This window comes from Moschus berezovskii, chromosome 10, assembly GCF_049115385.1.
Source record: "Moschus berezovskii isolate FMDL1 chromosome 10, NW_MosBer_1.0, whole genome shotgun sequence".
NCBI classification, from domain to species: Eukaryota; Metazoa; Chordata; class Mammalia; order Artiodactyla; family Moschidae; genus Moschus; species Moschus berezovskii.
The window spans coordinates 10,908,296-10,980,384 of NC_142469.1; positions in this window are offsets into that span (position 1 = coordinate 10,908,296).

Below are 72,089 nucleotides of genomic sequence, written 5' to 3' on the forward strand. Positions count from 1 at the left end.
GGTGCACGGGAATGACATGGAGGGAGGATATGGGGAGGAGGGAGGTGGGAGGGGGGTTCGGGAGGGAGAGCACATGTACACCCGGGGCGGATTCATGTCAATATATGCAAAACCAACCACTATATTAATGTAAGGTAATTTGCCTCCAATAAAATAAATTTAAAATAAAATAAAATTCATAATAAAAAAAAAAATAGAAGCAACAAGGACTGGCTTCTCTTCTCTCCACCACACCTGCTGGAGAAACACTGCCTCCTGGTTCCCAGTGTATCATCAGCATGCTAGTTCTCAGATCACATTTCTGCCACATCTTCCTCCTTCAGGCTGACAGTCTACAAGATTTTTCTAGATCTCATCCTGGTGTACCACCCACTGACAAGATACATATGTTCCCAAGATGTTTATAAAACACATTGTGTCAAAAATTGCACTTTTCTTGCTAAATTATATTACAATCAAATGCTTTTATAAGGGTAATTATTTTATTTCAAGCTAAAATATTTACTTTGCATTTTCACTGTTTCATGTCAGGAGACTTGGGAAATTCCTAACAGGCATTTGTTTTTCTCCATGCCTAAATAAAGTATCTTTCACATGCCTTTGATTATCTCATGTGGATTTGCAAGTACCCCATGCAAACATTTCCTGTTTTCTTCTATAGTAATCTGGACTTTATTACCTGTACAGAAATAATTCCTATTACCCATAAATCTTCATATACCATTTTTTAAATATCTCTCAAATCTTGTCTTTCTGTTTTTCTCCCACTAGCATTGCCTTGCTCAATAATTCGTGTCCCTTATTTAGGACTGGAGTCTGGTTTCCAGCCTCCAGTCTTGCCAAGTTCCCAACTTAATACAACCATTAGGGACACGTGCACCCATAGCTGATTCATGTCAATGTATGGCAAAAATCACAATATTTCAAAGCAATTATACTCCAATTAAAATGAACAAATTAATTTAAACATTGATTTTCAAAATGCACGAGGTACCTGGGTTTGAAGGACCCTGGGTTGGAAGGACTGATATTGAATCTGTAACTCCAATACTTTGGCAATCTGATGCAAAGAGCTGACTCATTTGAAAAGGCCCTGATGCAGGGAAAGATTGAAGGCAGGAAGAAAGGGGGACGACAGAGGATGAGACGGTTGGATGGCATCACTGACTCAATGGACATGAGTTTGAGTGAACTCCGGGAGCTGGTGATGGACAGGGAGGCCTGGCGTGCTGTGGTCTATGGGGTCTCAAAGAGTTGGACACAACTGAGCAACTGAACGGAACTGAACCTGTGTTTAATGCCCTCATCATTGCCTAAAACAGTGTCTTCCTTATTGTGTTTCATGGAATATCAGCTGAAATCCAAAACTGGGTTAGGGGAAAAAGACAAAATTTTCTTGTGCAAGAAAGCTTAAGAAATTATGGCTGTAACTGGTCTCATTACTGCAGATTTCTCAGGCTATTTTGATGTTATGTACGTATTTAATATCCAAGAAGCGGAGACATTCAATGCTTTTAATTCAACATTTCCTTAACATTAACCTTCAAGAAATCTGGGCAGGGGGTAGGATTGCAAATGCCTATGAACACCATTTAAGATGTACTGCTTTATGGAAGAATTTAAAACTTTTTCTTGTGGCAATATTAGAGTGCTTTTCATCTTGCTCACTTCCAAAATCTGCTGGTATCAGATATTCTCTTTCCTGGATTCCTGTTGCACAGAAGCCCTTGGGTGACTGTACCTGCTATTTGCCTGACAGACTCTCTTCTGGAAAACTACCCCACTCTCAAAAATAAGCTTTCTTTCTTTAATCTAATATTATCCCACACCTATCTTCTCTAGAATCATTCAAGAAAGCTCTTGATCTCTAGTAGTGAGATGCTGGCAATTTTTTTTTTTTTTCATCTCTGAGGTTGATTTTGAGAGAGTCTAAGTATTGAGAGTCATTGTTTTACTTCTTCCACACAGAGGTCTTTCTGGCATTGGACTAATATTTTCACTGATGCTCCTATTACAGCAATTACAGTACTCATCACACTGCATTGTGTTTATTGGCTTAAATGTTTTGTCACTAAATCAGGGCTATTAGTAAACTGATATTTGTGTGTTTGCACAGTATTATTGGGTTTCCCTGGCTCAGAGGTAAAGAATCTGCTTGACACTAGGAGATGTGGATTAAATCTCTGGGTCAGGAAAATCCCCTAGAGAAGGAAATGACAACTCATTCCAGTATTCTTGCCTGGGAAATCCCCTGGACAAGGGAGCCTGACAACTACAGTCCATGGGGCCACAAAAGAGTCATATGTGACTTAGCAACTAAACAGAAACAATATTAGTACTCTGAGACAGTAGGTATTCGGTAAGTACATAATACTGTGCTGTGTTGTGTTCAGTAACTTCAATCATGTCTGATTCTGCAAATCTATGGACTATAACCCACCTGGCTCCTCGATCTGTGGGATTCTCCAGTCAAGAATGCTGAAGTGGATTGACAGGCCCTCCTCTTGAGGATTGTCTCAATCCAGGGGAGTATATACTACTACTTACTTATCTGCTGCTGCTGCTGCTGCTAAGTCACTTCAGTCATGTCCGACTCTGTGTGACCCCATAGACGGCAGCCCACCAGGCTCCCCCATCCCTGGGATTTTCCAGGCAAGAACACTGGAGTGGGTTGCCATTTCCTTCTCCAATGTGTGAAAGTGAAAAGTGTAAGTGAAGTCGTTCAGTCGTGTCCGACCCATAGCGACCCCACTGACTGCAGTCTACCAGGCTCCTCCATCCATGGGATTTTGTAGGCAAGAGTACTGGAGTGGCTTGCCATTGCCTTCTCTGTACTTATCTAAGTTGGTCTAAAATTGGATTTTAAATTCCCATAGAGATGGATATTTTTATAAATGTTTATTATTTGGTCTTAATAGAAAGGAAAAAGAATCACACTCTCATAGGATTACTCTTACACCATGAAAACAAGATTATCTAAAACAGGAAAATTAGAAAGAAAATGTCATTTTCAGAATTATATAAGCAGAAAATTTATCTTCCTATGTTTGGAAAATGATCATAAAAAACAAACCTAGAAGGCCAAATTAATAATCAAAATTGTTGAATATAAATCATTTGAGCTTTGGAAAAATTGATTACACAGAAACTCAACCAACTCATGGTCTTTAGCATAATGACATGAAAATCACTATATGGAAAACTCCATAAGAAATAGTGATTTATTTTGCCAACAGCTCAGTATAAGTTTACTGGAACAGCTATTAACAGAATAGGCCTTGAAAAATAATTGTCAAAGCAATAAAGAAAAAATCAACTCTATTTATAAACGATGTGTCTAAATACTAGCCATCAATACTTGCAGCAGTACTCTTAAAATCTAGTTAAATACAGAAGTGGCAGAAACCAATCAAGGAGATTCAAGCAAAAACAAAATCTCAGGCATAAAATTTTAAATAAAATTAAGTCTTTGAAATATACAGACTATCAGACTTCTTAAAAAAAATAACATTCTGGAGTGCTCACAACTGAGTCCAGCTGTGATAAAGGTTTATCATCTATACCAAACCCATTCTTTTTTCCTTCCTTAGTAACCAAACCCTTGTTTTGTTGCGATGGCATTGTGCCCAGCTACAAAATCTTATGTTTCCACCTTTCTTAGCAAGAACAATTTGTGACTGATGAGGTGTGAAGGAAAGTTTTGAGAGGAGATTCTGGGAGAGTGAATTCAGTTGGCAGGATTCTTAGGCCCTTGTGTCTCTCACAAGACATGATGCTGGAGCTGCAGTGACTACCAATGACAATGAGGTCGCCTTGAGGATAGATATTTGCAAAGAATGAATGATGGAAGAAATAGAGAGCCTTTGGTTTTACTGCATTGTGGAGCCTATGATAGAGTCCAGGGTACCACATCTGCCCTAAATTATTCTCTTCAGGACTTTTAAATTTTATTTTGCTAAGCTCATTTTTCTAAGATCTCTAGCTGATAATCAGACACAGTATTGTGTTAATAGACCATTCTACTTTTTGGAGGAATGTCAGGAATAATCAACACCTTAAATAACAGGTGTCATTTAAGACTTCTTCCCCGGGGTCACAGGCCTAAATATGTACTACAAACATAAGAAAGAGAAGCCTAGCAATACGGGAATTATTGGCCTCTGGCTTTTCTGAATGTCTATCTGTCCACTGACTAAAGAATATCCAAAGTGGCCATACTTTTAAAGAAGAACCCAACCACTATCCATGAGCACCTATGAAGTATACACAAAGTTTCTCCAGTGCTGTAGTAAAAGTTATCCTGTAGTAGGTTAATAAGGGAGTTTTTAAGTATAGAATAGGCATTATCATCACCACATTTGTCTAAATCACTTGGTTTGAGACACTCTTTCTGCACCTGCAATCTGATCAAAGTGACCTAAGAATGCTCTCAGGGAGGTATGACTGGGTTTGACTATAACTAAGGAAACACACATTAAAATAATTACATTGAAGTTTTCTCAAGGAGCTTGACAAATATACAAAGATAATAGAGATTAACTTAAAAAAGGAAGAAAGTGAAAGGCAAAAGATGTTCCTTTCTCTCGAATGAGTCAGAAGAGAATTTGTCTAATTTAAATAAATAAACTTGGATTCCTGGTAAGCCTCTCCAGCATGAATCCAGTTTTGACAGTTAGGCTATAATGAATTCACCAAAATAGTGCCACCCTGTAAGGATGTGTTTGATTGGCCAGCTGGTGTTTTTCAAGTGAATTTTCTTGGAGTCATTAGCATGCAGGTTCCTCAAACACACAATTTTACAGAGTGCAACTTTAGTCTAATACTCTCCATTACACAGGTATGTTCAGACTGTAACATAGTTATTCCAAAACCATATTAAAATGTCTCACATTAGAAGAGGAGTGTTTGGCATTCTCATTTTTAACTCTTATAAAGTCTCTTCTCTGCCTGTTTGCCCTTTATTGATTATATTAATAGCTGTATTTTCACACACACACAGACATATAGCTAAATATTTTAAAAGAAAGAAAGACAAATGTCCCCCTAAGAGATACAGCTTCATTTCAATATTCTCATTTACAGTAAAATCCCTTCAGAATTGCTGTCTATGTAGTCTTCAATTCTTCTCCCATTCTCTGCTTAGTCCACGTTCATCTCTCCATGAAATTAAGTGAATGTCACCAATCCCCTTAATGTTGCTAAATCCAAAGGTCAATATTCTGCCTTCATTTCATGTGATCTATCAGCAGAGTTCAATTTTGTTGATCATTTCCTCCTCATCGATACTCACTAGTCTTTGTTTCTCAGAGCTTCACATAATTTGGAAGTCATTTACAATTCACCAATTGTTCTTTCTTAGGTTCTTCTGCTGATTTATCCTCTTTTCAACCCTTCACCTCAGTGTGCAGGACTGAGTTTTGATCCTCTCTTGTTTTATAAAAGTGTATGTTCCTTCGGTATCTCATGGCTTCCACATGTCGTCTACATCTGGGGTCTCCAACTTCCAGGCATGAACCTGTACCTCCTGTCAGAGCAGTGGTGACATCAGATTAGAAGTAAAGTGCACAATAAATGTAATGTGTTTGAATTATTCTGAGATCACCTCTCATGCAGGTCTGTGGAAAAACTCTCTTCCACGAAACTGGTCCCTGGTGCCAAAAGAGTGGGGGACTCCTGAATTCTACATGACCTAAGAGCATCAAAATGTTGGATCTCCAGCTTAGACCTCTTTCTGTCATATCTCAACTGCTTACTTGACATCTTAACTTGGAAGTCTAATGTCCATTTAAAATTATGTATAAAAGCTGAATTAATAATCTTTTCCCCAAATCATGTGCTACTACATATCTCTTTTCTTTGAATCTATAACAAATCAATTATCCCACTTGATCAAGCCCCCCCAAATTGCATCCATCATTGATTCTACCTTTTCTCTCAAGTCCCTACATTAATTTTTCAGGAATTTTTTATCTGTCAACAGTGTCAAATTGTATTAGGAAGTTGACCAGTTCTGATTACTGCTACTGCGCCTTACTTTGTAAAAATTAGTATAATCTCTCACTGATATTGTTGCTCTGTCAGAAGATTTCTTGACTGCTATCTGATTCCACCCTACTTTGCTGCAATGTTCTCACTGCACAAAACAGAATGACATTTCCAAAATGTAAATTCAGTTTGGTTCAGTCACTCAGTCATGTCCAACTCTTTGTGATCCCATGGACCACGGCACACCAGGCTTCCCTGTCCATCACTGATTCCTGGAGCTTGTTCAAACTCAAGTCCATCGAGTTGGTGATGACATCCAACCATCTCATCCTCTGTAGTCCCCTTCTCTACCTTAAATCTTTCCCAGTATCAAGGTCTTTTCTAATGAATCCATTCTTCGCATCAGGTGGCGAAAGTATTAGAGTTTCAGCTTCAGCATCAGTCCTTCCAATGAATATTCAGGACTAATTTCCTTTAGGATTGACTGATTGGATCTCCTTGAAGTCTATGGGACTCTCAAGAGTCTTCTCCAACACCACAGTTCAAAATATCAATTCTTCGGCACTCAGCTGTCTTTATAATACAACTCTCACATCCAGACATGACTACTGGAAAAGGCATGGCTTTGACGAGATGGACCTTTGTAGGAAAAGTAATGTTTCTGCTTTTTAATATGCTGTCTAGGTTGGTCATAGCTTTTCTTCCAAAGAGCAAGTGCCTTTTAATTTCATGGTTGCAGTCACCATAAGCAGTGATTTTGGAGCCTTCAAAAATAGTCTCTGTTAGCATTTCTGTTGTTCCCCCATCTATTTGCCATGAAACGATGGGGCCAGACTCCATGATCTTTGTTTTTGAATGTTGATTTTTAAGCCAGCTTTTTCACTCTCCTCTTTCACTTTTATCAAGAGGATCTTTAGTGCTTCTTCACTTTCTGCCATAAGGGTGGTGTTACCTGAATATCTGAGGTTATTGGCGTTTCTCCTGGGAATCCTGAATCTAGCTTTTGCTTCATCCAGACCAGCATTTTGCATGATGTACTCTGCATAGAAGTTAAATAAACAGGGTGACAATATACAGCCTTGACGTACTCCTTTCCCAATTTGGAAACAGTCTGTTGTTCCATGTCTGGTTCTAACTGTTGCTTCTTGACCTGCATACAGATTTTGAGGAGGCAGGTAAGGTGGTCTGTTATTTCCATCTCTTGAAGAATTTTCCACAGTTAGTTGTGATCTACACAGTCAAGGCTTTGGCATAATCAATAAGGCAGAAGTAGATGTTTTTCTGTATTCTCTTTTTTTCATGATCCAATGGATGTTGGCAATTTGATATCTGGTTCCTCTGCTTTTTCTAAATCTAGCTTGAACATCTGGAAGCTCATGATTCACAAACTGTTGAAGCCTGTGGAGAGTTTTGAGGATGACTTTGCTAGTGTATTAGGTGAGTGCAATTGTGTGGTAGTTTGAAAATTATCTGGCATAGTCTTTCTTTGGAATTGGAATTATAGTTGAACTTTTCCAGTCTTGTGTCCACTGCTGAGTTTTCCAAATTTTCTGGCATATTGGGTGTAGCATTTAAACAGCATCATCTTTTAGGATTTGAAATAACTCAACTGGTATTCCATCACTTCCACCAGCTTTGTTCATAGTGATGCTTTCTAAGGCCCACTTGACTTTGCTTTCCAGGATGTCTGGCTCTAGGTGAGTGATCACACCATCGTGGTTGTGTGTCATGAAGACCTTTATTGTTTAGTTCTGTGTATTCTTGCCACCTCTTCTTACTAACTTCTGCTTCTGTTAGGTCCACACCATTTCTGTCCTTTATTAAGCCCATCTTTGCATAAAATTTTCCCTTCGTATCTCTAACTTTCTTCAAGAGGTCTCTAGTCTTTCCCATTCCATTGTTTTCCTCTATTTTTTTGCATTGATCCCTGAGGAAGGCTTTCTTATCTCTCCTTGCTATTCTTTGAAACTCTACATTCAAATTGGTATATTTTTCCTTTTTCTCCTTTGCCTTTCACTTCCTTTCTTTTCTTAGCTATTTGTAAGGTTTCCTCAGACAACCATATTGCCTTTTTGCATTTCTTCTTCTTATAGATGGTCTTGATCACTGCCTCCTGTACAATGTCAGGAACTGCTGTTCATAGTTCCTCAGGCACTGTCTATCAGATCTAATCCCTTGAATCTATTTGTCACTTACACTGTATAATCATAAGGGATTTCATTCAGGTCACATCTGAATGGCCTAGTGGACCATTCAGTGGAGCCAAATGCAGATTGGCTTGTCTCTAAACCTCCCCTTGACCCTCCTTTTCTCTTGGAACAGAAGCCTCACAGACCTTTGTCTGATTCAACCCCTTGCTACATCTCTAATCTGCTTTCCAACTCCCCTATCACCCTATTCCAACTACACTGGGCTTCTTCCTGGGCCCTGAACAAACCAAGCAACTCTCCTGTCATAGGGACATTTACACTTATTTGTCCTTCTTTTAAGAGGGACATTTGTACACACCTACAAACACCTCCATTTCTGTCTTAATGTTTTTGCTCAGCTTTTTAAGCAAATTTACAATCTGAGCCATCAGGGAAGCTCATTCTCTATATATGCCAAATACTAACTCCTTTTTAAGTCCTACCAAATTCTAATACCCACTTTTTATTTTCAACATAACACATTATTTTCCAATAAAAACAACTTTACATTTTTATTACCATTTTTATTTTGTTTGAATGTCTTCTCTCACTGGCGTGTAAACTTCCTCAACAGAAAGGACCTATATTTTTTCACTATAAAACCTGTGTGTCTAGAACAGACTATAATGTAGAATAGTTGCTTAGTTAATATTTCCTGAATATTTGAATCAAATATACTGCCAAGTGTTCTGTTTTAGTTACCATTCCATGATTATGTCTTCTAAATATTTTCTGTCATGCCTTCTATATAAGTCTAGTCTATCCAAAAGAGTTATAATCTCTTAACAAGTAGGGTCCACATCTCATAATCATAGAGGCAAGTATATAGTGGCTGGACAAAAAAAAAAAAAAGCATTCAGCATTTTTCCTTTCTACACACATCTTATATTCTTTGAAAATATATATTTTTTCTAGCCAAGGCACAAGTACATTCCAGCAAAGTTAGTCTATTAAGAGCAAGAGCATTTCTCAAAAAGAATGCAAACAGAGATGACCTGTGATTAGAAATGTCTGGTACACACTTAAGGGAAAGAGATTGAGTTCAGTAGTTAATACTATAGACTCATAAAACTACAATTCTTAAAGTATCATCTCACTCCTGCTGCTCAGTACCTGTGAAAACATCCATAGGTTAAACAACCTTTCTGTGCATCACTGCCTTATCTGTAAAACAGAAATAATAGTAACTGCCACATTAGGTGGCTGTGAACAATTAAAGGTTAATTTGCTAAATTGCATGTTAATTTAATGTCAATATATTAAATTTAGCTTATTATCCAATAGGCACTCTGAACCTGACATATGTCAGCTCTTCAGGTGTGTGTGACTCAAAGTTTTTACATCCATTTATCTGAGATTTTTATTCCTGCTTCTTCCATGAGCAATCTCTGTGACCTTGAGTGACTCACTTAAGTGTTCTGGCCTTTGTTTATTTACCACTAAAAGGAAGAAATTGATGTTTGATGATTGTGCAGATCCTGAATCGCACTAACGATGCATGCTTCAATGAATGTTCAGGAGAAAGAGAAAGACAAACATTTTCACACTAATATCAGTTCTTTGTCATTGAGCATAACGGTCCTGGGATGATCTTTCTTTTCACATCAATACTAATGCTTATATTTGGGAAAAAGCAAGATTTGTAGTTCTGTATTGATTAGGAAACTGAGCTGATGTTCCTCTTCATTCTCTTTATAGTCCAATCTTTTGGATAGTGAGAAGTCAGAGGACAATCAGTAGCTTTGTCGGTTAGTGACTCAGTCGTGACCCCATTGACTGCAGCCCACCAGGGTCCTCTGTCCATGAAATTCTACAGGCAAGAAAACTGGAGTTGGATGTCATTTCTTTCTTAAGGGTTATATAGTAGCAAATGTATATTCAACCCAAGTCCTGATTTATTCCTCGCTTGCCACCCTTTCACCTTTGAAAACCATAGGTTTGTTTTCAATATCTGTAAGTCTGTTTCTGTTTTGTAAATAAATTCATTTGTATCATTTTTAGAAAATTAGGAGTATATGACATTTGGCTTTTTCTAACTGACTGCCTTCTCTTAGTATGATAATCTCTAGGTCCATCTGTGTTGCTCCAAATGGCATTATTTCATTCATTCTTTCTTTAAAAAAAAATTGTTTAATGCCTTCTGCATAATTTTATTTATTTGTTTTTATTTTTTGGCTGCTCCATGTGGCATGTGGGATCTTAATACCCCAACCAGGGATCAAACCCATGCCCCCTGCAGTGGAAGCCAGCAGTCTCAACCACAAGGACCAGCAGGGAAATCTCTATTTGTTCTTTTTTGTGGTTGAGTAATATCTCACTGTATATATGGACCACATCATCTTTATCCATTCCTCTGTGGATGGACAATCAGCAGGTAAGATAAGGACAATGGTAGCGGTATAAATGAGATGATAATCATAAATAGCAACAGGATTGTCCTGGGTCCTGGCGATGATGCTATCTGTCAGATATGCTGGTGCATTTCTGCTGAATACCAGCCCTGAGTGTAGGAAATTATTGGAGGATCAAGAAAGGTCAAAAAGGATTAGAAGAAGGAATAAATAAGGAGAAACTCACATCGTCCTGAGAATAATCAGAAGTTTAAAATTAAATAATGTCAAAAATGACAAACATAAAATTCTCTGGCATAGTATTCTTTCAAAATACTTTGTGACTCACAATGCACCCTGCCTTAGTCTGTTTAGGCTACTACAACAAAATACTTGGCTGGATTTAAACAATAAAAATTTATTTTTCTCAGTTCTGGAGACTTGAAGTCCAAGATCAGGATGCCAGAATGGTTGGGTGAGGGCCTTCTTTCAGAATATGGATTTATCAGTGTGGCCTCACAAGATGGTAGGCAAGGAATCTTTCTGGCATCTTTTTAATTTCATAAGGCACTAATTCCCTTGATGATATTCAACACCTCCAAAGAGCTCCCACCCCCAACTACCAAGGCCATTACATCTCCCAGAGCCCCACCTATTACATCAGCATTAGAATTGCAACATAAGGATTTGGGGAAGATGCAAACATGGAAACCATAACACAACCCACCACTCTGAGCCATCAAGATGGGGCCCAAACTTCTTCAAATACTTCAGTGACTTAAGAATATCCTCTGACAGGAAACAGTGCAGATATGTCAACAGAAGTTTTTGTTTTCATCACTCAGTGTTCAGTTCAGTTCAGTCGCTCAGTCGTGTCCAACTCTTGGCCACACCATGAATCATAGCACGCCAGGACTCCCGTCCATCACCAACTCCCGGACTTCACTCAAACTCATGTCCATCGAGTCGGTGATGCCATCCAGCCATCTCATTCTCTGTCGTCCCCGTCTCCTCCCACCCCCAATCCCTCCTAGCATCAGACTCTTTTCCAGTGAGTCAACTCGACGCATGAGGTGGCCAGTGTATTGGAGTTTCAGCTTTAGCATCAGCCCTTCCAATGAACACGCAGGATTGAACTCCTCTAGAATGGACTGGTTAAAAGAGCTATTTTGATCTCAGCAGAAATGAACTTACTCTGGCAGCTCCACAACATCTGCACAGCGGTGTTTCTAGTCCTGTCTCTCTTTTCTACTCCCTTAAACTGTAAATGAGCAGGAGCTTGAGCACTTGTGAGCCCCCTTGACAGCTGATGCTCCTGTACACTCACTGCCACCTGGCTCCTGGCTTCTGGCAGCTCACACTGGCAATACCATGGATTCAAGGCTCAGAGAAGCAAATGCATGCATCACAGCAGTTAGCACACAGGTTCTAGTCCAGAATGCTGGGCTTCAAAGAATTCCCCTGATACTTACCAAGTGTACAATTGGGCGAGACACTTAAATCTCCATTCCTCAATTTCCTTTCTGCAAAATCAGGATAATAATACTACTTAACTCATACCACTATCTGAGGGTTAAATGAGTTAGCATATGTACTGTATTGAGATCAGTCCATGGCACTTAGCAGGCACTCAGCAGGTGTGCAGTGACTTATTATTAAGCTTCAGTTAATTAAATTATTAATGATAAAAATATTCATAGAAACCTGAGTTTGCTTTTGAAATTTTCTCTTTTATTCTAGAAAAAAAAAATTCCTTTTCCAAAAAAATCACCAGTATACTCTGAATAAAGTTAAGACCAGCATCAGTTCAGTTCAGTCACTCAGTCATGACCAACTCTTTGTGATCCCATGAATCACAGCACGCCATGCCTCCCTGTCCATCACCAACTCCCAGAGTTCACTTAAACTCATGTCCATCGAGTCAGCGATGCCATCCAGCCACCTCATTCTCTGTCGTCCCCTTCTCCTCCCGCCCCCAATCCTTCCCAGCATCAGTCTTTTCCAGTGAGTCAACTCTTCGCATGAGGTGGCCAAAGTATTGGAGTGTCAGCTTTAGCATCAGTCCTTCCAATGAACACCCAGGATCGATCTTCTTCAGAATGGACTGGTTAGTTCTCCTTGCAGCATACAAAAATATATTTTTCCATATTATTCAATATACCACTCCTTTAACTAGCAGCCTTCATATTTTCAATGATTTTTATGATTGCGGTTGCAAACACATGCATGCAATTGGAACTTAGCCCCCAATATGTCACCTTTAAAATTATAAAACTTCTCAGAATATAATGATGAAATGGAGTGGGATACTATGACCCTTGCATGCCATGTCCTCTGCCTGCCTGTCTTTTGTCTGCAGAAAAACTTCAGTCAAAGAATAAATTTAATGAGAAGTGAGAAAATGCAGAAGAAAAGTAAAACAATCAAATAAGCTAAAATAATAATAATTCAGTCAGTAGACAATGAGGGGACGGTACCAGCCCTTGGATAGATATCTGCCATCCCCCCCCCCCCCCCCGCCAGTTGCTGGCATCCAAAAATAGCAAATTTTTATTTTACTTTGTTTCTTCACTGGGTTTTGAGTAGTGATCAACCAGACCCCACTTTTGGTTGCAATGATACTATACTAAATCTGCTTTCAATGATTGGCTTTAATAATATTCGGGTACAACTATTGTGCAATCCCATGATTAAGAAATACTTAAAAAGGAGTTTTAAGCAAGTATTGGTTACCATGAAAGTAAACCAAGGTGGCCCAACTGATTTTGGTTACAGAAAGGCAATTTCTGACCCCTGGCTCTGCAATGAGAAGGAAGAGAAGGCCAACTAACTTTGATTCCCTCTGGGATGTTGATCACTATTACAACAAGGAAGGAAAGACAAGGTAGTCACCCCAGAAACGTATTTTCTTCTTTTACTCATGATGCCCGTAATTCCAATGGCTGCCAATCCAGAGGTAATTTTACTAGTTTAAGGATATCAACAGGATTTCTTAAAGTCCTTTGTTTTATATGCAACTCGTACGCGTTAAAATAAGAAAGTAAAGTAGTGAAATATTTATATGGTCAGATACTGATATTGTTCTTTTTTTCTCCTTGAAAACTGTAGTTTAAGATCGGATTGCGAATATGTTTAGCCCAAAATGTATTATGAATCAAAGCTCTTTTTATACTGGCCAGGAAAACCAAGAAGCCAGAGAAATGTTTTCATCTATTGCATACAGTTCTCTGAGTTAAAGTAGAAAAAGTCAAAGTAGTGAATCAATATTAATTAACACTACCCCACCACACACATTTATTTGGCAGAAGCTTCTGAGGAAAGAGGCCAATGAGGTGGAGGGTGTTCTTTGATACAACAGCCTTCAGGGAACACAAATGTTGAGAGTTGGTTCTGCTCTGACTGTAGAGGCAGGGACTGGAGAACTTTTTTTTTTTTTTTTTGCAGTTTATTTTTTTTTAATTTATTTATTTTAATTTACAATATTGTATTGGTTTTGCCATACACTGACATGAATCCGCCACAGGTGTACATGTGTTCCCCATCGTGAACCCCCTCCCACCTCCCTCCCCATCCAATCCCTCTGGGTCATCCCAGTTCACCAGCCCCGAGCATCCTGTATCATGCATCAAACCTGGACTGACAATTCGTTTCACATATGATAATATAGATGTTTCAATACCATTCTCCCAAATCATCCTACCCTTGCCTCTCCCACAGAGTCCAAAAGACTGTTCTATACATCTGAGTCTCTTTTGCTGTCTCTTTTAAAATACCTGAGCCCTGTTCACAGATGACCAGCCCTGTAATAGACTGACTTAAGACTCAACCTTCAGCCTCCAATTCTCCCTGGCTCTTCAGTTGGGTAGGCACCTGCATAGCCAACGCATCATCGAAAAGAAGCCATTACACCTCTTCCACAAGAGGGCGCAGTTCCCTGAGACCAAGGAAGAAAAACAGACCAAGGAATACCAGGGAAGGCAGAAACGCAAACTCCCCTCTTTTAGAACCTGATTCTGGTTCTAAAAGCGAAGGGGAGGGGTGTACAATTCATGTCACATATATTCTTTCCTTTTTGTTCATTAGCCCTGTTAGTGGTTTCTACCCATTAAGTAGATGTCATTAAAATGTGCTTAATTTAGTTGAACATAAGTAGATCAGCACATAGGATGGCATTTGGTCCCATCACTTCGTGGGAAATAGATGAGCAAACAGTGGAAACAGTGACAGACTTTATTTTGGGGGGCTCCAAAATCACTGCAGTTGATGACTGCAGCCATGAAATTAAAAGACGCTTGCTCCTTGGAAGAAAAGTTATGACCAACCTAGACAGCGTATTAAAAAGCAGAGACGTTATTTTGCCAACAAAGGTCCAAAAAACTTTACCAACAAAGGTCTAGTCAAAGCTATGCTTCCTCCAGGAGTCGTGTATGGATGTAATAGTTGGACTATAAAGAAAGCTGAGTGCCAAAGAATCGATGCTTTTGAACTGTGGTGTTGGAGAAGACTATTGAGAGTCCCTTGAACTGCAATAAGATCCAACCAGTCCATCCGAAAGGAAATCAACCCTGAATATTCATTGGAAGAACTTATGCTGAAGGGGAAACTCCAATAATCTGGCCACCTAATATGAAGAACTGAGTCATTTTAAAAGACACTGATGCTGGGCAAGATTGAAGGCAGGAGAAGGTGATGACAGAGAATAAGATGGTTGGATGGCATCAGCGACTCAATGGACATGAGTTTGAGCAAACTCTGGGAGTTGGTGATAGACAGGGAAGATTGGTATGCTGCAGTCTGTGGGATCTCAAAGAGTCGGACAAGACTGAGGGACTGAACTGAAGTAGGTCAGAGAGATAGTAGGTCAGTGTTATTTTTTATAAAGTGAGGGCTTCCCTGGTGGCTCATTGGTAAAGAATCAGCCTGTCAATGCAGGAGATGTGGGCTTAATCCCTAGGTCTGGAAAATCCCCTAGAAAAGGAAATGGCAAACCACTCCAGTGTTCTTGACAGGGAAATCTCATGGACTGAGGAGTCTAGAGGGCTACAAGCCCATGTGGTCACAAAAGAGTTGCACACAACTTAGCAAATAAACAACATCAATTGTAAACTAAAATAGTCCAAAAATCATTCTATAAAAGGATTACTTGCTCTGGATACATAGACCATCTCCAGGTATGGATAATTGATATCACACATACATCACACACAAAAAAACATGTCTAATTCTTTTTTCTGTAAACAGTATTATGCTTATTAAGATATTGATAACTGCAAAGATTTCCACAGACAGTGTGTCCTTAATTCTCACCAGAATTATTTCAATGTTGTTGTGACTGGCTTATTTTCTTTGCTTTCTCTCCAGTATTCACATGTGTATCTGACTTCCATGGTAGTGTCTGTGTGTTTTCTCCAGCATCTGACACAGTGACTGAGACAGAAGCGATGCTCAGAAAACAGGTACTGAAGTAATGAGTGAACCCCACACCAGAGCTCTGAAAATGCCAACTCCCTGCTCAAAAATTTCAGTATATCCTCATGCTCTGCAGCACAGTGTGTTCCTAAGCATAATATTCATTTGCTCTACAACTTGGCCCTCCACTTTTATTCCAAAAATACCTAATACAATCCCTGAGAAAGTATACATTCCAGTCAGACTATACTCTCAGTCCAGTTAAAATAGATCATTCTCACAGAACACTTTGGTCTTAAGCATCTTTGCACAACCCTGCTGCCTCAGCTTACAATTCCTTTTCCTTGTTCTCCATCCTTTCCAATCGTATCCACGCTCCAAAAATCAGTTTGCTGCTGCTATTGCTGCTAAGTCACTTCAGTCGTGTCCGACTCTGTGTGACCCCATAGACGGAAGCCCACCAGGCTCCCCCGTCCCTGGGATTCTCCAGGCAAGAACACTGGATTGGGCTGCCATTTGCTTCTCCAATGCCTGAAAGTGAAAAGTGAAAGTGAAGTCGCTCAGTCGTGTCCGACCCTTAGCGACCCCACGGACTGCAGCCTACCAGGCTCCTCCATCCATGGGATTTTCCAGGCAAGAGTACTGGAATGGCTTGCCATTGCCTTCTCCGAAAAATCAGTTTAAGTTCCACCTAATCCATGAGTGATTCTCCAGGTGGAAGAAATATCTCTGAGTTTACAAACTCCTTGTTTATATTTCGTCAAGTATTTATTCTTTAATTCATCAGAAGCATTTAGCTGAGTTCTGAAGATCTAACATTCTGTGAAATATGGTTCCTGTCCATGAAATGGATAGTCTGGTAGGGATTCCAGCTATGCTGGCAGATCACTACAATAGAGATGCTTTAGGAACAATTAGTACATGGGTCTAGGCAATCTGTCAGGGAGGAATTCAACACATGTTCTTGGGGTGTCAGCAAGGACTGTCTGGAAGCCATACATTCATTTGAAATAATGAAGAGACGCAAATTGCAAGTCTGATTATGCCAATCCCCTCCTCAAAACTTGTAAAGTCTACTTACAGTCCACAAACAGAATTTATGCTGCCATAAACTTACAGCTGCATAGGAGTTTGTCAAGTGACTGGAGGCCCAAGAGAAGGGAGGAGAATTATCTGCATTACAAAGGATGCCAGAAGCAAAAAAAAAAAAGAAGAAGAAGAAGAAAAAAATCAGATTCTGGGTACTTACCATGCTTTCTAGCCTTCTTGACCTCTATATTTTTTTTCAGTGAACCACAAAACAGGCCTTCCTATTTGCCATTGTCTTAAATACTGGAGAAACTTTTTTCGTTTTGTTAATCTACACCACCAAATGCTAAGCCTTTTATTTGACAGAACTTGTCCTATATTCTCCAGAATATCATAGAGACAGCCCAGGACACTGAGCGACAAATTATCAGTTTAGTTCAGTTGTTCAGTCATGTCTGACTCTGCAGTTCTGTGGACTGCAGCACGCCAGGCTTCCCTGTCTATCACCAACTTCCAGAACGTGGTCAAACTCATGTCCATCAAGTCGGTGATGCCATCCAAACACCTCATCCTCTGTCATCCCCTTCTCCTCCTGTCCTCAATCTTTCCCAGACTCAGGATCTTTTCCAATGAGATAGTTCTTCACATCAGGTGGCCAAAATATTTGAGCTTCAGCTTCAGCATCAGTCCTTCCAATGACCATTCAGGATTAATTTCTTTAGGAATGACTGGGATTGACTAGGATTGACTAGGAAGTCTAGGATTCTTTAGTCTTCTCCAACACCACAGTTCAAAAATATCAATTCTTTGGTGCTCGTCTTTCTTTATGGTCCAGCTTTCACATCCATACATGACCACCGAAAAAGACATAGCTTTGAATAGATGCTTCTTTATCGGCAAACTAATTTCTCTGCTTTTTTTAACATGCTGTCTAGGTTGGTCATAACTTTTCTTCCAAGGAGCAAGCATCTTTTAATTTCATGGCTGTAGTCACCATCTGCAGTGATTTTGGAGGCCAAGAAAATAAAGCCTGTCACTGTTTCTATTATTTTCCCAACTATTTGACATGAAGTGATGGGACCAGATGCCATGGTCTTGGTTTTTTTAATGTTGAGCTTCAAGACAGCTTTTTCACTCTCCTCTTTCACTATTACCAAGAGCCTCTTCAGTTCCTCTTTGCTTTTTGCCATAAGGGTTGTGACATCTGCATATCTGAGGTTATTGATATTTCTCCTGGCAATCTTGATTCCAGCTTGTGCTTCATCCTTCCCAGCATTTTGTATGATGTACTCTGCATAGGAGTTAAATAAACAGGGTGATATAGAGCCTTGAAGTAGTCCTTTCCCAATTTGGAATCAGTTTGTTCTTCTATGTCTGGTTCTAATGATTGCTTCTTGATTTGCATACAGATTTCTCAGGAGGCAGATGAGGTGGTCTGGTATTCCCATCTCTTGAAGAATTTTCCAGTTGTGATCCACAGTCAAAGGATTTGGGGTAGTCAGTAAAGCAGAAGTTGATGTTTCTTTTTTGGTATTCTTTTGTTTCCTTGATGATCCAACAGATGTTGGCAATTTGTTCTCTGGTTCCTCTGCCTTTTCTAAATCCAGTTTGAACATCTGGATGTTCACGGTTCTCGTACTATTGAAGACTTGCTTGGAGAATTTTGAGGATTACTTTGCTGGTGTGTGAGATGAAGGCAAATCATGACTGCAGACGTGCAATTAAAAGATGCTTGCTCCTTGGAAGAAAAGTTATGACCAACCTAAACAGCATATTAAAAAGCAGAGACATTACTTTGCCAACAACACTCCATCTAGTCAAAGTTATGGTTTTTCCAGTAGTCATGTATGGATGTGAGAGTTGGACCATAAAGAAAGCTGATCGCCAAAGAATTGATGCTTTTGAAATGTGGCATTGGGAAAGATTCTTAAGAGTCCCTTGGACTACAAGGAGATCCAATCAGTCCATCCTAAAGGAAATTAGTTCTGAATATTCATTGGAAGGACTGATGCTGAAGCTGAAACTCCAATACTTTGGCCACCTGGTGTGAAGAAATGACTCATTTGAAAAGAGCCTCATGCTGGGAAAGATTGAAGGCGGGAGGACAAAGGGATGACAGAGGTCGAGGTGGTTGGATGGCATCACCAACTCAATGGATATGAGTTTTAGTAAACTCCGGGAATTGGTGATGGACAGTGAGGCCTGGTGGGCAGTAGTCCATGGTGTCACAAAAAGTCGGACATGACTGAGCAACTGAACTGAACTGAGATGAGTGCAATTGTGTGGTAGTTTGAACATTCTTTGGCATTGCCTTTCTTTGGGATTGGAATGAAATTGACCTTTTCCAGTCCTGTGGTCACTGATGAATTTTCCAAATTTGCTGGTATATTGAGTGCAGCACTTTAACAGCATCATCTTTTAGGACTTGAGATAGCTCAGCTGGAATTCCATCACTTTTCCCAGCTTTGTTCATAGTGATTCTTCCTAATGCCCGCTTGACTTTGCATTCCAGGATGTGTGGCTCAAGCTGAGTGATCACACCATTGTGGTTATCTGGGTCATAAAGACCTTTTCTCTACAGTTCTTTTGTGTATTCTTGCCACCTCTTCTTAATATCTTCTTCTGCTAGGTCCATACAATTTCTGCCCTTTATTGTGGATATCTTTTTATATTCATTGCAATTAAATATGATAGTAACATTCAAAGGAGGAAGGATCAGTGTAGAGGAAAATAAAGCATTATTTTTTATACACTGTCAATTGCTATTACCACATAAGGTTGAATTTATCTCTTGTCCAGAAATTGTTTTAACTTCTCTATACTCTGATGCTTCCCATTTTTTTCACAGCCAACCACAGCTGAGTCTCCTTCTGTCTATCAGGGCTCTCCACTTAAGATGTCAGAAGTTGATATAAAGCTTTGTGCCTTGAGCATCAAAATTCTTTCATCTTTCTTGACTATAGTGAGCTAGAGCTTTATCTCTCCTTTTCCCCCTAGGGTTCTGTTTTACTTATATTCTTGGAAATCTCTCAAAGTTAGAGCAAGAAAGTGATTCCATCTATAATCACATTTCCTATAGTTTGCAACTAAAGCCAGAAGAGTAAGTGCTGGTCACTTAGTAAATACTGACACTGTTTCAGCCCTTTCCTCAGCATGACATTGATGCCTCTTCCATAAAGCCACCGTTTTCTTACTAGTAATATTTTTAAAAATATAGCATTAATTAGCCTCCGATTAAAATAAATAAAATTTTAAAAAAAGAAAAGAAAGAAAAACTAATACATATATATATATATATCATGAAAAACTTGAACCAGTTAAAGGTAAATTGAAAAACTGATGTCACTTTCAAATTCCTTAGTGCGTGCAGTCATGAAAACAAAGACATTCTAAACATAACCACAATAGGACCATCAAAATCAGGAAATTAACATTGATTTCTTAATACCATCTGTTCAGGCCTAATACTATCTGTTTGGGGCTTAATACCATCTGTTTGGGGCTACACTGTGTCCCCTCAAGTTTATATATTGAAGTCCTCATCCCCAGTACTTCAGAATATGACTGTATTTGGAGATACAGACTGTAAAGAGGTGATTCAGCTAAAATGAGGCCAGTAGGGTTGGTCTCAAACCACTCTCATCAGTGGCCTCCTTAGGAAGAGGCAATCTGGACACACGCAGAGACACCACAGGAAGGTGGAGACCATGAGACCACGATTCAAAGGGAAATCAAGAGAGTATCAATATGCAAACTGGGGAGACAAGACACAGAAGAGACCAAATCTGCCTATACCTTGAACTTGGACTGCCAGCCTCCATACTGTGAAAAAATAAATTTCAGTAATTTAAGTCCACTCTGTATTACTTTGTTACAGCAGCTCTAGAAAACTAATGCACTATCTAATCCACAAACTCCATTTAATTTCCCAGTTGTCTAATAGTATGTATAATGAAATATCCAAACAAAGTTGGCCAGTTGCATTTAGCTGTCATGTCTTTTGACTATATTTCAAAATTGAATAGATTTTCATTCTTCAGTCAGAAACCATTCACCTCTGATGCTTGAAAATATATATATATATATATATACTTCTGCAGGGTTATCTTATAAAAAGACGCTCAGTTTGTTTTGTCTTTTTTCATGATTAGATTCAGACAATTCAGGCTGTGCTTTATCTCATTGAATCCTATTTTGGACTTTGTTTCAATACTGGTAATCCTATCTTAACCACTTGATTAGAGTCACATCTGCTGTCATTTTCCACTTAAAAGGTAGTCTTTCTTACTTTTGAAATTAATTGCTAGTTGCTGTTATTTTGTTGTTCCTACAGTTGGAGATTATGTAAATATGCTAGTTCTTATCAAAATTTTTCACCCAGTATTTTGAGGATTCTGAGATCATTCTTGCATGTATCAATTACTATGGTATTACTAAATAGTGAAGTTTTAAATTATTTATACATTTATTACATGGCTTTCTACTATAAGGAAAACATTTATCCTCCCTCCATGTATTTATTCATTTTTTATATATATTTATTTTGAAATGTAAATTGTCTCTGGTTCAACAGTGGGAAACTCTTCAGGCTCCCTTCCATGTTCTGTTAGCATGTCCCCAGTGTTCCTTGAGGATGTTTTTCATGAGCTTTCCAGCTCATGCCTGCATTTACAATTCCATTCCTGGAATTATCCACATATTTTAAGAAGACATGGTTCCTTTTAGGGACAGTGGTGTTTAGAAGCCAAGATCTAGGTGCTAAATGAGTTCATTGCTACTGGGGTATAATTGGTCCCAGGCTCATTCAGTGGAAAGTGTGTTGTTCAGTCACTAATTTGTGTCCAACTCTTTATATCCCTATGGGCTAAAGCACCCCAGGCTTTTCTGTCCTTCACTATCATCTGGGGTTTGCTCAAATTCATGTCCATTGAGTTGATGGTGCCATCTAACCATCTCATCCTCCACTGCCCCCTTCTCTTCCTGCCTTCAATCTTTACAAACATCAGGGTCTTTTTCCAGTGAGTTGGCTCTTTGTAGGTGCCCAGGGTATTGGTGCTTCAGCTTCAGCTTCATCATCAGTCCTTCCAGTGAATATTCAGGGTTGATTTCCTTTACGATTGACTGGATTGATCTCCTTGCTATCCAAAAGACTCAAGAGGCCTCTCCAGCACCACAATTTGAAAGCATCAATTCTTTGTTGCTCAGCCTTCTTTATGGTCCAACTCTCACATCTGTACATGACTACTGGAAAAACCATAGCTTTGACTAGAGGACATTTGTCAGCAAACCGATGTCTCAGCTTGTTAAAACACTGTCTAGGTTTGTCATAATCTTCTTCCAAAGAGCAAACACCTTTTAATTTCATGACTGCAATCACTGTCTACAGTGATTTTGCAGCCCAAGAAAATAAAATCTTCCACTGCTTCCACTATTTTGCCCATCTGTTTTCCATGAAGTAGTGAGACTGAAAGCCATGATCTATTTTTTTGAATGTTGTGTTTTCAGGCAGCTTTTTCACTCTCCTTTCTTACCCTCTTCAAGAGGCTCTTTAGTTTCTCTTTGCTTTCTGCCATTGGGGTGATATCTGCATATCTGAGGTTTTTGATGTTTCTCCCAGCAAAGTGGAGAGTGTGGACATATACAAATGTGAGTTTACACTGATACTCAAACTCCAATACAACATCGTCACAGGACTTATTATAGTTTTCTTTTCTTTTTAAATGTATACATCTACCCCCAGCTGAAAATTTTAGGAAGGTATGAAGGAAGCAAATGAACTATTTTTTTAATCTAAACATTTCATCTTACTAAATAATTAAATCCTAGACACCTCAGGCCTCACAAAAATGTGAGTACAAATGACTCTCAAATTAAAATAGCCCCTTCTGCAGGTGTTGAATTAAACAATCTCACTTATTTTAAGGGTCTTCCAATGAGATTAGAAACAGGTGGGCTGTTGGGTAAGCACTTTAGTTTTCTCAATTTTCCATGTATTGAAAACACTTGTCTTCACCTAATTAAACAGAGAATCACCTTGGACCATTTAAAATAAACTGAGGCACTAATTCTACTCCAAGACAATTAAATTATAAACCCTGGTTTAAGGCTCAGATATGGGCACCTTCTAACACTCTCAAGTTCTCTCCCTTTTGTTAACCACTGGTTTAAACTGCTTTTCCACCTCATCACAGATTTACTTGTCATAAAAATAATTTGTGATCTAAACTTAATATAAAAGGCAAAGGCTAAGATGGAATCTATACTGTCTACACTCTGAGTTTCCACCCATATTCTCTCCTACCCCAAGTGCGGTGGGACATGCCTCTAGTCAATAGAATAGGCAGCAGTGAGAGGATTTTGCAGATTTAATATACTGTTCTAAAGCCATTGATTTGAACTAATTGAAAAGATGTCATCTTGGGAGGGCCTGATTTAATCAGCTGAAAGCACTTAGAAGAATGGGATTATCCTTGATGAGAAGAGCTGTCTCTCCTCTGGTTTTGAAAATGTGAGCTGTCTCTTTTGCTGTCTCGTATACAGGGTTATTGTTACAGTCTTTCTAAATTCCATATATATGCGTTGGTATACTGTATTGGTGTTTTTCTTTCTGGCTTACTTCACTCTGTATAATAGGTTCCAGTTTCATCCACCTCATTAGAACTGATTCAAATGTATTCTTTTTAATTGCTGAGTAATACTCCCTTGTGTATATGTACCACAGCTTTCTTATCCATTCGTCTGCAGATGGACATCTAGGTTGCTTCCATGCACAGATGTATAGAACAGTCTTTTCGACTCTGTGGGAGAGGGCGAGGGAGGAATGATTTGGGAGAATGGCATTTAAACATGTATATTATCACATGTGAAATGAAACCCCAGTCCAGGTTTGATGCATGATATAGGATGCTAGAGGCTGGTGTACTGGGATGAACCAGAGGGATGGTATGGGGAGGGAGGTGGGAGAGGGGTTCAAGATGGGGAACACATGTACACCCAGGCCAGATTCATGTCAATGTATGGCAAAACCAATACAATAATGTAAAGTAATTAGCCTCCAATTAAAAAAAAAAAAAAGAAAGACAATGTGAGCTGTCACATTGTAAAAAGGCAACAAAGATGGCCATGGAGCAAGGGACTGAGAAGCTCCCAGGAAGGGAGGTAACAGCCAAGAATAAAACTCTGACATCAGACTCACAATGGCAGGAAGCTAAATTTTCCTAACAACTGCACAGATTTTGAAAGATAATCTTTCCCAAGCTGATCCTCTAGGTGAGAATGCAGTCTGACCAACACCTTCATTGCACCCTCATGAGATCCTGAGGAGAGAACCCAGGAAGCTGTGTCCAGATTCCTGATCAAGAAATATGAGAGAGTAAGTGTGTGTTGTTTTCATCTGTTATTTGTGTGATCTTTCATTTTGCAGCAATGTGAAACTAATAGTTACAACCTCTTTTCGGCTGCCAGGCAACATTTCCACTCACTAACAAGTTAATGACCTTATTTAGATCTGAAGATGGAGAAAATAAAGCACTGGACATAGGGTCAGTGAGTAGTAAAACTTTTTGACTGATGGTAATATCCAGCAAAGAAAAAAAAAATGGTATGATGAGCATGTCTGCTCTACTATGGCTTCCCAAAAATTATTTACACTTTCAAGGACACTTTTGGTGTAATTGACTCCTTCTCTGTGCGAGAAGAATGGCAGCCATTTGGCATCCTTTTCCTAAAGGGTCAAGTGTGAGGAATGTCGCTTTACAAAATAGCATGCTAGAAGGTTCTCATAATAAAGTTCTGAGAGCAATTTTCCCTGTAATGATGAAATATTTTAAGTATAAGATGTTCATTACCCATGAGAGGGGGAAGCTTTCTGCATTGAAATATTGAAATTAAATGAAATTAAACAATTTTTTTCTTATTTTTATGGCTACTTAGAATCTTTGCTCTACATCTCTAAGAAACAAAATCATCTTTATTGAATTTGCAAGATCCCGATGACTTTTTCAATTATTGAATAATTTTTAACCTAGGAAGACAACTGGGTAAACTTATATTCAACATCAGTGATTCTTTTTTAGAGAAAGAAAACACTTTTATTGTTGAATAAGCATTAAACTAGAATGTGCTGAGTATTGTAGGTAATAAACTTTAACTGCAATCCATTATTCACATATCTTTAAGATAAACAAAACTGGTCCACATGTACACCCATGGCTGATTCATGTGAATGTATGGCAAAAACCGCCACAATATTGTAAGGTAATTAGCCTCCAAATAAAATAAATTAAAAAAAAAAAAAAACTGGTACTCAAGAGAACTTGACAACACCATTTGTCACAAACAATTCATCCTAATTTTACCTGGAAATTGGGGTGACCATCTGTATTATCTGAATGCCTTTTTTTCAGAGGAAAAACTAACTTCTCACCTCTTTGTGATAAAGAGGTAGTTTTGCAACTTGGAGAAAGATACCCACTGAAATTAGGCTCATGTCTTCTAATAGAAGCTAGGAGAAGGGCTGCTAACTCTTTTGATGCTAAAGTGTGTCTCTCGGACTAGAAGCCTCAGCATCAGTACCTCCTGGATTCTTGTTAGAGATGAGCTCTGTATCCAACCCCAGACCAGCTGAATCAGAATCTCGAGTCCGTGTTTTAACCTATCCACATGCTAGTTGATTCTGATTCACACTGATGTTTGAGATTCATTTCCTTCTTCCACATATGATTTGAGGAATCCCAATCCACTCCTCTCTTCAGGACAGACTTTTACTCTAAGGTGTGTGTGTATGTATATATATATATATACGTAAGTAAAGAATTAGCACTGGGAATTGTGTAACCACTGAGAGTGGAAATACAGTTTCTTCCTATGGAGTTATTAAATGCTTAGCAAGAGTAATTGAAGAGACATGAACAATGTTTAACAGCTCTAAAAGACTTCACTGAAGACATTGACTCTAAAATCAAAGGTGTTTAATTGATAGAAAAATTATAGATACGTTTCTTCTTTCCAGTCTGTCAGCCTAATCCTTTACAGCCTTACAGATTTCTTTTTCAAATGAACATCTAAGAAGTAAATGTGTTAAACTTTAACATCTGTTTTGAAATAATTCATCAGTGTTGCCATACACAGATGAGGTGAAACTTTCTTAAATGCCTGTTTAAGCCACCTAAGGTTGCATGTGTTAGCAAAGAATGCTAAGTATTTAACTTCTAAAATCCAAGCGAATATAGTGATATATCAGATCTTTATAGTCATTAATAAACAAAGTTATGTAATACCAAAAGGCAATAAAATTGTAGGAGAGGATTAGTTTTTATCTGTACTGAATGGAGAAATAAATAACATCAAAGTCTCAGCTGGCTGATTATAGCTTATCTAGGTAGCCTAAATACCAGAGTGGCTATTTGTGTCACTTAAAATTTTAGGCCAAAAAAAATAGCTCATATGATGTTGCTTAAAATATTAAATTTTTAAAATTATATGTTGTTGATTTACTGTGTTTTGTTAGTTTTATTTGTACAGCAAAATGATCCAGTTAGTCAATCCTAAAGCAAATCAACCTTGAATATTCATAGGAAGGACTGATACTGAAGCTGAAGCTCTAATACTTTGGTAACCTGATGCAAAGAGCCTGATCATTGGAAAAGATGCTGATGCTGGGAAAGACTGAAGGTGGGAGGACAAACCCTTCTCCTCAACAGAGAGTGAGATGATTGGATGACATCACCAACTCAACAGATGTGAAGTTTAGCAAACTCCAGGAGATAGTGAAGGACAGGGAAGACTGGCATGCTACAGTTCATGGGGTCACAAAAATCAGACGTGACTTAAGAATGAATGAATAAATATATATATATAATATTTGATTCTTTTCCATTATAGCTTATTGTAGTTTATTGAATATGTTTCCCTATACTATACAGTAGATCTTTGTTGTCTAGATATTTTATACATAGCAGTATCTGTTAATCACATACTCCTAATTTATCCATTCTTCTTTTCTATTGACAATCGTTTGTTTGCTATGTCTGAATCTGTGCCTGTTTTGTAAATAAGTTCATTTGTACTATTTTTTATATTTCACATAGAAGTGACATGATGTAATATTTGTCTTTCTCTGTTGGACCTACTTGACTTCGTATGATAATCTCTATGTCCATCCATGTTGCTGGAAATGGTATTATTTTATTCTTTTCTATAGCTAAGTAATTTTCCATTGTGTGTGTTTGTATACACATACCACATCTTCTTTAGCCATTCTCCTGTTGATGGACATTTATATTGTTTCCAGTTCTTGGCTATTGAAATAGTGGTGCTATGGACGTTGGGGTATATATGTCTTTTGTGTTACAGCATTTTTCTTTTCTGGATATATGCCAGAAAGTGATTGCTGGATCATATGGTAACTCTATTTTTAGTTTTTAAGGAGCCTTCATACTGTTTTCCATAAAGGGCACAAGATGTTGCATTTTTGAAACTTCCCTTAATGCTCGGGGCTGGTGTACTGGAATGAATCAGAGGGATGGAATAAGGAGGGAGGTGGGAGGGGTGTTCAAGATGGGGAACACATGTACACCTGGGGCAGATTCATGTCAATGTAAGACAAAACCAATACAATAATATAAAGTAATTAGCCTCCAATTAAAATAAATAAATTATAAAAATAATAATAATAATATAATTTGTATTTTTCTTCACTTAAGAAACATTTTTCCCTCTTGTGTTTCATAAAGTTTGTCATACTTCTCATTCCAGAGTTCTTTGCTTGGAAAATTGAGAGGGGCAGCAATAGTGATTGATAAAGTCTTTTTTTTTTTTTAACTGGAGGCTAATTACTTTACAATATTGTATTGGTTTTGCCATATATTGACATGAATCCACCCCAAGTGTACATGTGTTCCCCATTTTGAAGCCCCCTCCCACCTCCCTCCTCATACCATCCCTCTGGTTCATCCCAGTGCACCAGCCATTGGCATCCTGTATCATGCATCGAACCTGGACTGGCGATTCATTTCACATATGATAAAATACATGTTTCAATGCCAAAAGTCTTAAGTGTTTTAAAGGCTGTGATGAGGTAACAGAATTGCAGACATTTAGAAGTAATCTATACCAAGACTTTAGTGAAGCAAAGAGAACTTGAGTGGAGAGTAGAAATTGTCTACTCTAGGAAGAGTGAGATCCCAGGGGTGTGGACTTGGAGATGTTCTCTGTATATGATGGAGACAAAGTCCCCATCAGCAAGTGTGACGTGTATCCAAGTTTGTTGAGGGAGAACAGTAGAGGCTGTACACTGTGTTTTTCCAAACTAAAGATCAGACTGAAAGGTCAACATCTGCAAATTTGTGGAAGCAGAGTGTGACTGACATCTGTCAAACATACCTGGCTTTCTTCCTAAGTACACGGTGGGGTTTTATTTTGCTGCTTTTTGAGATTTAAGTATGTTCTTATGACCAACGTTAAATAAAGAAGTAACATGTCACTTTTTGATAGACACTCTAAAAGTTAAGTAGGGACCCATGATGATTTTTCCTTCCCTCTCCCATGGTTTCACCAAAACCATCTTTTTTCTTGGGTCCCAAAATGTTCACAGTGCAGAGCAGAGGCCTCCAGCTGACCAGGAATGAACATGTAACAAGCAAGAAAAAATTACAGAGTTTCTGGGGTGTGTTCCTACCACAATGGATAGCTTTGAGTCCACTGGGCAGGGTCCTAAAAACTGACAAGAGTCTAAAGGCTCTCTGGTCCTTAGAATGGGGAGCAGAAGAATCCAAGGAAATTATAGCATCACTATGAATTAAGACCCTGAAATGGTACTGATGAGCCTATTTGTAGGGGAAGAACAGAGATACAGATATAAAAATGGACTTGTAGATGCAGTTGGGGAGAGGAAGGAGTGGGACAAATGGAGAAAGTAGCATCAACATATAAACGCTATCCTGTGTAAAATAAATAGCTGGTGAGAAGGTGCTGTATAACACAGGGAGAAACTTGACACTCTAATGACCTAGAGGGGTGGGATGCAGGCAGGGGAGGGAGGTTCAAGAGGGAGGGAATATATGTGTAATTGTGGCTGATTCACATTGTTGTGTGGCAGGGGTCAACACAACACTGCAAAGCAATTTTCCTCAAATTAAAAAATAAATTTGGTAACTCAGTAATAAAAAATTACTTCAAAAAAAAAAAAAAAACCCTGGCACTTTCCTCAGATTCTTGGTGATCGATGGGACACTATGGGGGAGAGGAAGCCTCAAAGGTACTTCAGGCTAATATTCTCACATCAAGAGAGGACTTGATGCAGTTTTATTATGAAATGTATGTTGGGTTTGTGCACTAAAATTGCCACCTGCTACGCACGTTTTGTGAGTGGAAATTTCTGCAGTCCAGTGGTCTAACCTGCTCCATCAGCAGGCAACATTTAACCCTGACTTCTAAGACCAAAACATGAACTAATGGTCCATGTCCCACTCCCCAAGAGGGCAGCTAACATTGATTTTTCAAATACATTTAACATCATTAATAATAATGTCACTGACTTGTTAAAGACTTTAAATGTGTCAAGCCATCTGTTAAGCTGCTTACATGGAATGTCATATTTTTCCCTTTCAACAAATCTATGAAAGAGTTGTTACCCTCATTTACCATCTAAGGAACTTAAAAATTGGAAAGGATAAAAACCATCCCCCAGTCACACAGCTAGGGGGTGGCAGAGCCAGAATAACAGTACAGATCTACTGGAAGCCAATGCCATTGCCTGCGGAGCTACCATTAATCACCTCTCACCTGGATTATTGGAAAAATGGTCTGTTTCTGCTTCTTGTCTGGTTCTCTCCTTTGCCCCTCTTCCATTCTAGGTTCAGTATGTGTAAGTAATGCACATCTGACCTTGGAAATTATTAAAATGGTACTGACTCTCAGTGCTTCTTATATAAGATATAAAATCTAAACTCCTCATTGTGCCAAAGGAGGGCTTCACAGACAAGATCCCAGGCTACTTCTTGACATAATTTGCCACCATTTCTATTTTTCTACTCTTTGATCTTCCAATATTATCTTTTATCTGTTGATTCTGCTAACAGTCATTTTGCTATGTACTGTCTCTTCTACTAGTAATGCCCCACAGAGGAAGATCCATGTACTCCTTCAGCCAAATAGCTCACTTAACAAGACAGTTTAGGTATAAACTGTTCTGTGGGGACTTTTGAAGTACTCCAGTCTAGATTAGACATTCCTATTCTCCCATAGTACATTATATAGCCCATTATTGTATAGATAATATGATACTTCAAGTACATCAATCCTGGAGTCAGAAAGTCAGGTGTTTGAATGTCAATCCTGCCACTCTCTAAATATACTTTGACAAGTTATCAGTTCAGTTCAGTTCAGTCGCTCAGTCGTGTCTGACTCTCTGTCACCCCAAGAATCACAGCACGCCAGGCCTCCCTGTCCATCACCAACTCCCGGAGTACACTCAAACTCATGTCCACAGAGTCGGTGATGCCATCCAGCCATCTCATTCTCTGTCGTCCCCTTCTCCTCCCGCCCCCAACCTTACCTAGCATCAGACTCTTTTCCAGTGAGTCAACTCGTCGCATGAGGTGGCCAAAGTATTGCAGTTTCAGCTTTAGCATCAGTCCTTCCAATGAACACCCAGGATTGATCTCCTTTAGAATGGACTGGTTGGATCTCCTTGCAGTATAAGGGACTCTCAAGAGCCTTCTCCAACACCACAGTTCAAAAGCATCAATTCTTCGGCAATCAGCTTTCTTCACAATCCAACTCTCACATCCATACATGACCACTGGAAAAACCATAGCCTTGACTAGATGGACCTTTGTTGGCAAAGTGATGTCTCTGCTCTTTAATATACTATCAAGGTTGGTCATAACTTTCCTTCCAAGGAGTAAGTGTCTTTTAATATCATGGCTGCAATCAGCATCTGCAGTGATTTTGGAGCCCCAAAAAATAAAGTCTGACACTGTTACCACTGTTTTTCAATCTATTTCCCATGAAGTGATGGGACCAGATGCCATGATCTTTGTTTTCACCCCACAAAATGTCAGTCTCAGAGTTGGAAGAAGTAATATAAACATAGAATTTTCTTGGACAGAATTTTTGTCATGGTTTGTTTTGGAATTATATTAAATAGTGAGTTTAATACCATGCTTATCTACAGTCAGAGTTCAATACTAGTATGCTTATTTCCCTTATCACACAGTAGAATGACTATCTAAATAGCAGTTTGTGAACTCCTTAACGTCCCATTTTTTCTTCTTTAGACCCACTGCCTAATATAGTAAATATTTGCTAACTGAATGAATGGGAGATTAAAAAAAAAAGTAGGAGCATGCCATTTAACATGTTTGAATTCAAAGGGATTAGCATGCATTCAGTGTTCTTCAGGATACAAAAAATGGCATCAAAAATACAGTTCTATATTTTGGGCAATTCTATTCCATTCTTTTCTGAGACTGCAAGGAAGACTGATGAAAAATTTTGGAGGTTGAGAAAGCAAAGGGCTCTTTCTGAATTATATCAAAATGCTCAGTGAAGTAAGAGCTCTGATCTCACTGATATTTCGGAGAAAATTGGAAGCCTATGAGCTGAAGAGACTTGAAATGTTTCTGAGAGAAACAAGCCAAGCAGTCAATGAGGGAGAAATATCAGGCACGCCAGGATGTGGTCAGAGCCAGGATGCAGCTGGTGGGTATAAACACTGAGGAGGCCAGGTCTGCTTGGCTGTCGTTCTTCCTCCAGCACAGAGAGGATGCAAGCCTCAAGAAAGCGTCCTCGTGCTGTCCTATTTGGGGATCAAGGGCAGCACGAAGGTTACATCAGCAGAGCACAGAACTTTACTAGAATCTTCTTCAGTGCACCAGTTGTGTCCAAAGGAAAGTGAAGTCGCTCAGTCATGTCTGACTCTTTGTGACCCCATGGACTGTAGCCTAACCAGGCACCTCCATCCATGGAATTTTCCAAGCAAGAGTACTGGAGTGGGTTTCCATTTCCTTCTCCAGAGGATCTTCTTGGCCCAGGGATCAAACCCAGATCTCCCGCGTTGCAAGCAGAAACTTTTCCATCTGAGCCACCAGGGAAGCTGGTAGCACATATGAAGTTTTTCATAAGTATTTGTTAAAAACTTTAAAGATATGAATGACCAGCTATGTCATTTTAAAAGAAGCAACAGTTTTACTTTCAAAGTATAATACTCCTCCTATAGAGCAGGTATTCTCTGTTTGAGATACAAAATTCTAGATTTCACTTTCCAAAGTATACTCAGAATAAGATGAACAGAAATAAGTAAATGTTTCTACAAATAACATCAAAGAGACTTCCTTTGCTTGACTGTTTAGAGGATTAAATTTAGAGGGTAGAGAATAGATCATGATGAAATGAATCATTGCTTGAATTTTCCTTTAGAATCACAGTAAGCACAAAAGAAATAAACTGAACTCAGTTTGAAGAATGAACCTATATATATGTAATCAACTTTGATATGATTAAAATGAGAAACTCTACAATAAATTAATGTAGACATAACTTAAATTTCTTAACTTCAGTTTTACTTGAATATGCATTTGGTAGCAAGATGGGGAAATAAGGTGACAAGGAGATGATTAAGAAATGGATTATTGGAAGCAGTATAAGTAAAACTTTGGATTTGGAGTATTAATATTTAGAGATTGAAGGAGAGAATGAACTGTTTCTTTTGGATTGTTTACTTTGAGTCTTCCAAATTCATTAGCATCTCTAGAATCACCTTTAGTGATGCTGTAGGGCAGTATAACAGAGACCACGGAAGAAGTAACAGGGTGAGTAGGAGACCAGTCTTAGGGAATTAGACATCTTGAAAGCATTTAACTCTTCCTCCACTTGAATTTTCACACACAAGAAAAGTAAATTTTATTCCCACATGGTTGCAGAACTTTAAGTGCATTAAAAATTACAGACCTCATTGGTTTCAATAACATAACTATAAATGTGCAGGGAGTTTTGGTGCCCATAAAATACAACTTGTTTCATATTCCTGCATTTAATACAAAAGTGAGATCTGATTTTTTTCCCACAATAAGAGAAGATGCCAAGGGGAGAGCTGCTGCCCTCACAGGGCTCTGCCTTGACTCTGCTTCTCCAATGGACCAAGAAGCAAGTGTAACCATTTTTCTAAGCACTATTGTACCTGATATGCCAGGGAAGACAAGCATGAGGAACACTACTGGGAGTCTCAACATTTGGGGGAAAGGGCATCTACTTTCCCAGAAGAATCAAAAGTAAGGAATCAAATGATTGCATCTAAGTCATTTATTTGTGTCAAGTGAGGGAGAAGCAGATCAAGCTACTTATAACTGTTCTGGAAGGACCAGCCTCTACACCTTGTTACACCTCCGCAGGCTTTACCAGTCTTTTCATAATCCCTCCCACCCTGCCGATTTGGTACATTTTTATCACCTGGGTGAGAGACTGCACTCCATTCCCAAAATAGAATGCATGTGGTTCTTTATGGTTTGCATTTCTGGTAGCTGTGGACTCAGGAAGATTTTAGTAGAAATCTTCTTTTTCCAAGGAAAATAGTTAGATTTTGCTCTGGCATAAACAATGTTTTAGAGTTTCTGAAGGCAAACGAAGAGCTGCAATGAGAGTATCCATGAGACAGTCTCATCTATTGTGAGGTGTCAGGGATAATTTACTGAAAACATTTTGTTGAGCTGAGATATGAGAATAATGCTACAACCATGGCAGATGATGAGGAGAAAGGGATAGCCAGAAAGGAGAAAGTAGGAGCACAGTGAGTAGTATTTACTTTCCATTCATGGTGCTGTTCAAATATCATCCCTCTTTAACTGAGATCGGTCCTGAGTGTTCACTGGAAGGACTGATGCTAAAGCTGAAACTCCAATACTTTGGCCACCTCATGTGAAGAGTTGACTCACTGGAAAAGACTCTGATGCTGAGAAGGATTAGGGGCAGGAGGAGAAGGGGACGACAGAGGATGAGATGGCTGGATGGCATCACCGACTCAATGGACATGAGTTTGAGTGAACTCCGGGAGTTGGTGATGGACAGGGAGGCCTGGGGTGCTGTGATTCATGGGGTCACAAACAATCAGACACGACTGAGCGACTGAATTGCATTGAAATGAACTGAACAGGGGTTTTGCAATATTTATTTGTTGGACATCACTATATAGTAATACAAAAAGGATATTCTGAGAATTTTCATATTATTGCCTTTTAATAAATATTTCATGTCTTGGGAATTAATACTAAAGTTTGATTTGGCCTTTCTTCCAGACAAATATAATTCAGAAATAGTAAACAGGTATTAAATAAATATGGAATGTTCTACGCTATAAAAAATAAAATATTCCCTTGCATAAACTGAGGATTAATTAAATAATAATAATAAATAAGTTGGCCCTGAATTAAAAAATACTTCCTAAAAGGGCTTGAATATTACAGTAACTATAATTATATTTGTATTGGATAATATAATACTACTTATATTTGGTTTGGCTGAGAGGAGGTAGCAAGGATATGTACTAAAATCCATGTGCAACAGGAGAGTAGGGTAGTGAGGGGCACTCTTCATTGTAACTATTTTAGTAGGATGAATTGTACTAGAAAGTACCAAAATGGAGGACCCACAGCTCTTTTACCTAAATATCAGATGCACACATGCACGCACACACACACGCACACACACACACACACACAAGTTTCCTAGTAATGCTATGTGATTCTCTCTGGGAAGGAACTACCCATGCTTCAACTGTCTCAAAGGGAAGAAAATTGGAAAGTCCAATCAGGTAACAAGCCCCTGCTTTGGACTGCCATTATTCCTGGTTTGGTGACAGAGTATTGCTTTGTTTAGTCCTGTGTGCCCTGTTGCAAACTCAATTTCTGTAACACTAACCCTAACCCTAACACTAACCCTAACCCTAACCTTGACAACTCATATCCCAATCCAGACCATTCATGGAAGGGCAGTCCTACTTTTATTTCTCCCACTATATTCACTCAGCTCTGCATAATATGGTGGACTGTAAAAACAGGGTACTTTCAAGCCACCAAAATTTGCATGTATATTGCAAGAGATGTTTAATATATTATCTACTCTGATGTAACTGGTCAAATGCTGTTCATTTCCACCCTGAAAAATAGCTTTCATACATCTCCTATTTTCTGGATGCAGGTCTTAACATACTGCAGGTACTGTCCTCAAGATAACTGCTTCCAAACTTCTTTAGTACTATCATTCAAAGTGTAAATGAAATGGCATCTTTTGGTTGAAGGATACCAAGTAGACTTTTTGGGCAGTTGAGGTTTCAACCTGTGTCTTCATATGGAGACTCTACTGGGGCAGATTATGCTGCCAACCTCACGCAGGTTGTGCTTTGCATTCATTTCCTTCTGGTTGTAGACTGAGGATATCCTTTCTCCCTGCCTGTTGGCCAGAGTTGCCCAACAGCTCCTAAAGGCTATGCCCAGCTTTCTGACAGGGAGCATCTACAATATGGCTCCTTACTTCCCCAAAGCTCACAAGGACTGTTTCCAAAGTACATCCAGGAGCAACATTACATGCCATAATGAAAGGAGTGACATCTTCTCACCTTTGTCATATTTATTGTTTAGAGCAGGTCAGAGTCAGTCAGTTCAGTCACTCAGTCTTGTCCAACTCTTTGCCACTCCATGAATCGCAACATACCAGGCCTCCCTGTCCATCACAAACACCCGGAGTTCATCCAAACTCATGTCCATAGAGTCGGTGATGCCATCCAGCCGTCTCATCCTCTGTCGTCCCCTTCTCCTCCTGCCCCCAATCCCTCCCAGCATCAGGGTCTTTTCCAATGAGTCAACTCTTCGCATGAGGTGCCCAAAGTACTGGCATTTCAGCTTCAACATCAGTCCTTCCAATGAACACCCAGGACTGATATCTTTCAGGATGGACTGGTTGGATCTCCTTGCAGTCCAAGGGACTCTCAAGAGTCTTCTCCAACACCAGAGTCCAAAAGCATCAATTCTTCAGCGCTCAGCTTTCTTCACAGCCGAACTTTCACATACATACATGACCATTGGAAAAACAATAACCTTAACTAGATGGACCTTTGTTGTCAAAGTAATGTCTCTGCTTTTTAATATGCTATCTAGGTTGGTCATAACTTTCCTTCCAAGGAGTGAGCGTCTTTTAACTTCATGGCTGCAATCAGCATCTGCAGTGATTTTGGAGCTACCCCCCAAAAAATTCTGACACTGTTTCTGCTGTTTCCTGACCTATTTACCATGAAGTGATGGGACCAGGTGCCATGATCTTAGTTTTCTAAATGTTGAGCTTTAAACCAACTTTCTCACTCTCCTCTTTCACTTTCATCAAGAGGCTTTTTAGTTCCTCTTCACTTTCTGCCATAAGAGCAGTGTCATTGCATATCTGAGGTTATTGATATTTCTCCCAGCAATCCTGATTCCAGCTTGTGCTTCTTCCAGCCCAGTGTTTCTCATGATGTACTCTGCATATAAGTTAAGTAAGCAGGGTGACAACATGCAGTCTTGACGTACTCCCTTTCCTATTTGGAACCCGTCTGTTGTTCCATGTACAGTTCTAACTGTTGGCTTCCTAACCTGCATATAGATTTCTTAAGAGCCGGGTCAGGTGGTCTGTTATTCCCATCTCTTTCAGAATTTTCCAGTTTATTGTGATTCACACAGTCAAAGGCTTTGGCATAGTCAATGAAGCAGAAATAGATATTTTTCTGGAACTCTCTTGCTTTCTCCATGATCCAGCGGATGTTGGCAATTTGATCTCTGGTGCCTCTGCCATTTCTAAAACCTGCTTGAACATCTGGCAGTTCACGGTTCACATATTGCTGAAGCCTGCCTTGGAGAATTTTTAGCATGACTTTACTAGCGTGTGAGATGAGTGCAATTTGTGGTAGTTTGAGCATTCTTTGGCATTGACTTTCTTTGGGATTGGAATGAAAACTGACCTTTTCCAGTCCTGAGGCCACTGCTGAGTTTCCCAAATTTGCTGGCATATTGAATGCAGCACTTTCACAACATCATCTTTCATGATTTGAAATGGCTCAACTGGAATTCCATCACCTCCACTAGCTTTGTTCATAGTCAAGCTTTCGAAGGCCCACTTGACTTCACATTCCAGGATGTCTGGCTCTAGGGGAGTGATCACACCATCATGATTATCTTGGTCGTGAAGATCTTTTTTGTACAGTTCTTCTGTGTATTCTTGCCACCTCTTCTTAATATCTTCTGCTTCTGTTAGGTCCATACCATTTCTGTCCTTTATCGAGCCCATTTTTTCATGAAATGCTCCCTTGGCATCTCTAATTTTCTTGAAGAGATCTCTAGTCTTTCCTATTCTGTTGTTTTCCTCTATTTCCTTGTGTTGATCACTGAGTAATGCTTTCTTATCTCTCCTTGCTATTCTTTGGAACTCTGCATTCAGATGCTTATATCTTTCCTTTTCTCCTTTGCTTTTCACCTCTCTTCTTTTCACAGCTATTTGTAAGGTCTCCTTAGACAGCCATTTGGTTTTTTGCACTTCTTTTCCATGGAGATGGTCTTGATCCCTGTCTCAAGTCACAAGTCCCACCCAAACCCCGGGTAAGGAAATTATCCAGAGTCATGAAGACTAGAAGTCATGGATCATGAGGGCTAATGCTTGAATCTGTTCACCATGGTGCAAAGTGTATGCTTCTCTAATGATAATGGTATGTAGATGAACAAACCCTGGAATCATTTACATCAGTGCTTTTTCTTATGTGACAATAAGAGTCCTTACACTCCATAGTCAATTTTGATAAGAAGTTGTGCTCCTTTCCTCAAAATATCCAAGGAACAAGAAACATTAAGAACTTCTTCGTTTAATCCTCTGTTTCCTCTTTGAAGTAGAGGAGATGATGTGTTTGGGCATCTCCATGAATGAAGGTTGAATATGGCACCTATAGTGAGTTGGAAACGAGTTGTCTAGCATCATACATAGGAAACCTGGGCAGTTTTTAGAGACCAGATGAAATTAGAAAGTCTGAGTTTTTAATCACAAATTTTTGCAAACTGTGAGTTTTTCCCCTCTCTGTTCAACAATACAAATATGAGTGAAGAAACCAATTAGTTAACTGGCCAGATGAGAACTGTGAAGAAAGAAGAATTAGGAGATGAGATGACTGACAAGAGAATCTATGAGCAGATGGATCAGGATCAAGCTGGGAAAAATAAGATAATCAAACATTGGCTTTCTCACCATAGAAAAAAGATATTAAAGAAGTGAACAACTTGAAAAAATAGAAAATATAATATCAGACTCCAGAAGCAAAAATGTTCACACAAAAACCCACTTCAGACTCTGAAAATTGAGAAATGACTGGTGTAGAAAAGGAAAAATATCTTGAAAATTGGAGGCAAAAAAAAAAAAAGAGTCAGAATGCTCTAAGATTGCCCGTGGAAAGGCAGAATGATGTCAAGACTTAAGGCACAGGGTAAAACTTTTAAATAGAGTTAAAGACTTGGAGGGGGGGGATGGTCCTAGGTGTAGGCTACTGACAAGTGGTGGCTATATGACAGAGGTGAGAGAAGGACCCATGTAATAAAGCCTGGTGTAAGCATCAAAGCAGAGTATGACTATTTATACAAGCTTTGGGTTGTAAACATTTGGAAACAGCAGGAACGTAGCCTCCATATCCTACATTATAAAAACCCTAAAAAAATTGAAAGTACAACCACCTTCTCAGGAAGGACCCAGGTACTAGTGAAAGCCAACAAAAAAGACAGTAGCCTGATGAAGGGTTTCTGTACATGAGAGTAGGGCTCCTGGATGGAAACACACAGGTTTTAGTAGGGCTGGAGGATGGGTCTTGTGGGAGAGTGCCGACTTGTGGGGATGCAGTATTGAAGATAACACATTATCTACCACTACTGAGTTATCAGATTTGTCACTTTTAGGACAATAAGACTTCCAGCAGATGTCAAGACATTTGAAGTCCTACATTACTGCTGTATCTTCCTTCTGTGACAGCTTCACAATTGATATTTTGGAACTATTTGCAGAGCTGAGAATTTTCATCTTCTTCCACAGCAACGTCAGCTATGATCATCTTTCCATTTATTCAAATGTTCTGTCCTGAGATCCAGCCTCAGATTCATGGATTTCCATGCAGCTGCACACCTCCTTAGTGTATGGGGATACTCCTCCACATGTCTGCTCCATCTCTTTTTATTAAGAAAACAATCTAAGCATTCCAGTTCTAGGCTCCTTCCTTAGAACGTTTCTATAATACATATGAAGTGATATTAGCTGACATACTGAACAGTCCTTTCATATTATATATTATGTGTTTTCAGTATTTTTATGTCCATGTATAAGGCCCTTAGTATGTCTTTGCCAACAAAGATTCGTCTAGTCAAAGCTATGGTTTTTCCAGTAACCAAGTATGGATGTGACAGTTGGATTACAAAGAAAGCTGAGCGCCAAAGAATTGATCTTTTTGAACTGTGGTGTTGGAGAAGACCACAGAGGGTCCCTTGGACTGCAAGGAGATCCAACCAGTCCATCCTAAAGGAAATCAGTCCTGAATATTCATTGAAAGGACTGATGCTGAAGCTGAAACTCCAATACTTTGGCCACCTCATGTGAAGAGTTGACTCACTGGAAAAGACTCTGATGCTGGGAGGAATTTGGGGGCAGGAGGAGAAGGGGACGACAGAGGCTGAGATGGTTGGATGGCATCACCAACTCAATAGACATGAGTTTGAGCAAGTTTCAAGTGTTGGCGATGGACAGGGAAGCCAAGCGTATTGCAGTCCATGGGGTCACAGAGTCAGACACGACTGAGCAATTGAACTGAACTAGTATATGTACTGAGTACCTTTTCATTTACTTTACATGATGCATTGAAATTTAGCTCCTATAACAGTGTTTTCTTTATTTCTTGTTTTTTAATTGAAATACAGTTTACATATCCACTCTCGATTTTTACTTTCTATAGTATTCCACTTTTCAATCATTTTTTAAAGAGTAGCAACCATTCAATAAATTTAAGTGACTTTTGTATTGATTGGCTTAATTCCTGACTAAATTTATTTGCAGTTGCCCTCTCTTATGCTTCCAATAATGCTGTTATTAAAGTTGTTTTATGACTGAGCGACAGAACTCAAATCCCATTTAGGAAACTGGAGTACAGTTTATATATAATAACAGAACCAAAAATGCCTTTAATCATAAGAACTAGAGTGATGGGTCCTGGGCTCCTAAAAAATCTTCCCACTATGGATGTGGCCCCAAACACCTGGGCCTGCCCTCTGCACCTGACTGAGTCAAACCATAGGAGCTAGATTCAAAGTGGACAGCCAGATTTACTCCCAGCCAGGAATTTTAATCATAGACAGAGTGATACAGGCTGGGATCTCAGGAGAGAGGGGACAACCTGATGGCAATGCTTTGTTTAGAGCACGAAGAGTTCCTTGTCCCTGAAGCTGTTTTATTACCTGCCTTTGCAAAGGCTTTGATTCCCTGCTTTTTCATTGCCTTTTGAGCACCCTGCAAACTCATAATAAATCTCCTTGTACTTAATTAAGTAGGCCAAGGTCTATTGCTTTCTATTGCATGTGCTCAAAATAACCTTAACAGATACAGTAAACTTGTTAGTGCCACACTGAGAAATGTTCTATGTCCAAGGACAGTATATTTAAATTTAACCAAATTTTTTAAAATGTGAGCTATGGAGAAAAGTTGAATCTTGAACAAAAAATAAAGGTGAATCTATTGTCTTTTTTGGAAAATTAAAAGACCACATATAAACTATTCTAATGGTGGATATAACATAAAAGCATACTTCAGGTATGTTATATGTGCATATTTTGATTATGAAGACATGCCTCAATTCTTAAATGTATCATAGGAATGATTAATATATGACATACACTTATCATTTATGAACAAAATTTTGTATCCTGAATTTCTGTAACAATTCCCTTTTTGTACAATTTCTTAAGAAAAAATGAAGGGAGAATGAAAAAAGATAAGATTAATTCATCTCTTATACGTACTCCAGTTCACTCTGTAAAGTAAAATGAAGGTGGCTGGAGAAGGCAATTATGAGATTTAGTTTTCTCTCTAAGAAGCTCAGAGTGCTTATCTGTCATTATTCAATTGATTTTGTAGTATCCCCTGGAGAGTCATTGGAAACAGCTATTTTATAACCAGAGAAATTAATGCAGAAATGCCACATGCTGTGTTAACTGTAAGAGCAGGATTAAGAATCACAACCTTGGAGTTTATGAAATATTGTTACCCCATTAAATTATACTGGGTCTGTCTTACTGCTTGTACAGTCCCCTCATCCTAACTGTGCTTTGAATGCAGCCATGAGCTAAATGTCTAAACATTTTATGAACCTTCTGGTTTAAGGTGAAAGAAATCATTTAGTGTCAATTAACTTCATTCATGGATCGACCACTGTCTTTGCAGTTCTCTATGAAGACATCTGCATCTCTATTAAAATGTCACGTGCATCCTGATTTGTCAAAACCATTTCAGACATCAAAGTCACGCTTTCAGTCTTCTATGAGTTGTCTGAGCCCATATTGCGTATATTTTCGATCGTATCTTCCCATGTCCTCTGCCTTTGGTTGTCCACACTTACCATCCATGTCTACCCCCATGGGGTGGGCATTGTTCTTTCCTACCTCTTGTCTTTGTACTCTTGTTACATCTTTCAGTAGCTGTTTCTCCTGAGAAGTCTATTTTCTTCCACTGACTTAACCTACATCCTGCTCATCCTACCTTCACCATGGAGTCTTACATGGAAATTAAAATTAAGCTATCCTCTCCATTCAAATTCAGGTCATATTTCTGTCTTTATTGTAAGGATGCTGATATTCTTTACTTCAATGCTCTCTCTTTTCTTAAACATGTACTTGGTTACTTCATGTATTTATATCCCTTCTTTGCAAAGAGATTAAAATCTTCTAAGGACAGGAGTGACAACTTACTCTAACTGAGATGACATCAAGCACACTCTTGCACTTATTACTAATAGGTGTTTAATAAATGGAGCACATAGTGTTGATTAATTTGCTAGCATGATTAAGTGAATTTGAAATTAGCTTTGGAAATCAGAAATTTTTTAAATTCTTAATATTTATGTATTAATATAAGGGAGAATTAAATACTCCTATATTCATGAAAAAAGAAGAGTTCACAAAAGCATAATTTTAGTTTGTAATTTCCTTATGCTGAATAATGGTCCATTAGGTAGCAATTTAGTCTACATATGGTGAGCTAAAGAGCACAATCAAGAAACCCCTTTAAGTTAGTATTAATCTTGATTGTATAATCATCTAAAGTAAAGGATGATTTTTGTTTATTGGGCATTTCATTTTGTTATCTATTCAGACAGTCATTGGCTTCTGCATAACTAGGCAAGGGCTATCCCAAACCTACCTTAAACTATTATAGTCTTCTTGCATTTTTGACACACCCATCTACAATGGTAATAATCTTTCCCTTTGCATAATTGTGTAGTTGATAGCTGATCAGACTCATGTGCTTTAACTTCTGTGTACAAATACTCCAGAGAACCCTGTACATGTTAAGTCACTTCAGTCCTATCCAATTTTTTGTGACACTATGAACTTAAGCCTACCAGGCTCCTCTCTCCATGGGATTTTTCAGGCAAGAATACTGGAGTGAGTTGCCAAGCCCTCCTCCAGGGCATCATCCCAATCCAGGGAATGAACCTACATTTCCTGCACTGCAGGCAGATTCTTTACCAGGGAAGCCCACGTTGCAGCCAGATTATTTTCCATCTGAACTACAAGGGAGACAATTTCTAAGACGATGAGTATGTTTTTTTAGCAGAAACTTTGCAGGCCAGAAAGGAAAGTCACAATATATTTAAACTGGTGGAGGGAAATCTACATCCAAGAATGCACTACCCAGGAAGGCTATTATTCAGATTGGAGAGGGAAGGCTATTATTCAGATTTGAGAGAGAGAGTTCTACACAAAACGAAAAGCCCAAAGAATTCAGCACCAATAAACTGACTTTGAACTATAGAGAAAGCTGAGCACCAAAGAATTGTTGCTTTTGAACTGTGGTGTTGGAGAAGACTCTTGAGAGTCCCTTGGACTGCAAAGAGATCCAAGCAGTCCATCCTAAGGGAGATCAGTCCTGGTTGTTCATTGGAAGGACTGATGTTGAAGCTGAAACTCCAATACTTCGGCCACCTCATGAGAAGAGCTGACTCATTTTAAAAGATCCTGATGCTGGGAAAGATTGAGGGCAGGAGGAAAAGGGGACAACAGAGGATGAGATGGCTGGATGGCATCACCGACTCAATGGACATGGGTTTGGGTGGACTCTGGGAGTTGGTGATGGACAGAGAGGCCTGGCATTCTGTGGTTCATGGGGTCTCAGAGTCGGACATGACTGAGCGACCGAACTGACTGAACTGAACTGAAAAAGACTTTGCAACAAATATTGAAAAGGCTTAGCTAAGTGGGAAGAAAGACACAACCTACCCTAGACCACCATGTTTCTCTGAGCTCCTTCTGCATCTCATCCTATTCTTTTCTTCAGAAACCTACACATTCATTTAAATATCTCTTGTATCCGTATTAGCAACAAGGTATTGGACTAGCTTTTGCCAATGAATTTCCTGCTCTGTCAGAATATTTAAGAAGTTATGGAATGTTAATTATTTGATCAAGGAATTCTACTCTAGATTTTATCCTAAGGAAATAATCAGAATTAGGCAACAATGTTCATGTACAGAGATGTTCATTATACCATTAATTGAAATGTCAAAATATTTGAAATCAAAGCAAGGAATATATTAAATTTTCATGAACAGGAAACAACTTATCAAAATTAAAGAATATTTGAAAATAATATTTAATAGCAAACATAAATAAATACCACGTATTGTGATATGATATTATTCATTAAATCACTTATTTATGCATATTTTTGATCATATGCAATATGTCACACATAATTCAAGGCTCTGTTTACATAGCTATAAACAAATAAGCAAGCCCCTATCCATGTGAAATGTATTGACTATGGCTCAGAGGATAAAGCGTCTGCCTGCAATGCAGGAGACCCGGTTTTGATCCCTGGGTTGGGAAAAATCCCCTGGAGAAGGAAACGGCAACCCACTCCAGTATTCTTGCCTGGGGAATCCCATGGACAGAGGAGCCTGGCAGGCTGGGAGCTACAGTCCACGGGGTTGCAAAGAGTCGGACACGACTGAGCTACTTCACTTCACTAATCCATGTGAAGCTCATATTCTCATGGTAAAAGTAAATAATATAAAGATAAGCAAATACCTATATTATAAACAGTCAGATAATGATAAACAGAATAATGGAAAGAATGATTCAGTTACTGTTTTTAAGGATTGTCAAGGAAGATGAAATCAACCAAGTGGATATCTGAGAAAGAGAATTTCATACAAAGCAAATATTAAAGTCTTGTTATTGGAATGAGTTTTACATTGAAGGTCGTTGTCATTCAAGATGAATAAATGAATGGAAGGAAGTGGAAACTCTCGTGCACTTTTCATAGGATATAAATTGGTACAGCCACAGTAGGATAAAGTATAGAAGTTCTTCAAAATATTAAAAATAGAACTACTACGTAATTCAACAATTCAACTTTTGGACATTTATATGAAGAAAACAAAATCACTAATTCAAAATGATATATGCATCCCAGTGTTCATTGCAGCATTACTTACAGTAGCCTAGATGTGGAAGCAGCCTAAATGTCCATTTAATAGATGAATGAACAAAGATGTTTTATATATATATATATATAACAAAGTTAATCAGCCATAAAATAGGAATGAAAAAGGTTGAAATATTGCCATTTGTGACAAAATGTATGAACTTGGAGGGTATTACGCTAAATGATGTAACTCAGACAGAGGCAGACAAATGCCGGGTAATTTCCCTTGTACGTAAAATCTAAAAGAGAAAATAAAAAAAAAAAAAGAAGAAGTAGAAAAAGAACAAATTTGTGGTTACCATCAACAGGGGTTAGGGACAAGGGAAATTCAAGGAAAGGTAGAAATTTCCATTTATAAGTACTAGGGGTGCAATGCACAGCATGATGACTATAGTTAACACTACTATGTGATATATGCAAACATTGTTAAGAAAATAAATCCTGAGTCCTAATCCCAAAGTGAAAAAAAAAAATCTTTTTGCTGTTTCTTTGTACTTTATGAGATACTGTATGCTAACTAAACTTATTGCAGTAATAATTTCATAATATATATGTTAAGCCATTATGCTGTACACCTTAGTCTGATATATGTATATGTGTATACACACACACACACACACACACACACATAGGTATATGTCAACTATATTTCAATGAAACTGAATAAAAGTGAAAGATAAGCTTAAATTTAAAAAAAAAATTTAGAAGTAGAAAACAATTATTTCTACCTAACTTGTTTTCCAGCTACCTAGGTCCTTTACCTAAAGGCAACCACTGTTACTGAGTTTTTAAACTCCTCCTAATGAAAATGTCCATGTGTGATGCCTCATATATGACCTTTGATTTAAATATGCTATTTTATTTAATCATCATAAATACTCATGATATGACCATGCATTACTCTCATTTTAGAGCAGAAGAGACAGAGATTCATAATGACTTAACACCTTGTCAGAGTGCCACAATTAGATAAAATCGCAAACAGACTTCAAATATAAACAAACAAAGGACTCCTGCTTATTAAAAACATGTCAACACAGTTTTATCAATTTTATTTTTGGATGTCAAATAATAAAAGGAAAAACTCATTATGTATGTTTGACGACACATATATAGCAAAACAGAAATATTCACAGGTACAAATATTCTTTTAAGTCCATTTTTAATGAATCATGTTTCAATTTGTTGACATATGTATTTAAGTATTTTCAGGGTAAAAAAGTACTGCTGGCATCTTTGCAGATAGTCAAACTGAAAATAGCTCTCTGAAAGTGAGATCAAAATATAATAATAGAAATTACATTTCCTTCTGTGTTAAATATGCCAGATTTTCGTAAGCACTTTATTTTTTTTAAAAAAATTGCATCTTACATATGCTTCTGTGATATGAAATATGATTATTCCTATTTAACAGTTGAAAATAAAAAACTTGACAATTAAGCAATTCATGAGCACAATATATTTTTTCCATTTACTTGTATCAATTCAGTGACTTTCATAAATATCATATACTATTCAGAGTACAGCTGTTTTAGCTTCTTGGTTAGCTTTGTGTGTGTGTGTGTTAGTCACTCATTTATGTCCAACTCTTTGTGACCCCATGGACTGCAACCCAGAAGACTCTTTCCGTGGGATTATCCAGGCAAAATTACTGGAGTGGATTGCCATTCCCTTTGTTAATTTCATTTGTAGGTATTTTACTCTTTTGATGCAATTTTAAATAAGATTTTTTTTCTTTTCTTTTCTTTTTTTAGTTTCTTTCATTTATTTATTTATTTTAATTGGAGGCTAATTACTTTACATTATTGTATTGGTTTTGACATACATAGACATGAATCTACCCCGGGTGTACATGTGTTCCCCATCTTGAACCCCCCCACCTATGTCCCCATCCCATCCCTTATCTTTTTGATAGTTTGTTATTAGTGTATAGAAACATAACATAATTTTTATATTAATTTTGTATCTTGAAACTTTAATGAGATAATTTGTTACTTCTAATAGCCTTTTGGTGGAATCCTTGGGATATCTATATATAGAATCATGTCATTTGCAAAGAGTGATAGTTTTACTTCTTCCTTTCTAATTTAGATTAATTTTGTTTCGTTTTCTTCTCTGATTGTTGCGGTTAGGTCTTCCAACAACACATTTAATGAAGGTGACAAGAAGGGGCATCCTTGTCTTGTTCTTGATTTTAGAGGAAATATTTTCCTCTTTTCCTTATTGAGTGTGATATTAGCTGTGATTGTGTCATATATGACCTTTATTATGTTGAGTTATAGTTCTTCTATACCCACTTTGCTGAGGGTTTTTATCATAAACCTATGATGAATTACTTGAAATACCTTTCCTGCATCATTAAGATGATAATGCGATTTTTTTATCCTTTGTTTTATTATTTTGTTTATGGTATGTCACATTCATTGATTTGCAAATATTGAACCATCCTTTAATCCCTAGGATAAAACCTACTTGATCATGGTGTAAGATCTTTTAAAGGTACACTTAAATTCAGTTTGCTAATATTTTCTTGAGGATTTTTACATCTATGTTCACCATGAATATTGGCCTGTCAGTTTTATTATTAATTTTGTAGTGGTTTTGTCTGGTTTGGAAGTATTTCTTTCTCTTCAGTTTTTTGAATAGTTTGAGAATAAAAGTTATATTAACTCTTCTGTGAATATTTGGTAGGATGCACCTGTGAAGCTCTATGGTCTTAGACTTTTGTTTGTTATGAGATATACATTTTTATAATACAGTGGTGATTTTTATTGTTTTTCTCGATTATAAGAGCACTATGTACTCATTATAAACATTTTTGGAAAATGCCAAAAAATAGAATGAAAAAGAATTGACCTTTGAGTCACTTCCCAAAGCAACTACTGTGCACAGTCAGGCCTATTTTTTTTCAGTCTTTATTTTCCCCTTAATAAGATGGTAAATTTTATTTTATTTATTTTTTAATTAATTTATTGATTTTACTTTACAATATTGTATTGGTTTTGCCATACATTGACTTTAATCCGCCATGAGTGTACATGTGTTCCCCATCCTGAACCCCCCTCCCACCTCCCTTCCCATCCCATCCCTCTGGGTCATCCCAGTGCACCAGCCCAGAGCATCCTGTATCATGCATCAAACCTGAACTGGTGATTCGTTTCACATATGATATTTTACATGTTTCAATACCATTCTCCCATTTCATCCCACCCTTGCCCTCTCCCACAGAGTCCAAAAGACTGTTCAATACATCTGTGTCTCTTTTGCTCTGTCGCATATAGGGTTATAGTTACAGTCTTTCTAAATTCTATATATATGCATTAGTATACTATATTGCTGTTTTTCTTTCTGGCTTGCTTCACTCTGTTTAATAGGCTCCAGTTTCATCCACCTCATTAGAACGGATTCAAATGTATTCTTTTTAATGGCTGAGTAATATTCCATTGTGTATATGTACCACAGCTTTCTTATCTATTCATCTGCTGATGGACATCTAAGTTGCTTCCATGTCCTGGCTATTATAAACAGTGCTGTGATGAACATTGGGGTACACGTGTATCTTTCGATTCTTGTTTCCTCACTGTGTACGCCCAGCAGTGGGATTGCTGGGTCATATGGCAGTTCTATGTTCAGTTTTTTAAGGAATCTCCACACTTCTCCATAGTGGCTCTACTAGTTTGCATTCCTACCAACAGTGTAAGAGGGTTCCCTTTTTAACTACAGATATAACTTCATTACTCTAAATCAGTCTGCTCAAATTTTCTACATCTTGCTGATTTAATCTTAAAAGATTATAAGTTTCTACTAATTTGACCACTTTCTCTAGATTATCTGATTTGTTGATATGTAATTGTTTGTAGTAGTCTATTATGACTATTTATCTCTAATCTTGGTTGTGACTTCTATTCCATTTGTACTTTTATTTATTTGGGTCCTGTTTTCCTTGATAATTCTGCTTAATGTTTATCTTTTTTGTTTTTTTGTAGAGAACCATCTCAGTATAATTGATAGTCTCAAGGGTTCTTTTTTTAAATACCCATTCTATTTCTTTATACTCTGATGTTTATGATTTCTTTCCTTCTACCAAAAGGGCTTGTTTATTTCTTTTTTTTTTTTTTCAGTTCTATTTAGGTGTAAGGTTAAGTTCTTTACTTGAAATTTTTCCTCTTTCTTGAGGTAAGTTTGCATCACTATGAACTTCCCTCTTAAAAATGCTTTTGCTGCATCTCATAGATTTTGGAAAGCTGTGTTTTCATTCTGGTGGCTCAGATAGTAAAGAATTCTGCAATGCAAAAGACCTGGGTTCAATCATTGGTTGGGAAGATCCCTTGGAAAAGAGAATGGCTACCTACTCTGATATTCCGGCTTGGAGAATTCCAGGCACATAGGAGCCCGGTGGTTTACAGTTCTTGGGATTGCAAAGAGTTGGACACGACTGAGCAACTAACACTTTCACTTTTTTTCACCATATTTTTATTCAATTATTTATGGCTGTGTTGGGTCTTTGTTGCTGCATGGGCTTTTCTCTAGTTGCAGTAGGCAGGGGGCTCCCCTCTAATTGCAGCACATGGACTTATTGCCATGGCTTCTGTTGTGGAGCACAGGGCTAGAGCATGCAGGCTTCAATAGTTGCAGCATGTGGGCTTAGTAGTTGGAGTTCCTGGGCTCAAGAGCACAGGCACAGTAATTGTTATGCACAGGTTCAGTTGCCCTGTGGCATGGGGCATCTTTCAGGACCAGGGATAGAACCTGTGTCTCATGCATTGGCAGGCAGATTGTTTATCACTGAACCACAAAGGCAGGCCCTCTTCTTAACATTTTTTAAAATTTTGTCTCAAGGTATTTTTTAATTTTCTCTCACTTCCCACTTATTGTTAAGCAACATGCTGCTTAATCTCCTCTTGTTTGTGTCTTTTTTCATTTTTTTTTCCAGTAATTGACTTCTAGTTTCATACCATTGTGGTCAGAAAATGTGCTTGATAGAGTCCTGGCATGGCTCCAGTCCATGGAGTCGCAAAGAGTCAGACATGACTGGGCAACTGAACAGCAACAACAAGGGATAGTATGTGAACTATCCTGGCAAATGTTCCATGTGCACTGGAGAAGAATGTGTATTCTGCTACTAACTGATGGAATTTTCAATATATATCTACTAGGATGCTTGGATAAATCGTCATTTAAGGCAGAGGGTCCTAACCCCTTGGCCACTGATCAGTACTAGTCCATGGCATGTTAGGAACCAGGCCACTCAGCAGGAAGTGAATGGTGGATGAGTGAGTGAAGCTTCAACTCTATTTACAACCACTCTCCATTGGTCACATTACTGTTGAGCTCTGCCTCCTGTAAGATCAGTGATAACATTAGATTCTAAAAGGAGTATGAAACCTACTGTGAACTGTGCATGTGAGGGATGTAGATGGCACGCTTCTTATGAGAATCTAATGGCTGATGATCTGAGGTGGTGCTGAGGCAATGATGTGAGTGTTGGGGGTGGCTGCAAATACAGATTATCATTAGCAGACTGGTTTGACAGCACAGAAACCATAATAAATCAATTGCTTGCAGACTCATGTCAAATCACTATCGTTGAGTGGCAAGTGAAAATTAAGCTGTATCTGGTGGCAGGCTTTATACAGGCAAGTGAGTTGATGTACTTCAATTGTAGAGTTGCCTCTAATGGCAGGCTTTAAGTCAGAAACCAACACTTATTTTAGTCCATGCATCGCCTACCCATTATTTTATTTACCACTTCCATCCATGCCTCTTTCCCACATGGCACAATCATCTCAGCCACAGTTTTGGTAAACCCACAACATGACCCTATTCAAAATTAATAAATGGCAAAACCAATACAATATTGTAAAGTAAAAAATAATAATAATAATAAATAATTAATTAATTTTAAAAAAGGATTGCTTGAGAGCTTATTTGAAAAGAGGGAAAGACCCAGTGATGAGATAGCAGAAGATTCTAACACTGCCAAGAAAAGAAGGATGCACTTAAAATACCAGGAGTCCTATTTAAATCACAGGTTCATTGCAACAGGTGATTCACATTCTCAAAGCCTGCTTTGTATTTATAATATGTGGTAACTGACTACCCAATGAAGTGATGAAACCTTGAAACTGTTTGGCCAAGCACCCTGCATCAAATGACAAGCCTTTAGAGTTTTCAAAAGGAAAACACTGTGAGCATGAAGAACAGAAGCAATTATTGAAGGACACCACTTCATCAAATGTGGTTGCACTGAGCGCAGGATTCTGAGTGTCTAACTGCATTGCTAAAGCTAAGAAGCCCATTACTGTTGGTGAAGAGTTGATCTTGCCTGCTGCTAAGGACACTTATCATGAACTTTTGGGAGAGGCTGCAGTTCAAAAGACAGCATGTGCTCCTCTTTCAATTAGCACTGTAACAAGATGAATTGATGAAATAGGAGGATCCTGAGGCACAATTGTTAGAGAGTATTGATGAATCACCATGGTACTCAATTCAGATTGACAAGTCTACCAATATTGGCAACAGGGCAACAGTGCTTGTTTTGGGGCAATTCATTTTTCAGGAGGATGTGCTTGAGGATATGTTGTATGCACGTTGTTGCCAATCAACACTGCAGCTACAGAAAGTGTCAAGCCTTTGAATGATTACATGTCAGGAAAAGTTAACTGGTCTTTTTGTGTTGGTATATGCACAGATGGAGTGGCTGCCATGACTGGGTGTCTTTCTGGTTACACTGCTGCTACTGCTGCTGCTAAGTCACTTCAGTCGTGTCCGACTCTGTGTGACCCCATAGACGGAAGCCCACCAGGCTCCCCGGTCCCTGGGATTCTCCAGGCAAGAACACTGGAGTGGGTTGCCATTTCCTTCTCCAATGGGTGAAAGTGAAAAGTGAAAGTGAAGTCGCTCAGTCGTGTCCGACCCTTAGCGACCCCATGGACTGCAGCCTACCAGGCTCCTCCATCCATGGGATTTTCTAGGCAAGAGTACTGGAGTGGCTTGCCATTGCCTTCTCCGCTGGTTACACTACTCAGGTCAAAAAGATCGCTTCTCTACCTACCTACTGTTTCATCCACAGAGACATGCTCACCAGCCAAAAACTGTCACCTGAGCTTAACAAAGTTTTCCAGGATGTAATTAAAATTATCAATTTCATTAAAGTGCATGTCTTTAACTCATGTCTGTTCATGCAGCTCTGTGATACAGGGCATACATGTCTTCTCTTATACACAGAAGTGAGATGGCCTTCGAAAGGCAGATCACTGGCCAGAGTTTTTGAGTTAATGAGAGCCACTCCAGAGATATATCTTAGAAAAACAATCACCACGGGTGGCAAATTTCAGTGACACAGAATGGATCACAAACTTGCTTACTTGTGTGATACATTCAACCTGCTCAACAAACTCAATCTGTAACTTCAAAGGAGAATGATAAATGTGTTCAAGTTGGCAGATAAAGTAGTTATATTCAAAACCAACCTGGAATTATGGGACAATGAGGGAACACTGGCATTTTTAACATGTTTCAAAGATTAGCAGAGATATTGAAAGAGACTGAGCCAGGCTCTTCTTCCTCGCAGCTGACACATGATCACTTATCTCTGCTTTCAAAAGACTGAGCATTACTTCTCAGGCACAAAAGAAACTTTAAACTGGGAAGGAATGGATCCGAGTCCATTTGTGAATAAGCAAGATGAATCAACTTTGTCCATGCTAGAAGAGGATCAACTGCTCAGATCACAAATGATGGTGGTCTTAAAAGTATGTTTGAGACAACTTCAAATTTCCATATGATCTGGATTAAAATCAAGGTGGAATATCCTGAGACTGCCACAAAAACACTGAAAAGCCTGCTTCTATTTCCAACATCCTATCTTTGTGAAGGATTTGTATGCAGTGAGGGCAACCAAAATGAGATTACAGAGTAGACTGGACATAAGCAATAAACTTCCAATGAGACTCTTTAGTTGCAGGAATAAAACTCAGGGCTCTCACTGATTCTGCATTAAAATGTGTTGAAATAATCCCCAGACCATCCACCACACCTAGTCTGTGGAAAAACTGTCTTCCACAAAACTGGTCCCTGGTGCCAAAAATGTTGGGGACTGCAGACGTAAAGCCAATATTCCCTTGCTGACTTTCTGTCTTAATGATATATCCATTGATGTGAGGTATTAATACCTCCCAATATTATTGATGCTGGGGAAGATAAAAGGCAAAACAACAGAGGTCGAGATGTTTGGAAGGCAGCACCAACTCAATGAACATGAGTTTGAGCAAGCTTTTGGGGATAGTGAAGGACAGGGAAGCCTGGTGTGCTGCAGTCCGTGGAGCTATGAAGAATTGGACACAACTGAGTGACTGAAGAACAACAAATATTATTGTATTTCTGTTAATTTCTCCCTTATGTCTGTTAATATTTGTTCTAGTTAAGTGTTCTCTGTAGGGTGCATAGATATTTATGCATATTATATTTTCTCTTTGATTGATCATTTGTCATTTTGGGCTGGAGTTGGAGCTGGAGTGGACATGGGCCAGGCCTTTTTTCCAGTGCAAACCTGTGGCAACCATCTTGGCAATAGGGCTGTAGCCAGCAAAAACTAGGGTTTTTCCCAGGACAGGCCAGCAGTTACTTCTTTGGTCAGGGGAGACTTAGCTGGAGCCCAGTGTTTACTGAGGTTTTTCCAAGGGTGCAACAGGATCCAAAAACTAACATGCCAGACTTTCTCAAGAAAATGCCAGGGCTGCCACCCTGATAGAGTGTCCTTTTGTTTAGTCCTGTGTGTCCTGTGTGACCCTCAAGAGCCTTATCTAGTGCCAAAATTGGAAAGCATCAATTCTTTGGTGCTCAGCCTTCTTTATGGTCCAAGTCATATCCATACAGGACTACTGGAAAAATCATAGCGTTGACTATACACACTTTGTCAGCAAAGTAATGTCTCTGCTTTTTAATATGCTGTCTAGGTAGTGTTGTTTCTTACTTCTTGTAGTCTTTTCTTTTTCTCTTGGAGAAGTCCCTTTAACAATTCTAACAATTCTTGTAGGAATGCTTTAGTATTGACGTGTTTAGTGTTTGCCTTTCTGAAAATTTTATCTTTCCTTCAATTCTGAATAATAACTTCATTGGTTGGAAAACCTAGTTTGTAAATTTTCCCCTTTAAACACATTGGATATATCTTGCTACTGCATTTTGGCCTGCAATGAGCTGATAACCTTACATTGCTTTTCCTATGTGACTCTCTTTCATGCTTCCTGATATTATAATGCTTTCTTTATTTTTAAATTTCAGTATCTTAATTATGATATGTCTTGGAGTGCATCTCTTTGGGTTCATTGTATTTTGGACTCCTTCTGCTTCCTGATCTAGATATCTGTTTCTTTCTTTGGGGTGAGGAAGTTTTCAGTCATAAATTCTTCAAATACATTTTGTCCACTTTCCTTTTCTTAACCCCTATAATGTTAATAATATTAGTAAGTGTGAAGTTGTGCCAAAGGACTTTTCCTTTGAACTGTTCTGTTTTAATTTTTTTCTTTATCCTTTTCCGATTGTGTGATTTCTGTTATTTTATCTTCCAGGTCACTTATGTATCCTTCTGTATTACCTAGTATGCTGTTCATTCCTCAAGTGTGTTTTTCATTTCAATTGAATTCTTCATCTCTGAGTCATTCTTTTTTAACCTATTCCAATACTTGTTAAATTTCAGTGTTTCTGTGTCCTTCTCCTAGTTTAGTAATCATTCTTATTGCTATTTCTTTCAACTATTTATCTGGTTAATTATTTGTCTGTTTCTGTAGTTATTTTCAGAGAATGCTCTTTTTATTTTTCTTTCATTTGAAACAAATTCCTCTCTTTTAATTGTTTTAACTTCCTCTGTCTCTATGAAATTAAGTGAAATAGCTACCTATCCTGTCTTTATGTAGGAGTGTCCTTACATAGGAACATCACTGTGCAGTCTATATGTGCCCAGTAGCATTTGTGGGAGAGCTGGATCTGAAGTGAGCATGTATCACAGTTTCTCCCAGGATTTGTTGCATATATCACTTTGGTTGGAGGAGGTGCTGGAGATGGAGGGCCTAGAGCCGTTTCAAGGGCTTCTATGCTCAATGGCAATCACCATTTTATTGGGAGCAGCTGTGGCCTCCACAGTGCTCTAGCAGAAGCCCTGCATTTTGGGTCTTGGCTGGTTCATGACCTCTAAATGTGTGTTGTACCCCATCTCAGAACCAGCACCTTCATCTTTAGAGGAGCATCACTGAAGCAGGAGGTATCAGATTGTTCCCCTGGTACTGGCTAGGGCATGGACTAATATGGTCCTGGATTGCCAGTCAGAATTCATAGTTCCCAATCAAATACCTTGGTGAGCACCAGCAGTGGCTGCCCTCACCTTGATCAGATGCAGTGCTGGGTCCAAGCCAGGTCAGTGCCCTCCAAGTGTTTCTCCTAGGAAACATCAGCATTTACCCTAGTGGGGAGTTGTGCCAGAGCTAGAAGGGCTAAAGCAAGCACTTGGCATGCATTGAGGCAAATGACTGGATACTTGTGGAAAACCAGACAGAACCCCAGGCAGTTGCAATTGGTTTCCTCTGCCTTGCTCCTTGGAGAAGGAAATGGCAACTCACTCCAGTGTTCTTGCCTGGAGAATCCCAGGGACGGTGGAACCTGGTGGGCTGCCATCTATGGGGTCGCACAGAGTCAGACACGACTGAAGCGACTTAGCAGCAGCAGCATCAGCCTTGCTCCTAGGAGTAAGCCAGCATATTTACATTCTTCACTAGCAGAGTCTTCAGTTTACATCCCTCTTTTAAGCCTCACTGGTCTCATATCAGCTAAGGGAACTCATCTCCCTGATGTCAGATCCCAAGACTTGGGTTCTCAATGTGTAGTTCAAACCCCTTACTCACAGGGAGGCTCTCTGAGCCAACAATATCAACTCCTCTTTTATGTCCTCTCTAAAGAGCCTGACCTGATTGGCCTTTCTACCCAACTCCAAGTGGATATTTCTTTGCAGACATTGTTGTATAAGAGTCTTTCTGACAGCCTTCAGTTCACTTCTAGTGATAATTGCCGTATATATAGATATATTTTTGAAGAGTTTGGATTGATCTTTGCCTCAACAATTTTTTTAACTTTTAAATTAGACTTGTAAGTACACTATACACTAGCAATATAACATTATAGAATCTAATTTTGACTGTATATGTGCTATTATCAGTGAGTCTTGGACTACCTTCTTATGTTTTTATGATGTTGATTAGCATCCTTTTATGTCTACTCAAAGAACTCCCTTTAATATTTATTATAAGAAATGGCAATGAATTCCCTCACTCTTCATCTTTTCTTTTCTAAAGGACAACTTTGCTGAGTATAATAGCCTTCAGTTCAGTTCAGTTCAGTCGCTCAGGCGTGTCCGACTCTCCACGACCCCACGAATCACAGCACGCCAGGCCTCCCTGTCCATCACCAACTCCTGGAGTTCACTCAAACTCATGTCCACAGAGTCGGTGATGCCATCTAGCCATCTCATTCTCTGCCGTCCCCTTCTCCTCCCACCCCCAACCTTTCCCAGCATCAGAGTCTTTTCCAGTGAGTCAACTTTTCGCATGAGGTGGCCAAAGTATTGGAGTTTCAGCTTTAGCATCAGTCCTTCCAATGAACACCCAGGACTGATCTCCTTTAGAATGGACTGGTTGGATCTCCTTGCAGTCCAAGGGACTGTCAAGAGTCTTCTCCAACACCACAGTTCAAAAGCATCAATTCTTCGGCGATCAGCTTTCTTCTCAGTCCAACTCTCACATCCATACATGACCACGGGAAAAAACCATAGCCTTGACTAGACGGACCTTGGTTGGCAAAGTAATGTCTCTGCTTTTTAATATACTATCAAGGTTGGTCATAACTTTCCTCCCAAGGAGTAAGCATCTTTTAATTTCATGGCTGCAATCAGCATCTGCAGTGATTTTGGAGCCCCCAAAAATAAAGTCTGACACTGTTTCCACTGTTTCCCCATCTATTTCCCATGAAGTGATGGGACCAGATGCCATGATCTTTGTTTTCTGAATGTTGAGCTTCAAGCCAACCTTTTCACTCTCCTCTTTCACTTTCATCAAGAGACTTTTTAGTTCCTCTTCACTTTCTGCCAGTATTTTGAATATGTCATCCCATTTTCTCCTGGCCTGAAAAATTCCTGTTGAGATATCCATTAATAGTTTTAAGTGGGTTCCCTTCTATATAACTTCTTTTTTCTCTTTCTGCTTCCATAATTCTTTGTCCTTGACTCTGAAAATTTATTCATAATGTGTCTTGGTGTACCCTACTTGGTCAACCTACTTGGGCACTTTTGGGTTTCTTGGGTCTGAATATGTATTTCTCTCCCAGGTGCGGGAACTTTTCAATGATTATTGCTTTAAATATACTTTCTGTTCTTTTCTTTTACTTGTTTCCTTCTGTAATTTCTATAATGCAATTTTCAGATTTATGTACCATCAGTCCTACAGACTTTCTTTTTTCCCTTTGCTTCTCTGACTGAATAATTTCAAATGTCCTATAATCTAGTTCACTGATTCTTTCTTCTGCATATTTGAGTCTGCTTTAGAAGCTCTGTAATGAAATTTTCTGTTTATTGTATTTTTCATCTCTCAGTTTTCCTTTTGGTTTTTTATTATTTTTATTTCTTTTTGAACTTTTCCTTTCATTTATGCTTGTTTTTCTAATTCTCTTCTGTTGTATGTGTGACCTTATAGTTCACTAAACTTCTTTAAGAGAAATATTCTGAATTCTTGTTCTCACTGTTCCTAGAACTCCATTTCTTTTGCCTCAATTATCAGAGCTTTATTAGTTACCTTTGGTTGTGTCATATTTATGTGAATTTTTTATTATGACACATCATTCTTTAGACTTCTGTCTACACATCATTCTTTAGACTTCTGTCTACACATCTGAGTGAAAAGTCTTCCATACTTTACTGCTTTTACAGAGACAATCCTTCCCCAGTGTGCTCAGTTTGGGCTTCTATACTCGTCTGCTGGTAACATCCTTGGGCAGGACGTTCAAATCTATGATTTGTGACAGGTGGGTCTGTCTCAGGATGAGAAAAGTTGGATAGGATTGTTGACTTGATTCCATGCCCAAGTGAGGGGAGAGCAGTGTTCCAACATTGACTTGCCTCTATGACCAGGCTTACAAGATTGTCAGGACTTTGTACTCTACTTTGCAGTACAGGGGCTATAGATTAGCTTCCCTGCCATGACAGAGCAGGAGGACAGGCGAAGGACCTTCACAGATGATTGTTTGGTGACCTGAATTGGGCAAGAGTGTTTACTGAATAGTCTGGTCAGGAGAGGCCATCAGTTTTGCTCTTCAGTTGGTTACAGCCATGAACTTCGCTTTCTATTCAAGTGCCACTGTAAGCGGGGCTATTGGGTGGGCTAAGAAACTCTGCATGTGTTCTAGTAAAGCTCTGCCAACCCATCTCTTGACTTAAGTGTTGCTGGGTTAGAGTTTTCAGGTATTCTCCCAGCCCCTGTCAGATGGGTTCACAAGCCACATTCTTCAGTAAGAGTGGTTGCTACTTTCCTCTCCTGGGCAGGATAAATAGGACCACTTTAAGAAATTCCCAAATTTTCCCAAACCATATTTTTTGTCAGAAGAGATCAGGAATCAAGCTTGCTCTACAGCAGGTGAAGCTGTGAGATAGTTTTTCTGCCTGTGTGTAGGCATACCAGGTTCCAGGCTTTCACATTCTGCATTTTTGAGAACCCAAATCAGGCAGACTTGTAACTACTGAGTATCCTGGTCAGATTTAACCATCAACTTTGCCATGTACATGAACAAAGTTGCTGGTATATACCACCACTTGACCTTTGAAAATAGGAACTCTGTCTGTCAAGATTCACATGCTGACTTTTAGAAGACCCTCCCTCCTTCTGTCATAATCAGATTCTTAGTGGGTGAGTCCCAAAGGGTCCTCTTTGATTTCTGGGGGTGAAACCAGAATCAGGACTCCCACAGTGGCCCACAGTTCTGGGGGGTGGTATATATCATTCAAAGCTCTTTTTTCCCACTGGAGGAATTGTGACTCAGGGGAGATCTCTCAGTATGGTGCTTCACCAGCCAAGAGAAAAGTAGTTTGATCAGTGTGTAGCTCTACCTTGACTCTTATTTTTAATTTTTTAATTTATTTATCTTAATTGGAAGATAATTACTTAACAATATTCTGATGGTATTTGCCATACATCAACATGAATCAGCCACAGGTATATATGTGCCTCCTATCCTGAGTCCCCCACTCACCATCCTCCCCACCCATCCCGCTGGGTTGCCAAAGAGCACTGGCTTTGGGTGCCCTGCTTCATGCCCTGTGGTATCTATTTTACATATGGTAATGTATATGTTTCAATGCTATTCTTTCAAGTCATCCCACCCTCAGGAACTCCCACTGAGTCCAAAAGTCTGTTCTTTGTGTCTCCTTTGCTGTCCTTCAGGTGGGATGAGTTACTGTCTTTCTGAACTCCATATGCACATGTTAATATACAGTATTGTCTTTTTCTTTCTGACTTACATCACTCTATAAAATAGGCTCCAGTTTCATCCACCTCATTAGAACTGACTCAAGTAAGTTAGTTCTTCACATCAGGTGGCCAAAATATTGGAGTTTCAGCTTCAGCATCAGTCCATCCAATAAATATTCAGGATTCATTTCCTTTAGGATGGACTGGTTGGATCTCCTTCCTGTCCAAGGGACTCTCAAGAGTCTTCTCCAACATCACATAATGATTTTTATAGCTTAGTAATAAGCCATTGTGTATATGTACAACAACTTCCTTGTCGCTTCATCTGCCAATGGACATCTAGGTTGCTTCCATGTCCTAGATATTAAAAATAGTGCTGCGATGAACATTGGGGTACATGTGTCTCTTTAAATTCTGGTTTTCTTGGGGTGTATGCCGAAAAAACTCAAGCAATGGAATTGCTGGGTCATATGGGAGTACCATTCCCAGTTTTTTAAGAAATCTCCACACCGTTCTCCATAGAGGCTGTACCAGTTTGCATCTCACCAAAAGTGTAGGTCAGTCAGTCAGTTCAATCTCTCGGTCGTGTCCAACTCTTTGCGACCCCATGAACCGCAGCACTCCAGGCCTCCCTGTCCATCACCAACTCACAGAGTCTAACCAAACTCATGTCCACTGAGTTGGTGATGCCATCTAGCCATCTCATCCTCTGTCATCCCCTTCTCCTCCTGCCCTCAATCTTTCCCAGCATCAGGGTCTTTTCAAATGAGTCAGTTTTCCTCATGAGGTGGTCAAAGTATTGGAGTTTCAGCTTCAACATCAGTCCTTCCAATGAACACCCAGGACTGATCTCCTTTAGGATGGACTGGTTGTATCTCCTTGTAGTCCAAGGGACTCTCAAGAGTCTTCTCCAACACCACAGTTCAACAGCATCAATCCTATGGTGCTCAGCTTTCCTTATAGTCCAACTCTCACATCCATACATGACTACTGGAAAAACCATAGCCTTGACTAGATGGACGTTTGTTGATAAAGTAATGTCTCTATTTTTTAATATGCTGTCTAGGTTGGTCATAACTGTCCTTCCAAGGAGTAAACGCCTTTTAATTTCATGGCTGCAATCACCATCTACAGTGATTTTGGAGCCCAGAAAAATTAAGTCATCTACTGTTTCCACTCTTTCCCTATATATTTGTTATGAAGTTATGGGACCGCATGCCATGATATTTGTTTCCTGAATGTTGAGCTTTAAGCCAACTTTTTCACTCTCCTCTTTCACTTTCATCAAGAGGCTTTTTAGTTCCTCTTCACTTTCTGCCATAAGGGTGGTGTCATCTGCATATCTAAGGTTATTGATATTTCTCCCGGCAATCTTGATTCCAGCTTGTGTTTCTTCCAGCCCAGCATTTCTCATGATGTACTCTGCATATAAGTTAAATAAGCAGGGTGACAATATACAACCTTGACGTACTCCTTTTCCTATTTGGAACCAGTCTGTTGTCCCATGTCCAGTTCTAACTGTTGCTTCCTGACCTGCATACAGGTTTCTCAAGAGGCAGGTCAGGTGGTCTGGGATTCCCATCTCTTTCAGAATTTTCCAGTTTATTGTGATCCACACAGTCAAAGGCTTTGGCATAGTCAATGAAGGAGAAATAGATGTTTTTCTGGAACTCTCTTGCTTTCTCCATGATCCAGCGGATGTTGGCAATTTGATCTCTGGTGCCTCTGCCTTTTCTAAAACCTGCTTGAACATCTGGGAGTTCACGGTTCACATATTGCTGAAGCCTGGCTTGGAGAATTTTGAGCATGACTTCACTAGCGTGTGAGATGAGTGCAATTTGTGGTAGTTTGAGCATTCTTTGGCATTGACTTTCTTTGGGATTGGAATGAAGACTGACCTTTTCCAGTCTTGTGGCCACTGCTGAGTTTTCCAAGTTTGCTGGTATATTGAGTGCAGCACTTTCACAGCATCATCTTTCAGGATTTGAAATAGCTCAACTGGAATTCCATCACCTCCACTAGCTTTTTTCATAGTGATATTTCCTAAGGCCCACTTGACTTCACATTCCAGGATATCTGGCTCTAGGTGAGTAATCACAGCATCGTGGTTATCTGGGTCATGAAGATCTTTTTTATACAGTTCTTCTGTGTATTCTTGCCACCTCTTCTTGATGTCTTCTGCTTCTGTCAGGTCCATACCATTTCTGTCCTTTATCGAGCCCGTCTTTGCATGAAATATTCCCTTGGTATCTTTAATTTTCTTGAAGAGATCTCTAGTCTTTCCCATGCTATTGTTTTCCTATATTTCTTTGCATTGATCTCTGAGGAAGGCTTTCTTATCTATCCTTGCTATTCTTTGGAACTCTGCATTCAAATGGGTATGTCTTTCCTTTTCTCCTTTGCTTTTCGCTTCTTCTTTTCACAGCTATTTGTAAGGCCTCCTCAGGCAACCATTTGGCTTTTTTGCCTTTCTTTTTCTTAGGGATGGTCTTGATCCCTGTCTCCTGTACAATGTCATGAACCTCCGTCCATAGTTCATCAGGTACTCTATTAGCTCTATTCCCTTAAATCTATTTCTCACTGTCACTGTATATTCATAACGGATTTGATTTAGGTCATACCTGAATGGTCTAGTAGTTTTCTCCACTTTCTTGAATTTCCATCTGAATTTGGCAATAAATGCAACAGTGTTCCCTTTTCTCCACACCCTCTCCAGCATTTATTTTTTGTAGGCTTTTTGACGATAGCCACTCTGACTGTTGTGAGATGATATATCATTGTGGTTATCATCTACATTTCTCTAATAATAAGTGTTGCTGAGCATTTTTTCATGTGTTTATTAGCCAATTCTATGTCTTGTTTGGAGAAATGTCTGTTTAGGTCTTCTGCCCATTTAAGATTGCATTGTTCACTTTTCTGGCATTGACCCCCTTGTATATTTAAAGAAAAATTCTTCAGTTTTTTCGTTTGTTATTATTTTCTCCCATTCTGTGGGCAGTCTTTTCACCGTGCTTATACTTTCCTTTATTGTGCAAAAGCTTTTCAATTTAATTAGGTCCCAGCTGTTTATTTTTGTTTTTATTTTCATTAAAATCGGAGGCGAATCTTAGAGAATCTTGCTGTGATTTATGGTGGAGAGTGTTCTGCCTACGTTTTGCTCTAGGAGATTTATAATTCCTGGTCTTAGATTTAAGTCTAATCCATTTTTAGTTTATCATTGTGTATGGTATTAGAAATTGTTCAGGTTTCATTCTTTTACAGGTGGTTGATGAGTTTTCCCAGCACCACTTTTTGCAGAGATGGTCTTCACTCCATTGTATATTTTTGCCCTTTTTGTCAAAAATGCACTGTCTGTACGTGAGTAGATTCATCTCTGGATGTTCTATTTTGTTCTACTAATCTATCTTTTGTCTTTGTGCAAATACAATGCTGTCTTGGTGACTGTAGCTTTATAACATAGAAAGAAGTGGTGAAGGTGGATACCTCCAGTTCTATTCTTCATTCTCAAGATTGCATAGGCTGTTTGGGGTCTTTTGTGTTCTTATCAATTCAGTCGCTCTGTTGTGTCCAACTCTTTGCAAACCCATGGACTTCAGCATGCCAGATCTCCCTGTCTATCACCAATTCCCGCAGTTTATTCAAATTCATGTCCATTGAGTCAGTGATGCCATCCAACCATCTTATCCTCTGTCGTCCCCTTCTCCTTCTGAATTCAATCTTGCCCAGCATCAGGGTCTTTTCAAATGAGTCATTTCTTCAAATTAGATGGCCAAAGTACTGGAGCTTCAGCTTCAACATCAGTCCTTCGAAAGAATATTCAGGACTGATTTCCTTTAGGATGGACTGGTTGAATCTCTTTGCAGTACAAGGGACTCTCAAGAGTCTTCCCCAATACCACAGTTCAAAAGCATTAATTCTTCAGCTTCAGCTTTCTTTATAGTCCAACTCTCACATCCATACATGACCACCGAAAAAACCATAGCTTTTGTTAGATGGACCTTAATTAGCAAAGTAATGTCTCTACTTTTTAATATGCTGTCTAGGTTGGTCATAACTTTTCTTCCAAGGAGTAAGCATCTTTTAATTTCATGGCTACAATCACCATCTGCAGTGATTTTGGAGCTCCCCCCAAAAATTCTGATACTGATTCTGCTGTTTCCCCATCAATTTGCCGTGAAGTGATGGGTCCAGCTCCCATGATCTTAATTTTCTGAATATTGAGTTTTCAGTCAAATTTTTCACTCTCCTCTTCCACTTTCACCAAGAATCTCTTTAGTTCTTCTTCACTTTCTGCTATAAGGGTTGTGTCATCTGCATATCTGAGGCTATTGATATTACTCCCAGTAATCTTGATTCCAGGGTCATGAAGATCTCCTGGAAGAAAGAATGGCAAACCACTCCAGGATTTGTGCCTGGAGAATCTCATGGCAGAGGAGACTGCCAGGATCCATGGGGTCACAAAGAGTTACACATGACTAAACTGACTTAGCACCCATGCACAGTGTCACTCTACCTATGAAAAATTTTTTTAAAAATATATAAATAATTTGATACAGAAAAAATTAATACTATGAAAACCATTTATGTCCAATGCTAATGCATACAACACACGACTTTATGCACAATGGATATTTATTTACTTCAGAAATTGCTAGACTGATAGATCTCAGGAATCTTAGTTCTGTCCTCCTTTGGTAACCTAAATAATTTTTATAAGTACTGGAGTGCTCGGAGAGTTTAAAATTTTCTTCTTATAGGATTTTTGAAAACTGGAAACTATTTTAAAATAAAGATAAATGAGTGGCAGAGAAAGCACTGTGGCATTCTGTTTACTGATTTTCTTCTGTGACCAGTAATTGGGCAGTATTCTCATCTGATTATAGTGTTTATTAATCGGTTTAGCACCTATTATTACATGCAAAAGAGAATCATCAAAATGTACCACTATATATGTGTGTGTGTGTGTATCACAAACATATTTCAACAAATCACAACCATTATAGAGATAGTTAAGTTAAAATAAGGTCATAAGCTTGGGGCCTATCCAATAAGACCAATGTCCAAATAGAAAGGAGAAATTCAGATGCAGACCCACAGAGAGAAGATAATGGGAAGACACAGGACGAAGCCAAGCAAAAAGTCAGAAAGTACCAACCTCCCCTTGTACTTGGACTTCTAGCCACCATAATCATGATAAAATAACTTTTTATTTTAACCACCCAGGCTATAGTATTTTTCTTATGGTAGCTGTAACAAACTAATAAAATGTATTTTTACATTGTTTTGTTTTCAAATAAATTTAGATTCTCACAAAAGTTGAGAATCATACAAAGAACTTCCATTTATACATCCAGACTTCCCAAGTGTAAGTATTTTAATCTATTTTTGACACATTTATTTTCATATTTATACATATCATTATTATTTTCTTATACCATTTTGCAATAAGTTGTAGCCATGATACCCTTTTACCCCTAAATACTTCACTGTATTTAGTTTACTAAAAAAAACTTCACTGTATTTAGTTTACTAAAAAAATACATTATTTTATATAATTATAGTACCATTAACAAAATAAGAAAATATTTTTGCTAAAAGTAGTAAACTATTCTACAGATCTTAGTCATATTTGCCTAAATAACACCCTTTATATCAAAATAATTCAGATATTTTAAAATTACATGAACATGTATATGTATGCATATAAATATGTTATGGATTCATCTCATTATTGGAGATGTTAACTTTGATCACCTGGTTAAAGTGATGTCTTCTAGTTTTCTCCATCATAGTTACTGGTTTTACATTTTGAATAAATACTTTGTGGCAAGATACTTTAAGAATATGTAGATATACTATAGCTCAACAAAATCCATCCATTGGTGATTCTTACCTCAACTCTTGCTATAATGCTTTTCAAATGGTGATTTTCCTAACCGTCATTCTTCTTCATTTCATGTTGGGCTTTCTGCTATTAGAGCTTGTAGTCCTTCATTTATGTATATCACAATGGACTAGTGGGTGCTTATTTCACTGAGTAGATTATACTTCATTCCTAAAGTTGTATATATGGATGCTCAGATTGCCCAAAATCCAAAGAAGAGTGGCTACTTTAAGCTGTATATGTCCTTTATTCATGTACTCATCATTACTCGAGCACTGTCTTAGTTTCAAACCCAAGAGATGTTAGGCTCATCTTGTACATTCCTTGTTCTAGGCCTGAAAACAGTCATTATTTGGTAACTTAGTTTCTTTTTTAATGAATTTATTTATTTAAATTGGAGGCTAATTACAATATTGTGGTGGCTTTTGCCACACATTTACATGAATCAGACACGCATGTACATGTGTCCTCCATCCCAAACCCCCTTCCCACCACCCTCCCCATCCCATCCCTCTGGGTTGTCCCAGTGCACTGGCTTTGGGTGCCATTTCACGCATCAAACTTGGACTGGTGATCTATTTCACAAATGGTAATATACATGTTTCAATGCTATTCTCTCAAATCATCCCACCCTTGCATTCTCCCACAGAGTCCAAAAGTCTGTTCTTTATATTTGTGTCTCTTTTGTTGTCTCGCATATAGGATCATTGTTATCATCTTTTAAATTATATATATATGCATTGATATACTATATCGGTGTTTTTCTTTCTGGCTTACTTAACTCTGTGTAATAGGCTCCAGTTTCACCCACCTCGTTAGAACAGATTCAAATGTTTTCTTTTTAATAGCTGGGTAATATTCCATTGTGTATATGTATCACAACTCTCTTTTCCATTCATCTGCTGAAGGGCATCTAGGTTGCTTCCATGTCCCAGCTGTTGTAAACAGTGCCAAGGAACTTTGGGGTACACGTGTCTCTATCAATTCTGGTTTCCTCAGTATGCCCAGCAGTGGGATTGCTAGTCGTATGGCAGTACTATTCCCAGTTTTTTAAGGAATCTCCACACTGTTTTCCATAGCCACAGTACCGGTTTGGATTCCCACCAACAATGTAAGAGGGTTCCCTTTTCTCCACACCCTCTCCTACATTTATTGTTTTTAGACATTTGATTGCAGTCATTCTGACTGGTGTAAGATGGTACCTCATTGTGGTTTTGATTTGCATTTCTATGATAATGAGTGATTTTGAGCATTTTTTCATGTATTTTTTCGCCATCTGTATGTCTTCTTTGGAGGCATGTCTGTTTAGTTTTTTGGCCCATGTTTTGATTGGGTCGTTTATTTTTCTGGGATTGAGCTGTAGGAGCGGTTTGTATATTTTTGAGATTAATTCTTTGTCAGTTGCTTCATTTGGTATTATTTTCTCCCATTCCGAAGGCTGTCTTTTCACCTTGCTTAAAGTTTCCTTCTTTATGCAAAAGCTTTTAAGTTTAATTAGGTCCCGTTTGTTTATTTTTGTTTTCATTTCTATTCTGGGAGGTGACTCATGGAAAATCTTGTTGTGATTTATGTCAGAGAGTGGTTCCCTATGTTTTCATCTAAGAATTTTATAGTTTATGGTCTTACATTTAGATCTGTAATCCATTTTGTGTATCTTTTTGTGTATGGTGTTAGAAAGAGTTGTTTGTTTGTTTTTTTTTCCTTTTTTTTTTTTTTCAAAAACAATTTTAGGAATCTTTACTTAAAAATAACCTTATCTTAAAATGGAGTAACTTTGGTTTTACGAGCAGCAAGCAAAGTACAGAAGCAAAAATGCATTCAGTTCAGTTCAGTTCAGTTCAGTCGCTCAGTCGCGTCCGACTCTCCATGACCCCATGAATCACAGCACGCCAGGCCTCCCTGTCCATCACCAACTCCCGGAGTTCACTCAAACTCATGTCCACAGAGTCGGTGATGCCATCCAGCCATCTCATTCTCGGTCGTCCCCTTCTCCTCCCGCCCCCAATTCCTCCCAGCATCAGACTCTTTTCCAGTGAGTCAACTCGTTGCATGAGGTGGCCAAAGTATTGCAGTTTCAGCTTTAGCATCAATCCTTCCAATGAACATCCATGATCGATCTCCCTTAGAATGGACTAGTTGGATCTCTTTGTGGTACAAGGGACTCTCAAGAGTTTTCTCCAACACCACAGTTCAAAAGCATCAGTTCTTCGGCGATCAGCTTTCTTCACAGTCCAACTCTCAGGAACATTAAGTTCTATATAAGGTCACAGCGTCTAATCTGAAATCACACCCATAATATCATTTTTCAGGATATCTGGGAAATAGTTATTTCCCAGGATGTCTGAACCATAGCAACTCTATTTTAACTTTTAATTGTAAAAAAGAAAAAAAAAATTGTTTTTTAATAGCCAAAGCAGATTTCACCAAAAATGACATCAGTGTTTTTCTAGGTATGAGAAGATGCAAGAATTGGAACTCATAAAACCTTTTTCTGAAAAGATCTAACTATCTGAAGGCCTGTACTGCCAGTTTTTTTTTTTTTTTTTTCAGAGCACAGAGTGCCTCATTCCTGATTTTCACCCTGAACTTCTTTCAGGGGGTGTTGAAGGTCAGCAGCTTGCAATGGTCATGATGTAATCTTTGTAGAGGCAGCTGGCACGTACCAACTTCCAGTCAGCACGGTCCCTTCATAGCCACATATCTGACCATGTGACACCATTTCATGGCCATTATGTCCCACGGTGCTGGGAAGGCTCATTCCCAGGTCTAGGGAAGTGACGGGCCACTCAGTGTGCTAAAATTGGACCAAGCCTTGCAAGTAGCAAAAGTCTCTGGACCACTGTTTTACTAGCCTCCTGGTCCAGGAAAATATTTTCTCTTGTTGCTTTTTCCCATACCCAGAGTCACATTATTACAATTATTGATCTCATATGGAACAGTCAGAATTATATCACAGGCTCAGTGAAAGAAGTGACATAGAAAATAATATAGCCATCCGTTCCGTTCCGTTCTGTTCCGTCTCTCAGTCGTGTCCGACTCTCCGCGACCCCTTGGACTGTAGCCTACCAGGCTTCTCCATCCATGGGATTCTCCAGGCAAGAATACTGGAGTGGGTTACCATTTCCTTCTCCAGGGGATCTTCCCAACCCAGGGATTGTATAGCCATAGCTAGCAGTTATTAGTAAAATAAGAATTATAAGTCAAGGACTTTCATTAGATAAAGCCTGGTACCTGAACATGGAACAACAGCCTGGTTCAAAATAGGAAAAGGAGTACATCAAGGTTGTATATTGACACCCTGCTTATTTAACTTATATGCAGAGTACATCATGAGGAACTCTTGGCTGGAAGAAGCACAAGCTGGAATCAAGATTGCTGGGAGAAATATCAATAACCTCAGATATGCAGATGACACCACCCTTATGGCAGAAAGAGAAGAGGAACTCAAAAGCCTCTTGATGAAAGTGAAAGAGGAGAGTGAAAAGGTTGGCTTGAAGCTCAACATTCAGAAAACGAAGATCATGGCATTTGGTCCCATCACTTCATGGGAAAAGATGGGGAAACAGTGTCAGACTTTATAATTTTGGGCTCCAAAATCACTGCAGATGCTGATTGCAGCCATGAAATTAAAAGACGCTTACTCCTTGGAAGGAAAGTTATGATCAGCCTAGATAGCATATTAAAAAGCAGAGACATTACTTTGCCAGGCAAGGTCCATCTAGTCAAGGCTATGGTTTTTCCCGTGGTCATGTATGGATGTGAGAGTTGGACTGAGAAGAAAGCTGATCGCCGAAGAATTGATGCTTTTGAACTGTGGTGCTGGAGAAGACTCTTGAGAGTCCCTTGGACTGCAAGGAGATCCAACCAGTCCATTCTAAAGGAGATCAGTCCTGGGTTTTCACTGAAAGGACTGATGCTGAAGCTGAAACTTCAATACTTTGGCCACCTCATGCGACGAGTTGACTCATTGGAAAAGAGTCTGATTTTGGGAGGGATTGGGGGTAGGAGGAGATGGGGACGACAGAGAATGAGATTGCTGGATGGAATCACCGACTCGATGGACATGAGTTTGAGTGAACTCCGGGAGTTGGTGATGGACAGGGAGGCCTGTCGTGCTGTGGTTCTTGGGGTCGCAAAGAGTCGGACACGACTGAGCGACTGAACTGAACTGAACTGAAACTGATACCCCAAGTCACCTGACTTCATTCGTTAAATGATTATAGTCTGGTGTTAATCTCCTGGTTGTACATTATGGAGCATCCGACCTTTATCTGAAGATTGGTTACTGAGATAAGCCTTAGAAACTAACCTAGAGTGTCCTTTTTAATAACTTAATTAAATCTTTTAGCAGTATCACGTAACAAGGAACTGTCTCAGCAGTGAGTCTTAGTACACACTAGACATTATCTCAGTGATCTATCTTTGGATGAAGATCAGATGCCTCGTGACCTGCAACCAGGACTGAAAAAAAAAAAAAAAAGGACATAATTTAAAGGACTGTCTCCAACCTGGATGGAAGGACTTTTTTCGGAAGAAACTACACTATACCAGGATGAGAAGACGACGACATCAGAAGTAGACAGCTTGCCCAAGATGCTGGACCTGATTCGTATGATCATTTATAATGTTTTCTTGACTTCTTAGTTAGTTAGTTCAGTTGCTCAGTGGTGTCCGACTCTTAGCGACTCCATGAACCAGCACGACTGGTCCATCACCAACTCCCGGAGTTCACTCAAACTCATGTCCATCGAGTTGATGATGCCATCCAGCCATCTCATTCTCTGTCTTCCCCGTCTCCTCCTACCCCCAATCGCTCCCAGCATCAGAGTCTTTTCCAGTGAGTCAACTCGTCGCATGAGGTGGCCAAAGTATTGGAGTTTCAGCTTTAGCGTAAGTCCTTCCAATAAACACCCAGGATTGATCTCCTCTAGAATGGACTGGTTGGATCTCCTTGCAGTCCAAGGGACTCTCAAGAGTCTTCTCCAGCACCACAGTTCAAAAGCATCAATTCTTTGGCGATCAGCTTTCTTCACAGTCCAACTCTCACATCCATACATGACCACGGGAAAAACCATAGCCTTGACTAGATGGACCTTGGTTGGCAAAGTAATGTCCCTGCTCTTTATTATGCTATCTAGGCTGATCATAACTTTCCTTCCAAGGAGCAATCGTCTTTTAATTTCATGGCTGCAATCAGTATCCACAGTGATTTTGGAGCTAAAAAATTAAAGTCTGATATGGTTTCCACTGTTTCCCCATCTATTTCCCAAGAAATGATGAGCCCAGATGCCATGATCTTCGTTTTCTGAATGTTGAGCTTCAAGTCAACCTTTTCACTCTCCTCTTTCACTTTCATCGAGAGGCCTTTGAGTTCCTCTTCACTTTCTGCCATAAGGGTGGTGTCATCTGCATATCTGAGGTTATTGATATTTCTCCCAGCAATCTTGATTCCAGCTTGTGCTTCTTCCAGCCCAGAGTTCCTCATGATGTACACTACATATAAGTTAAATAAGCAGGGTGACAATATACAACCTTGACGTACACCTTTTCCTATTTGGAACCAGTCTGTTGTTCCATGTCCAGTACTAACTGTTGCTTCCTGACCTGCATACAGGTTTCTCAAGAGGCAGGTCAGGTGGTCTGGGATTCCCATCTCTTTCAGAATGTTCCGCAGTTTATTGTGATTCACACAGTCAAAGGCTTTGGCATAGTCAATGAAGCAGAAATAGATGTTTTTCTGGAACTCTCTTGCTTTCTCCATGATCCAGCGGATGTTGGCAATTTGATCTCTGGTGCCTCTGCCTTTTCTAAAACCTGCTTGAGCATCTGGGAGTTCACAGTTTACATGCTGCTGAAGCCTGGCTTGGAGAATTTTGAGCATGACTTTACTAGCGTGTGAGATGAGTGCAATTGTGTGGTAGTTTGAGCATTCTTTGGCATTGCCTTTCTTTGGGATTGGAATGAAGACTGACCTTTTCCAGTCCTGTGGCCATTCCTGAGTTTTCCAAATTTGCTGGCATATTGAGTGCAGCACTTTCACAGCATCATCTTTCAGGATTTGAAATAGCTCAATTCCATCACCTCCACTAGCTTTACATATAAATCAAATGATTTTCTACCATAGGCCTGATCCTATGCTAGTTTTAGAAATTAATCCAATTGTCAGGTTTGTAGACATTTAAAAGCTCATTCGGCTTATACAAAAACTCTGTTAGACTTGTGCCATCCTAATGTCCTTAAACCATGGCAACAGTCTGCTTCTAAACTGGAAAATTTAAAACAATTACTAGAAATCAGAGTCAGGGCTATGGGAAATCCAAGATACCTGCTTGGCTTTTCCCAGCTCCCTGACAAACCTCATTTTTTATTTGATGCGTTAAAGCCTCCCTGGCTACCGGGCCTCCATAATGAAAAATCACGGAATATTAAGCTTTGTAAATTGTTAAATTAAGTTTCTAGTTTTGTTAGAAAGTGTTTTAGCTTCATTCTTTCACAGATGATTGACCAGTTTTCCAAGCACCACTTGTTAAAGACATTGTCGGGTTTTTTGCATATTTTTGCTGCCTTTGTCAAATATAAGATGTCCATAGGTGCGTGGAATTATCTCTGAGATTTCTATTCTTTTTTCCATTGATATATATTTCTGTCTTTGTGCCAGTACCATACTGTCTTGATGACCATAGTTTTGTAGTATAGTTTGAAATCAGGCACGTTGCTTCCTCCAGTTCCATTTTTCTTTCTCAAGATTGCTTTGGCTATCCAAGGTTTTTTGTATTTCCATACAAACTGTGAAATAATTTTTCTAGTTCTGTGAAAAATAAAGGTAGTAATTTGATAGGGATTGCAATGAATCTATAGATTACTTTGGGTAAATACTCATTTTCACTATATTGATTCTTCTGATCCATGAACATGGTGTATTTCTCTACCTTTGAGTCATCTTTGATTTCTTTCATCACTGTTTTATAGTATTTTATATATAGGTGTTTTATTTCTTTAGGTAGATATATTCTTAAGTACTTTA